We start from the raw sequence: 69,259 nt of genomic DNA, 5'->3' as shown, positions 1-69,259 counted from the left end.
TCAGATGGAGGGAAAATTAGACTGAATGCTAAGGTGTTTGTGAGTGATGATCTGCTGCTTCTTATTGTGAAATAAAACATGTAAAATATGGGTTAGATGGTAGTAAAGATGGATATGAAGCCTTTGCAAGCTCCCTTCCATGCTGGAGGTTGAATTAAGCAGGGTGTGTTTTGGGGGGGGACACATAGTAGTATTGCCTTTTGCTAAATAGTGCCTTTTTTTACAACACCACCAAAGAAGGAAAAAAAAGAGAAAGAAAAAGCCCTCTCATCATCACTGGGTGCTGTGAAGAGCCCGTCTGACCAGCTAGAGTTGATTTGGCAAGGAGACTCCAGGCTAGCAGTTCATGGGACAACACTGCTCTCCCAGCTCTCTATTCCTGCAAGCCTGTTGTCCTGTGCATCACATTCCTGCCACACTCACTCATTCCCTGTGCTCCTCTTTCTTCCCGCTGTGGGCGGACCCTGTCTTGCAGATGATCTGTCCAGGGAGCTTGTGTTAAATTTCTTTCCTCTCCATGTGACTGAAGGGATGTTTGTTCTCTTGCCAGTTATTTCTGTGCTTCTGTGAAAATGTAGGACGTGAGGTAATGGAAATCTTCAGACATGTGAATGAAGGGGGCAAAGTATTGTTTTCAAAAGTATTTCTTTATTGGGTCTAAAAAGAAGAAAAGTCCCTCATTCAGGGTCTTTGTCGCAGAGAGCTGGATCTTGGGGTGGAGAGAAGCAAGAGCTACTGCTGATGTAATTGCCAGTCTTTTGTTAAGTGTTCCCCTAAGAGAATCCTACGTATGTTTGATGTGGGCTCATTTGTTTTTGTGCTGGCTCTTCTCTCCCTAGCAGTGGTGCTCTTTCTCTCTGTGCTCTCATGGAGCCTTGGCAATGCCTTCTATCTCCACCAAGTCTCAAATGGCCTCTTTTGAATGATCTTTGCTGACACAAGCTGCCTTAGTTATGGCCAGTGCGGGAGTTGGGAAGGCTCCTCAAACAGGGAATGTGCTGTCTTCAGGGTCATGGAAACCAGCCAGGAATTTCTGCTCTCCCATTCTCAGGGGTATGAGCAGCCTGCAAGCAAAAATGAAGGTGACCATTTCCTCAATTTAAAAGTCATTGACCTGAATCAGAGATGTTTTCCAGAACTTCGTAAGACAGAGAGGAGTTTTGGAAATATGACTTAAATCTTGATGGAGGAGGAGGAGTGATGATTTCAAATATTGCAATACTTTAATATAATATAGGAAATTGATATTTGAAAAAAAATTAGGTATTGTCTTTAGATACTTTTAGGCTCTCAAAATACGCTTAAGAGTCAGAGTCCTTTCCCTCCCCTCCTCCCCCCCCTGCTTCCTGATCCATGAGTGTGGCCTGTTCAGTGAGAGAGCTGGATATGAAATGGACGGGTATCATTTTTTGTGTGTATGAGCACAGAACATCACCATGAGCTAAGAAGTTACCTATATGCCATACGAGCAGTGAAACAGTGTGATACTTTGAAGGAGATAGATAGAGAGACCAAAGTTGTCTCCCTTCTGCAGGACTGATCTCTTAACAGCTCTCATGGGAGGAAGGACATGTTCAACCTAATGGGATAATGGAATAATATGTTGAACATACTGGCTTTGACACAGACCAGCTGGTGGCTGTAGACACAAATAACCTAAGAAAAACAAATTTGAAATGTTTCAGGAAATGGTTCCATGCATGCAATGCAGTGCAGCGTGTGTGGGGGTGACTCGTATGAAAGAAAAAATGATAAATGCCCCTCTTTTTGCTGTGGGAGGGTTGTGTCACTCTTTCTTGGAAAGGACTAAATTCCATCCTTAATGATAGTCTAGGCTATAAATTCACTACTGTCTTCTCCTCTGGACCCATGGAACTCTACACTGGGAGGCTGGACAAAAGGTCCAGTATGGAGTCTAGTTAGCAAACAATGCTACTGTTATTGCTAGAAGTTTGCTCAAAAATTATTCTTGTTGTAATTATTGCTCAGCAGGAAAATTATCTTCTCCACAATCTCTTCCCTTCTTTCTCTCTGCTTCCATTAGCCTTTGTGTTTTTAATCCATCTTGTCTTTTCTTCTCTGTCCAACTAGTTTCAGTTGCAGGCTCCCTAGACAGTCTCTTTTCTTCCTAAAGCCACTCTTTAAATTTTGGAGTCCAAGTGATTCCTCGATGGAAGGTAATTACTCTTCTTGGAGCTTTGATTTCAGGTTCTCTGTGGACTTCAGCAGACACTATTTCAGCTACTGCAATTTATTCATGTGTGGATTATTTTCTTTGGGAATGTGAAAGCTAGAAATGTGCTTTTCTTTCTAAATTAAAGCTGAGATCCTGTACTGGAGCATATCAGGCAAACAAGAGACGGTTGGTGGATGAATATGTAACTGTATATACAATATAATTTCTTCAGTGCCTCTGTCAGGTCAGGAGTTTGGTGTTGTGTCTTCAGGCAACATGCAAGTGTGTTTTTGGCTTACAACGTGAACTGCTTGGATTTCGGTGTGTGGTGTAACACTCATGGTAAATGTCTCCACATTCATCCTGCCTGGCTAGGAACAACAAGATATAAACACAGTATCAGCAATATAAGATGCCAAAGAGTCTTTGTAAATTGTTGAAGATGCCTAAGATTTTGAAGAGGCCAGTCAATCCTATCCTTCTCCCCTTGGTCACTGCAGATTCAATTTTCCCCTGATTCTCATTTTTTAACTCTCTAGCTCATGCCACTACAACTGAGCAAGCATTCATATGTGCTTTAAGCAGGATAGCAGAATGGGCTACACTATTAAAGCAGCTTCCTTCTCCTTCCTCATTTGCCTTTTATGTCAGCAGCAAGTATCACTTTCTTTTGCCAGACTAGCCTTGGTAAAAGGTAAACGGATGAGATATACTCCATTGAAGAGTTATTTCTGGCACAGAGAGTGCTGGAAGGAAGTCAGCATTACACATGCACACTGTTTGGCCTGGGAAGATCTGAGAACCCTTTAAATACTTGGCTCAGAAACAGCTCTCTTCCTTTTATCTGGGAGATTTTTGCTTTCCTGTTAAGTTAATTAAACTTCTTTTTTGTCTTCCTCATGCCCTTTTGCCAACATCTAGCCTTCTCATGAAGACATTAGTTCATCAGCCATCATTTACAGTGTTGGGCTTAGGTTACTACTGTTTGTTGGCCAAGTGCAGCTGCAACTGTCTGACGATTTCATGTGTTGCTGTGGGCCAGTGATACTGGCCTTCACCAAACAAATGTGCTGTTGAGGCCCAGTAATGTCCCTCCCATGTGCTGTCCTTCTCATGTGCTGTCCATAAAAGATGTCATGCTCGTCGTCTTCCTGCTTCTCTGAAAACAAGGACTTGTTTACACTGGACAACAGACTTGGATTGTAGTGAAGGCTGTAGTTAGTGGAATATTATTTCTGTTTTATGCATTCTCTCATTTTGGAATATGAGGATGTTTACTCAGAAATAAATTCCAAAGCAGATTAAGTTATTCTGAAACAAAAGTTTCCAGACTGAGTGTTAATGCTAGTGCCAATATATAAAACCCCAGAATGCCTGAAATCTTGAGAGCTCAGGTTCCTGAGAGATTGGTGGTGTTCATCAGTTCATGGGGCAAATTAACCTGAAGGGTTGAAGCCCACTTTCCCATCCATTAGCACAACTCTATCCTCCTAGATCATATCATGGCAGAGTGACCCCACAGCGCTGCCTTTTTTCTTTCCTTCCTTACCACTCAAATCACATTGCAGTCCTAGTTATTTCCAGTCAGTGGGGACTCTGAGTTGAATAGTTATGGTGAGAGACTAATGGTGAAACATTTTAACATGGGTGACCTGTAGGAACTTGGAGAATGGTCTGTCTTTGGGTGAACCCATTTAATCTGAATTGGAGGTCCATTTTTGAAAGCTCCTTTATGGAGAGCATAGTGCTATGTGAATGTAGAAATCTAAGATTTCATTATCAAGATTTGCTTGATAATCCTAGTGGTAGGAAGGGTCCTGTTCTTCGTGAGGGGAGAGGCTCTCACGTCTTGTTGTAATTTCTCATGTCACAGGTAAAACACTTTCCCAGTAATGCAATGTGTTGACTGTTAGTGGATGTTGTTACTCCTTAAAGGTTAACATAACCCTTTATTGACTGATGTGTACAGGCTTTGATCTGCCCAAATAATATTCAGTGACTGTGCTGTAAGTTACCCTTTCGGTACTCAGTTCATTAGGTAGGTTGAGGAGACACACCTCTTCAACCTCCTTGCTGTGTTGTTTTGAACAAACCAGTGAAGTAAAGAACCAGACTGAAACACTGAATCACTCTGTGTCACTGCCACTGGTTAAACTTTTAGCCAAAGCTGTCTTGCCTAAAGAATTATGGCTTTGGGGTCATTCTAATGAGCTCTCTTGAACCAATTTACAACTTTTTTCCCCTGAATTTGGTCAATTTTACTCAGTGGTCATGGAAGTCTCCAGTATTTTGCATTTGTTTTTATCCTGGGTGGCTCTTTGGGATTACTTTATACTGAAACTGTGTATAAAAAGCTTTCATGACTGTAAATGGTCCTTTTCAGAACTTCAAAGAAATACCCATTATTTTCTAAATGATATCCCTATGGACCCTATCAAATGCTTTTTCAAAGTTTATCCAGTTAAGATACAGCCTTCCCTCAGAGGGGAACTGTATGAGGATTTTCAGGTCAGCCATGTGATAAATTCAAGACTGTCTTTCTCAAAATCAGCTTATTCATCCTAAATTAGATATCTGCTAATTCTATCATCCTCTCTAACAAAATTCTTGCCAGGGATCTCTCAGTATAGAAACATCATGTTCCAGGTTTTGTGTCCTATCTCTCCAATTCTTACACTATGGAATATCTCTTTTCTGCAAGGATTCAGAAAAGAGATCTTTCTTCCACTACAAGGGGAAGGAAATCTTTCCCTTCCCAGATTCTACCTAAAATTCATTCATTCTGGTTTAGACTAGTGCCCTCTTTGATGAAGGATTAGAACATTCTATTTATAGTAGGTGCTTAAAGACCGGGCTTCCTGAACCCATGGAAAACAAATGCACTAGATTTTATTCTTTTGTTCTTTTAATAACTCTCTGTGAGATTCTTCCCCTCCCCTCCTTTCCTGCTGGTTTACTTGCATTCTTATATGTTCAGTGTTTTTTCTCTTCTGTCTTTGTTCCAGTTTATCAGCGATATACACACAGTTGTTTCCCAGACTCCATGATTTCAACAGCAAAAAACAACACGACCTTTTGAGCCCATGAGCAATCTTGGTAGTGATAATTTAGCAGAAGGTTGTGGTAATGAACAAGAACACTGCTCCTAAATGTTAGATCATTATATGTTTTTTATGAGTGTTTATTACGTCTTTAATGCATTTCCTGTGCACCACGGAGACAGATATTTTCCAGGAAGGAAAGAACTAAATTTGGGAATGTTTCTGAGTCCTTTCGTTAACTGATCAAAATCATCAATTTGTATCTCTTCTCGCCTAGATTAAACATATCTTTTCAGGTGTGATTTAGTCAAAGCAAACAAGCAGAATATTTCTAGCTAGAAAGATATCGGTGCCAACAACGGAAGGACTCTTTCAAAGCTACATTAACTCTTTAAAAGCTGTGAGCAGAGCTTTTCTTGTTGCATCTGATGAAACTCAGGACTTGTGAAAGGAGGGAAAGGTGACTGAAAAGTTGCATTTCACTCCCCAGACCTGAGGCTGGTTTGGGACTGCTTTGGTCCCAGGCATGTCTGAGAGCAGACTAAATGTATTGTCAAAAATAAACTTCCTCAGTTCTTCAGCCCATTTTCCCTCAAACAGCCTCCAGAATGGCAGGAAGCCAAGAGCAGATGAGACAAAGCCAACTATATGAGATTTATAAGTTGGCTGTCCTACTCTAAAGGTGGTTGTATTGTACCTGCAGCTTTGGCACCATTCACCAAAAAGGCATGGCATCTAAAAGCAGGCCAGAATTTTCCGTATATATCGAAATCCCCACCTCCATTTTGGCTTAGGATTTGAATAGGGGCCCACTTCTAAAACAGATAATGATGCTGTTAAAGATTTAGGTAGAATCAGTAAAAAAAAACTCTTTGCCTGCAACCAGGATAAAGCCATCTGTGTTACTAGCAGGAGGTCGTGGTGCATCAGAGTGATTTTAAAACAGAGAATTTTACTTTTCCTACATCACAGCACCCCTAAAGCTTGCTTATGTTAATGTATAAACCAAAGCAGGACAGAAGGAAAGCTTACTGTCTTCTTTATTTCTAGCTGTATATTAAATACCATGAAACATTAAGTAGACTTTATCTTCTCCTTGTATTTTAGAGTTGTCCCTTCTCTCACAACTTTTACTTTGCTAATTACTCTTCACTGCCTACGTCTTACATTTGAAATGTTTTGAATTAGATGTGTCTCAAGATAATTTTTTTATACATCTCTGTATGAAGTGAAGGGGTTTGTATTTGACATGAAGCAAAGCACCTGCTCTAGAGATCTCAGTGATCTATTTTGCGGTATAATTCAGTATTATATTTTGTGGCCACTGGAAAAGGACAATGTACAAGGTTATTCTGAAAGGGTGCTGCGGCATCTAGAAGAAAAGCTTAAACAGAACATCAGTATCATGTGGTCTTGCAGGACGTGTCTGGGTCCACATGCACTTAAATCCCTTGATAGGTGTAAATAATAAGGAACATGACCTTATGGATGATCTGAGACAGTTATTGCATCAAGGATGCCAGTTATTCATTTATTTAGCTGCTCTGGGGAATTCTGTTTGATCCATTTCAAGGAATGAAAACAGAAGAAAGTATCCAGAAACACGATTTACATGATAATTTCAGAGAGAATATATTTACATACTACTAAATTAGAGGGAAAGGCAGAAATTCTGCCTACAGTCCTGCCTACTAGCTCTGATATGTGATGCTATTCAGCCTTTGCTCTTATCCTGGGTTACAGTGGAAAGACTTTGTTTGTTTAAATCTGTTCTTGGGTCTCTCCCACTTTTGCCCTGAACTCTAGATGTTTGGCTCTTAAATTCATTCTCCAGGGTGCTTCTGACTAATGCCACGGTGCTATTGTGGGATGTTACAGGAACTCTTGGGAACGGTCTTGAAGCACAGAGTATGGACCAGCATTATCAAAATCCGATTTTAGCTCTGAGATGATATCTGTGCAACATAGGTTTTTCCACACAGAAACACAGTAGAAAAACTGCTTTCTACACAGTTTATACCCGTGTGGTCCTGATTTCCTTATTTGACATTCTGGACCACCCTGACTGAGAGCAATAGCAGCGAAAACTGCACATTTCAGAATTGTTTTGTAGGAATTTATGTAAACCAATTATCATGGCCTGGGCTTATGCCAGAGGGTTCAGCTATTTCCCAGAATAATTACTTAGTTCAGGTAGTGCAGAACTGGGAAGAAGTTCGAATACAGAGCTTTGAATAAGTCAAAACCACAATTAAGATCTGGATTGTAGCATCGTAATTAAAATATAACTGTAATGATTGAGGTGGAACATTGAGATTTAGATCCAAGCTCTCTCTCTAATATGCTTTTGTCTGGGGTATGGAAGGCATCTTCCTTTATTAGGTTACTTTCCTGCTGAATATTAACATTTCGTGCTTTGAAGGTTTATTGTGTTGGCTAGAGTTATACCTTTACATACACACAGTCCCTATGGAATAGCCTGATCTCCTTTCATCATTATTAGTAATTCTAGGCTTGTCATTTCCTATTCATTCTGTCTGGACTTCACTATGTTGTTGCAGGATGGTTGGTGTGGCTGGTGCACAGGAAATGTACTTTTTTTCAGATCTTGACTGTTCATGAGTATTCTTTTCAGGGGCTTCAGTTTTATTGCCATGAAGTCCACTTCCTACATGTACTACAACTTAACAAATTACAAACAAACAAGGCACCAATAGAGAAGTCAGTGAAAGTTCACACTAAGAATAGAAACTTGAGGAGAAAAGTTCAGTTATGTGACCTTCTCAGGAGCTGCATACAAAATAGACCTGCTGTTTTTCCCTTTAACTTGCAGTCCAGGCAGAAGAGAACTTGATGAGTTCCCAGACAAACCCAAGCCCTTCTGCTCGTTGCCAAGAATCCATTCAGAAAGGCTTTGTCCTTTGGCTCTGGGAATACTGACATGGAGATTAATTTACTTGTCGGTCTTTTAATTTCCCCTATAGTTCCAGCTGACTTTTGTATTGATCTTCCGTTGTACAATGTTTAAAGATCTGCTGGCCACAAACTAGGGAAATATTCCTCAGATACCTTTAAAATTGGCTGGTAATGCATATAAGGATTGTCAGGTAAAAACTACCATGTAACTGTAAGTCACTGCTTATTATTGCACTTTAGTAGTAAGTTTGAGAAAGAAAAATAACTTCTCAGAACAGGTTTTTAGGCCCTTGGTCATGAACATTGAGACTGCTATATTGGTGAGTACAATACATGTACTTACATAATGTGCAAGCTATCCATACTTTCATCCCTATGCTTAGCTTATCTTGAAAATTCCCCAAAAGATTAGAGGATTTTCCTGTTTTCTATCTTAAAGGAGTTACTCTGCTCTTATGAGAAGCTCTAGGTAGTTCGTACTCCCAACAGAAACAGCGGACCAGCACCTTCTGCCCTCGTACACCTTGCATACAGAGTATTGCTGCAACTTCTTGGGTTAAAAAAATTAGATGAAAAAGAATCACATCTCAAAATGCCCCCATGAAACCTGATTATCGCTGGATTCTTTCTGCTTAAAGTTAAATATTAGACAGCCTGAAAGGCTTAATATTTAACTTAAAATGCCTGACAGCTGGAGACACTCAGCACCAAATGTTGCTCTGCCTTTTAGAAGATATGTAAAGCAACACTTAAAATCAGTGTGATATATTTAGACTGTTGTAGCTGTCCCTGAACTTGGTAACTGGTTTTCTCATTTGGATGAAACACTGATGTTCTTCATTTCAAAACTACATTGGGAAGCAGAAAGCATGGCCAGTAGTTATGGTTTTGGTGGGAATAATTGGATTAAACAGGATGGCCACTTGGTACTCAACCAAGACGAAATACCCTCTCTTCAGGTGTGCTTTTGAGCCAGATAGACTTTTTGTTTGATCTTTTGTCTGATATTAACTTTGTTTCTGGGATGAATTTCCAATGATACTGAGCTTGAAATGCATCCTGGGTACAAAGCTAACTTTTATTCCTAGTCCCTGGTCAGTGTCTTACTGCAACCAGACTAGACTCAGACACACACCTGTGAAAACCACAGTATTTTATGATCTCTTTCCCATTTCTAAGCCTTTATGCTGAAGAGTATCCCCATAAAATCCTCCTAATGATACCTTTGTTTTTAATTAATTCTGAGATCGAGGGGTTGGCCCTGAAGGGGCAAGTGACTGGGCATGGCCACCTCCATGGCTGTTCAAGCCTTCAGGGTGTCTCAGGGTTGGCCCTCATCCCAGCCAGCCCTGCGAGGACCGCAGGGGACCCTGCTGCTGCCTCCGAGGGTGCCGCGTCGCGGCCGGCGGAGCGGCCTCAGGGCGCAGCGCCGGCGCCGAGCCGTGCGCTCCAAACCGGCTCTGAGGAGAAAGGGGCGTGGCCGGCCGGGCGGTAACGGTTGGGGGGGGGGGGCGGGGGGGGCGCGTGCCCAACGGCCCGCGTGCCTGGCCTGGCCTGGCCTGGCCTGGCTCGGCTCGGCTCGGCTCGGCTCGGCTCACTCCCTCCCTCCCTCCCGCGCCGCGCCATGGAGGGAGGCCTGGAGTCGCTCGAGTCATGCTTGGAGCGGCATATCCCTCCCGAGGACCTCGCCGAGGTGAAGCGGATCCTCTATGGGGGCGAGGCAAGGTGCGCTGCGGGGGAGGGAGCCGGTGAGAGCAGGGGGCGTTCAGCCAGGGAGCGCGGGGAAGGACGCCAGTGTGAGGGGGGGGTCCCCAGGGCAGGGCCGAAAGGAAAAAAGGGGAGGGGGCAGGTGAGGAACTTGGCCTGTGGTGAGATAGCTGTGAGGTAGTTTAGGGGTGCTCTCGCCTGGGAAGGAGGGAAGTAGAGACGTGGTATGAGGGAGCAGCTGAGTGAAGCAAAGGAGCTGGGGGGAGCGTATTTTGGGGGCTGTGTGAGTTGGGGGTGAGCGAGCTGGCCAAGTGGAGACCTAACAGAGACCTCTGTAGATCGGAGGGAAAGTGTAATCTGGGACTTTGAAGTGGGAGTCTGTAGATATGAGCTCCTTGATTTCTTAGTAAGGTAAGAGTGACTAGAAATCTGAATTTTGAAAGGAAGGGCTGGGATTTTGTTGCCATGAAGGAGACCTGTGTGACTGCACATGACTTTGCTGCTGTCTGACTGTTCCCTCCCTCTGACAGTTGTGTGCTGAGGTGTGGGAGCTTGAAACTAAGGTGGCTCTGCAGGAGTAGACAGTATTTGTTATCCTTTGGGTCTGTTGCATCCAGAAAGGAAACTGAGAGTATCTCAGCTTGAAATGTTTTTGTTTCCTTTTTATTCCAGAAAACTTTATTTGCCAGCTGCTGCTGTATCAGCAGCTCAGGAAAGAGATTTTGAACTACAAGGCTATGGATTTGAAGCTGCTTCAGAGCAATTGAGGCGGCCACGCATTGTTCGAGTAGGACTGATACAGAATAAAATTCCGCTTCCCACAGACACAGCAGTGGCAGTCCAGGTGCAGAAGTTGGGATCTGGGCCATTTGTTTCTAACTCTTTCATTAAATTGAGAAATACCACTTTTCAGTTGTTGGTGTTAAAATCAGAAATACCAAGAAGTACCTACTGTTTGTCTGGCAACATAGGGCCCAACATTCTCTTAAAACAGTATACCATAAGAAATTAGAATGACATGAAATTTTGTTGTTCCCCAGAAATGTTTTTGTGTTATGTTTATCTAGTGAATTGCCCAACCTACTTGCACTTTTCTTGTAGCTAAATATTTAATCCCTGATTTTGTAAATGAAAAGTCTTTGCCTGTAAAATGAAACAGAAAAATAGTTTTTCTGAATTCAGAAGAGATTAGAAAGCCAAGGTGCAGTTCTTGTTTTAACTGAAAAATGCTGAATTATAGGAGAATCCAATAGCACAAACATGGGTTAATAAAGCTGTAGTATTCTTTGTGCAGCAGTATACCAAATCATGTTACAAGGTGACTGTAATCTCTTAACATATTGGACATAAAAACACTGAAATGATACACTTGTGTAGAAATTGCCTCTTAACTTAAAGTTGTTTTAAAAAAAGGTAAAAGAAAATACCACATGTATGAAATTTTCTGGAGTAATAGTTTTGTTCACAGACAGTAGAAAACAAGCAGACAACGGCTTCTGTAACTCAGTGTACAGCCGTTGAGTTTGTAGACAACCGTTGACTTACGTTACGTACATATTTTATTGTTACGTGAAAGTATGAATAGAATGCTGTATCTGTGCTCATCTTTAACTAGAGCACTCAAAGAAAAATATTTTGAAACAAAGGTTTTTAATTAATAAACACTTAGTTGTTTTCCTTGGTAATGATCTACTTGGATATTAGGGCAAAACGACTGAGAAAATCCTTTGGGGTTAATAACTTCTAGAAGGTGTCCCAAGATCCATGTGTGTTAGCACAATTTGCAAATAACCAAGGAAATGAACTATCCTTAGCTCATATTGTAAGATTCTGAGTACTTGATTTTTGAATTCACCTTTTCGTAACATTACTAGGTAGTTGTTTCCATTGAGCAACAAAAAGATGACTTTTGTTGGGTCTTTTAAGATTTGTAGCTCTTTACAAGGCAGTCAGAAATTAATTGCCAGATTTTTAAATGTGGCAGCCGTGGAATTTGAGAATTCCAGTGGATTGCTTTCTGTATTTTTAGCATCTAAATTTATATTTTAAAAAATTATTTCTAACTCTTTAGATCCTAATTCTGATATCAGTGCTCATGAATGATCAGTTCCTGAGATATTCTAGCTGAAAGCAATGAGACTAAGTACAGAACAAGATAAAAGCAGGCTACTAATATACAAATGAGTTAGAACATACAGCTTTTTTTATTGTGTGAAACTTTTCATAATTAGGTGGCTGCACTGCACAAGCGAATTGAGGAAATTGTGGAAGTGGCAGCAATGTGTGGGGTCAACATAGTTTGTTTCCAGGAGGCTTGGAGTGAGTATTTTCTCTGATTCCTTATAGCTTGTCAGAGGTCACGTTCTTTCTTTTTTAACGGGTGTCCTGTACTCAAAATATGTCTTGTAGGCAAACAACAGAGATCTTCCAAGATACAGAAGTTGATTGTTACTAATATATTTTATTTTATTTATTTATTTATTAACAAAAGCAAAGATTCTTTGTTAGAACTATATGGAAGATCTGTGTAAAGTCTGTAAGGAGAGGTGTATGTTGCAATAATTTTATAGTCACACTCCTTTTTTGTGTCATACTTTGTGATTCTTCCCTCATTTTTTTTCTCTTAAAGTTTTTTTCATCTAGACAGATATTAAGAAATATAAATGCATTTTAATTAAAGTAGTCTTTGAAGCTTAATAGGACCCAAAACCAAAATGAAGACCCCGTTGCAAAAACAGCTTACTTGCAGAAAGTGTACAGGAATGATTAGGATGTACTTTAGATCATCACCTCCTGTAAGGCTAGTAATGCACAGTAAGTGCATTTTTTCTCTTCTATTTTGCTATGTATGGGCCCAACATTCCGCATCCTTGCTAAAAATATTACTAAAAAGCTTTATCCTTTGAACAGGGGAAAAGTTGTATTGTTCTTAAGTGTTTAATTATTTATATGTTCGTTGAAACAGAACTATCCCTGTCTCTCTTGAGTGACATGGATACTCTTACAAAGTTTGCCTTGCATTGATGTTTTCTAGCCATGCCCTTTGCATTTTGTACAAGAGAGAGGCTTCCTTGGACTGAATTTGCCGAGTCAGCAGAGGATGGGCCAACGACAAAATTCTGCCAAGAGGTGAACAACCAAACCAAACAAAACACTCCAAACTGACCTTCACACCCCATCCCTCCAGCCAGTAACTGCCTCAGATTAGCAAGGATTTCTTTATATACCAGTCTTCTACCACTGATCAAATAGAAATGATAAAAACTAAATTTTAACCTTCCTTAACAAATATTGTAGTAGCTAGTGAAGTAGAAATGGGCATCAGTACCTATACTCAATATTTGATTTTTAAATTACTTTGCATTTATGGACTGACTTTTACCCTGGAAGTTATATGAAACTTCTCATTTATCTATTCTTGAATTTTACAGTGGGGAGCAATTTCCCAGTCAAATGTCTTTAATTTCAATTCAAAGATGTTTCTTGGCTAGAATGAGTGAGCATTAAACAATATTAGTATGAAATGTGGTCCTAAGGAGAATAGCCATTTCTGAACAGGAAACACTTTCACAAAAATCTTCTACATCTCCTTGTGAAATGCTACAAAATATAGAAGACTTTTTTATGCATTCAGGCAAATTTGTTAGTTGGCTTTTATTCTTCAGAGACTGCTGATTGCAAAAGTGACAGAATATATTAAAGTGACAGAGTATATTTTTGTCTTCTGACAACTTGTAATAAGGAATTTTTATGATTTTCTGTAGTAAGGGATTCACAAAGGGTTGTTATGGAGTCAACTTTGTCCAGATATGAACTGAGCAATTTAACCTTCTGTGGACAGACATTTTATCTTCCGTCTGATCTAGGGCAAGTATAGATTCTCACTGATTCTCACTGTAGAATTACTGACACTATGAAAGTTCAGAGAAATATATAAAAAAAAGAAAAGCTGCATAAAAAAAGATAGCAAAGTACTAGTAAGCTAGCAGTCACATGGTGCTGTATTTCTCTCTCGCACCCATATTTGTTAACATTTATAGTTAATATATAATAACATTTTAAATTTTCCCATAACTTTTTGAACTTTCTTTCAGCTAGCTGAGGTGTTAAACAAATCCACATAAGTGGGATATGAGAATGAAAGAGGGATCAACATCGTGTTATATCTCCGAATAGATATGTGTCAGCCCTGTAGTGTTAATGCAGCTGTTTGGATGTTTTTCCAGTTAGTACCTTGCATTTCTAATTGAGTGGTGTAGGTGGAAGGCTCTCAGTGATATATCCATCTTTGAAGAAACTGGCAATACCTGTGGTTCTGGTGTGAATTAAGCATTAGCACTTGATAACAGTCAATGTAATGCACAAAATAAAACCCTTTTTTAATGCTGCTTTATGAACATAAGGTGAAAATAATCAATTACTCTAGGCTTGCATGTGTAATAAAAAAATTATCTTAATTTGCATAGCTGGCAAAGAAATACAATATGGTTGTGATATCTCCAATCCTGGAGCGAGATGAAATACATGGAGGAACTCTTTGGAATACTGCAGTCGTCATTTCTAATTCTGGAGCTATCCTTGGCAAAAGTAGGAAAAATCACATTCCAAGGATTGGAGATTTCAATGAGGTAAGATGTGGTATTATGATTATATCAAGCTAGTCTTACTTTGCAGCTCTTGTTTCTGTCTGCAGTTTGTTGTATCAAAGCCATACAGAAAGGAAATGTAATGTATTTTTGGAAAATGTGATCCACTAAGCATTTACTCAGTTTTCCCAGGTGTGGATTCACCGAGGGGAAGTCCTGCTTAACCAATCTGATAGCCTTCTGTGATGGAATGACTGGCTGGGTAGATGAGGGAAGAGCAGTCGACGTTGTGTACCTTGTCTTCAGCAAGGCTTTTGACACTGTCTCGCATAACATCCTCCTAGATAAGCTCAGGAAGTGTGGGTTAGATGAGCGAATAGTGAGGTGGATTGAGAACTGGCTGAAAGGCAGAGCTCAGAGGGTCGTCATCAGTGGTGTGGAGTCTAGTTGGAGGCCTGTGGCTAGTGGCATTCCCCCAGGGCTCAGTACTGAGTCCCATCCTATTCAAATTCTTCATCAACGACCTGGATAAGGGGACGGAGTGCCTCCTCAGCAGGTTTGCCAATGATACCAAGCTGGGAGGAGTGGCTGACACACCTGAGGGCTGTGCTGCTATTCAGAGAGACCTGGCCAGGCTGGAGAGTTGGGCAGAGAGGAACCTCATGAGATTCAACGAGGGCAAGTGCAGAGTCCTGCACCTACGGAGAAATAACTGTAGGCACCAGAACAAGCTGGGGGCTTGTGGCCAGGAAGGCCAATGGTCTCCTGGGCTGCATCAGGAAGCGTGTTGCCAGCAGGTCGAGGGAGGTGATCCTGCCCCTCTACTCAGCCCTGGTGAGGCCTCATCTCGAGTACTGCATCCAATTCTGTGCTCCTCAGTACAAGAGAGACATGGAGCTACTGGAGAGAGTCCAGCGTAGGGCTACAAAGATGATCAGAGGGCTGGAGCATCTGCCCTGTGAGGAACAGTTGGGCCTGTTTAGCCTGGGGAAGAGGAGACTAAGGGGGGGATCTGATCAATGTCTGTGAGTATCTGAAGGGAGGATGTCAGGGGGACAGAGACAAACTCTTTTCAGTTCTCCCATGTGACAGGACAAGAGGCAGTGGGCAGAAATTGAAGCACAGGAAGTTCTGTCTGAATGTGAGGGGGAATTTCTTCACTGCCAGAGTGACGGAGCACTGGAACAGGTTGCCTAGAGAGGTTGTGGAGTCTCCTTCTCTGGAGATATTCAAGGCCTGCCTGGATGCAACCCTGTCCAACATGCTCTAGGTGACCTGTTGAGCAGGGAGGTTGGACTAGATATCTCCAGAAGTCCCTTCCAATCTTACTAATTCTACGATTCTATGATTACAGTAAGTTAATTTATCAAGAACAGAGATTGATGACCCTTAAAGCACAAGTGGCACTGAATCTTTGTCACATATTCTTCCTTGCCCTGATAGATGCTGAAACTATGGAGGATTTTAAAAACAAAATTCTGTAAGTCACAACTGTGTTATATTTTTTTGCATGATGGTCTCAGGTAATTTTTGCACTTGTTAACTTGATTTAATTTAGAAGGGAACTGATTGATGGTTCAGGTATGAGCAGTATTTATGGTCTTGATCTCTTTTTTTTTCTCATGAGGTTGTTATGGAAATGACAGTTCTTATGGTCATGTTTCTCTGAGTGGAATCCCTTAATCATTACACTTTTGACTGAACCAGTGGTTTATAGCATGTTCTGTTTACTAATGACATTACTTCCACTGAAGCCCTTGGTAGTTCTTAGGCCGTGCTCTAGAATCAGCTTCAGAAACTGAGCTGGTAATAAAAGCAATATGAGAAGGTAACTGCTTGGTCTGAAATGGGTTTATCCATCCATAGAATTATCACAAGCAGAAAGATCAGGATTAAAAATTAACCGAAGTCTAAAAATACATTGTTTTACTTAACTTAATCTCTCCTTGTCAGCTAAAGTGAGTAATTAACAGAGGCATTCTTCCTAAGCACTGGGAACTACATACCTGCAATTGCTTTTCTTCTCTTTCCTAATGTTCTGGTCACTAAACTGAGGGTATAGAACCCAGACTGCCTTTTTATTAATTTTAAAGTTTTTTTTTTCTTGTCTCAAAACTTGTGGTTTAAAACCTCTGGAAGTTTAGACCTGTACTCCCTGATTATACTGGTTTATGTTTCTTCAGAGGAGGCTGTTAATAGTTTTTTATACAATGAAGTTCTGTCACAGACTTGTCAGACCCGAACCTCACTTCCATCTTTAACAGTTATTTTGATTTTTAATATTATTTTGTCTGAGCTGTCTTCTAGCTAGCAAAACAAAAACAAACAATCCTGTATAAAATAAAAGTATTAATACAAATGAATTTTGGACACTTTGCACATTCTTGATACCTTTCTTGTATAAATACCAAAAAACCCCCCAACAACAACAGAAAAACCTCTTGTTGCATGTACTACAATACAATGTCTTTTATTTTTCCAGACGGTGGTCTATGGAGCATCAATATATTCCAAGAATATTCTTTTTTCTAACTATGAAATTGTAATGAAAGACACCTGAAGATTTATAAAATACTTTTAGAATTCTAAAAAGTATTATAAAATTATAAAATAATTATAAAATGTGGCTAAAAATATAAAATATTTTTACTTTTCCATGTGAAGTATTATGATAGTTGTGTTGGATGGTTTTTGTAATTCCTAAAAGGAGTTAGTTCCTGTGATCTTAAATTATAGAATTATCACAAAATACAACAAGCACTCTGAAATCATTATAATACACTGGCAATATTTTAATAGATTGTATCTATCGCATTGTAACAGGCAACTAGTGTTAACCTAAAACAGTGCTGACTTTTTGACTAATCCTGTTAGGAAAGCATTCTGCCCATTCTATTCATCATTTTTTTTAATCCTGCTGAGGACAAGAGAGGTAAGAGCAGCTTTCTGAATTGTGTTAAGGCTGACCAATTCTGATAGAGGAACTTTTGAAGCAGACAAGACTACGAGAAAGGATTATAATCATCTCTGTTATTTTATTGTTGTTGTTATTGTTTTTAATCAACAAAGTTACCCCCAAGGAAGGGATGAGTTTAAAATTATTCTATGTAGATTGTCTCCGTAGAACATATTGTAAAAGGAGCCTGGTTACAATCATCCTTGATGAATCAATGAGAACTAAATGCAAAGGGGAAAGAGACTGGTCTCTAGCCTATTCAGCCATGTGTGGGAGGGCATATAAATAAACAAAAATCAATCCTTCTTGAGACATCACAATTAGTTGCTGTGGAGATGATTGTGACCTCTGGTGAGGAATAAAGAATAAGAATTGATGAATTCCCTGAAGCAATTAACATTCTTGTTTTTCTTCTCCTGTTGTAATAAAAGAAAACTGAGACTAGAAGAAGAAATGGAAAGTTACTCAATCAGCAGAGCTGTTTTGAAACAGGATTATGTGAGTGCTCACCACATGGCGTGCTCTCTACAAATGTGAAAGGAGATAAAAATCTGTGCCCAAGGGAATCTACAATTTCATGAGACCTGGCAGTAAATAACAAACATGAGATTATCACACTGACCAAGCAGACTGAACCTCTAGACCTTCTTGATTTCTGAACATGATCCCCTTCAGAGTTGCATCTGTTTCTTCCATCATGCTATTCCCCTACACTGAGATGAGATCTTGGGTTGTTCCTCAGCAGTTACTGTGCTTACTGCAGGCCTGACATTAGAGTTCTGTTCCCTTCAAGACCAGTTGCAGTGGTTGGTACAGTGGACAGACAGTTTCAGTAAAAATTGAATTATTTTACAATACACCACTCAATATGGTAGGAGACATGCCTCATTGGGTCAGACCAGTGGGTTATCTACCTTCTGCCTCTGAGACGATCATGAGAATATACTATTAGGAATGAGTCTGGCCAAATTTGCAACATTTGTACTCTGTCGATATTCACAGTCATTATATTGAGAGATATACTGTGAGATAGTACCTTCCTGGCTATTTTGTTATCTGTTTGTGGACCTTTTGTCCATTATTTTATCCAGTCCCTTCTGAACTTGCTGGTGCAATCTGCCTTCACAAGCTCTTGTAGGAGCAAATTCCAGAAGAGCTCTACCTGCTGTGTTTAAAAAAACAAGCAAACGAAAAAACAACAACAAAAAAAAACCCCCTTGGTTTAAAATATATTCCAGACTACTAATTTCAGTGACTATCCACTACTTTTGCCATTCCAGGATTTCTGCATTTGTATTACCTGCTGCTTCTGTGTTGTTCTAGATTTCATTTATAATCTCCCTCAGCCTTCTGCCTGCAAACCAAAGACACTGAGCCTTTTAGCCTCCCCTGGTGAGGCAGCTGCTCCATCCCCTTAATCACTTTAGCAGCCTTTGCTTGTTTCATCTCTAGTGTGTCTTTGAGATACTAAAATTACACAGAGAACTCAAGCTCTTTCATGTACCAGCAAAATTATGGGTTTTGTTACATTCTCAGTACCCTTCCTTTTGATGCCTGACGTCTTGTTCTTTTTGACTAATACTGCAGGTTAAGTCAGTGATTTCAGGGAACTGTGGATGACTCCACCCATACCCTTTTCTTGCACCTGGGAAGACCCAGTTCTATAGATTTCATTTAGTCTCTCTGTCTGGAAGTTTGTCCCTCTTGGTAGCTGTTAGTGGTGCCCTCTGCTTCTCTTCACCCTTGCCTTTTACAGGAACCAGTGTATTTTTAATTGTTTAGAAATGTTTAATATGATGAGATAAAGTTGGCAGCATATGGGAAATGGGATCTTTGAAGCCAACAGTTCATTCCAGTTTCTAAAAGGAGTGCTGTCTAGATTTATCCTGTGATTTTTCGTGTTCTTTTAAGCCATTCATTAGTTTAGAGCAATAGTCATAAAGAAATTCAAATAACCAATCTTAGCTACACACTGATATCACCTATAATATTCATAAAATTATTGTATATCAGTATTAACAGTTGAACATATAGGAATTCCTTGTTCATTTTACAGGATTTATATTCTCTGAATTTAATAAGACTAGGGGATTGTGATTTCTCTGGAGAATTTACTTGTATGGTAAAAGTACTAAGAGAGGTGCCTAAGGTTTGCCAATTTGTGAGCTTCTTAAACTTCTGTAGAAGCTTCTAGTATTACTGGAAGAGTGTGTGTCAAAGTCAGGCACTACTTACTGTAGTATGAGTAAAGGGAAACAGAAATAAGCTGGAATTCAATCTTATCACCCTAAGAGAGCTACTTTCTGTTAAATTGCTCTTCTGTTGCAACTTGTATTAGAGAAAGGTGTTCTTACTCAGTCTTACGATTTCTGAAGCTGGTAACCAGACATTGTGAAGTGTCAAAACAATGATTGATTTTTTTTCTTTTTAAGAAATCTGACTCCTTTTTTTTTTTTTTTTTTTTTTTTTCCTAGTCTACCTACTATATGGAAGGAAATACAGGACACACAGTGTTTCAGACACAGTTTGGAACAATTGCAGTGAATATTTGCTATGGGCGCCATCACCCTCTGAACTGGCTCATGTATAGTATCAATGGAGCAGAGATCATCTTTAACCCTTCAGCCACTATCGGAACACTGAGGTAAAATACAACCTATTTTTAGGCTGTTGTATAGTTGCTTAGTTAACTGAAGCTCTGAGCCTCTTGCTTTGGCCCCAGAGTGGTACCTTGCTGAGGTCTTGGGATGTCAGGTATCACCTTGTTACTTTTTCTTTACAAAGGTATCTGCATTCTTCATCTGGAGTTTTGGGCTACTAGTCTCCTCACAGTCACTGGTTCTCTTCCAGAACTTTAGCTGTATATCTATAAGGTCTTCTGCCTTTAGAGATAGAAATATCCAGCATCCAGCTTGGCTTTTGGAAGCTAATGACTGTTTTTTAGGTAATTTTTTTTCTGTAATATTTTGTTTTATGATAGACAGTAGTAATTTATATTTATATTATCTTGCCAGATCCATCCTCTACCTAGGAACCAGTAAGTACGCTATGAGGTTGCAGTCTTCAGAGCCAAGCTCTGAAGAAACCGTTTTCTCAGAAAAGGGTTTTTGTTTTTGTTCTATTTTACTGTTGACAATTTTATGATTATCAGGCCTCTTGAACCAGACTAAACTAGTGTAAACTTTTCCTTGAGATTAATCTTATACGGATTGACATTAATTGCATCCTATTGACTTGATTTCTTAAAAGAAAACCCACTCCATGAGCTAAGAAAATGGAGTTCTTAGCCAACCCGTAGTGATTAATCTGTGGATTAAATCTTAAATATTCTGTGTTTCTATATCAGTTGCATTTCATTATAATAACCTTTGAACATACCATGTTTCCAGCATTGTCTCTGACACACGCTGTATATTGCTTGGGATATAACGTGATGTAAAATAATAAGAAAAAAGCTTAGTTTGGGCAGAAACCTTGTAGAAGTTTGTTTCAATTGTTTTTAATTCCACTCCTTTTGACGAAATCACCATGTCTTCCTTTTAGTCTCATTGTCTTCTGTTCTTTGCATTAGTGTTCAATAGTTCCATATTCCAGATCAGACTATTTGCAAATTGAGGTGCAGGATTCCAGAATGTGTCAACACAAAAGCCTAATACATGATACAATAATTGTGCTTTTTCTTTCTTTTTCTTTTTTCTTTTTCTTTTTTTCCAGGTAACAGTAGACTCTGGAAAACAATTTAACCATGTATGATGTTTGTATGTGTATGACTGAGTAGGTGATGGTAGTTTACACTGGATTTTAGATGCTTTAGATTTTAAGCTATCCTTTTCAGCACAAGTGGAGAGCCTTGTGCAGGAGGAAAGAGGTCTGGCCTTGCAGAGTTCTTTGTAACAAAGACACTTCTTTCATGAGTTAAAGCCATTATTTGGGGCTAACTGAACTGTCTTTGAATTTCCAGTTCCAGAGCTGATTTTTAGGAACTGAAAAGGAGCATATTTTGTTGTTGTTATTATTCAAATATAGTATTCAGTTGCAAACAAAAAAGAAAGCATAGTGATCTCTTCTCAAAATATTTGAAATTCTTTCTCATTCCTCCTGTCTCTCCCTTCAGCTAGGCTTGTGTGCATGCACTAATTGCAGAATACTTTCATTTTTGTTGTTATAAACATAGAGGAAGAGTTTTTCCATCCTAAGTTGTGTAAACCTAAACATATGAAGTATTCAGCAATGCAGACTTGCTAACTAGGAATGCAAGAGGATAGAGAGTTATAAATTGTAAAGAGGAGAATCTTTTTCATGTTTTCTTTAAGATTTCTCTGGTCCCCTCTTTTCACCTATTTAATGCAAATTTGGAGTTTTTCTAGCTCTGTAAGAAGATTTGAGAATATTCACATCAATTTTTGTTGCTGACCAGCTAGAAGAAGATTCTGAGTATGCAGACCATTCATGGTAGCGTGGAAATTGTGAAAAACAGATTACAGAGGCATAAATATTTCATACCCACAAGCAGTTCTAGTGCAGAGAACCATATATTTGTGAGCCTGGGGAGGCTTAGATTCAATATTCTGCCATTCAGATTGCCTTTAATATTTTTCAGTATTAAAGTGTCTTATTTAGGTTGTGTAATGCTAGAAAACGATACACAATACTTTGGGGGCATTTTATGAATATCAGTACTAGAATAATGTTTGTGATGTTTGTCCACTTATAGTCCATTAGGAGGAGAGCAAACAGAAATTACCTTGTCTTCATGCAGCACTTCATTGCTACTCTGGGTGCTTCAGACTCTCCTAATTATTGCCTTTCACTTGATTGTTTTTAAGCATATAATTTTTATTGCAGGAAGAGGACTCTTGAGGCCCATGTAGAAAACTGTCTCTGGGGCAACTTCTTGGCTATAGCTTTTATTCCTGTTTCTTTTCTTATGTGAAATAGTAATTTGCAGGAGCTTTTCAATAAAATCCCTTTTTGTTAGAATAGCTAGCAGCCAGACTCAGAGCAATTGCGAAAAAAGGCAATAAACCAAGTCCTTTCAATCACCCTAGTGACCATCTCTTAAGGTTCTTGAGTCTGCCTGGGAGATTAATGGCAGTCAGACACTTGCCTAACTGTCTTAGTACTCAGAATCTGGCAGGTACATTTTGTCACAGGATGTACAAATTGTATCACCTTCGTTTTGGGGCTCTGAGACTTTCCATTAACTAGTCTGATGCCTTTGTATCAAACTGTTTAATGAGAAGATGAGTGTTTTGGTTTTAAAAATCAGTCTGAATTGAAATCTCTGTTTGGAAAGGAGCTGGAGGTTGTGAAAGAGAAGGAATTCTTTTCCTTATTTTCCAGTTCTCGGTTTTCTGTAAATTTGGTGACTGGTGTAATAGCTAATAACTGGGAAGTTATGGGAATGATTTGTTAAGCGTGCTTTCTTTTTCATCAGCCCACCAATAGAAAATAGCTTACTGGAAATTGTTATTTTATGTACCAGTTTCATAGCAGAAATGGGAAAGATGGGAATGGATTTTATTTTTTCTTTTTTTTTCAATTCATATAAATTTTGTATTTCATTCACTGCTGCAACACCTACTTCTGAATTATTTTGGAAAAAAAGGGACAAATTGTTATTTGGAAAAAGGGAGGTAACTTTTATTTTACTGCTTTTCTTACAGCTTACTCTTCCTTTCCTTTTCTTAGAGTTCTTACTGCTTTGCTGCAGAATATTATTTGGATCATTGAAAATTAATGGAATGCGAAAGCACATGTGTAAATCCTTTGCGTTCTTTAGTAGAATAAAAGCTTTTATATTAATTTTAATTGCTTTGACAGTCTTAAGAGGTGATGGGGTTTTTTTTTGCCATGAAAAGTCCTTATTTACCAAGTTATCGCATAAAATTGTTTGTACCCATATTTGAGCAGAAAATAATTCTATTTTGGCTGTATGTGTGAGGACATTTAAACTGTAACAGCAAGATCAGTCTCAGGAACTAACTTTGGTTTGTTCGACAAAAAAAGTACAGTGTCCCACACTCATAAATAATCCAAATGCAGAAGACTGCTCTGAAGTAGACAAATAATGAGTATCTGCCTTCTGTATTGTTACTATATTGCAGTGAGTCAATGTGGCCAATTGAAGCAAGAAATGCTGCCATAGCTAACCACTGCTTTACATGTCCCATCAACAGAGTAGGAACGGTATGTATCTTCTATTTGCTGTTTCATTTCATGATTTTGGTATTGCAGCGTGTGTTAATTCTCAGGAGTGAATTAAATAGCACTAGGATACACAGATTCCTTTTCTGTGGAAGGCCTCTGTCTCTTAAGTGTTTATAGTGTGCTTTGAAGGTGGACAGTGATACGTTGTTTCTAGCAGGGAGATTACCAGTTGCCTTGTTGCTGTCAATCTACCTTCTATTGCAGCTGCTTCCTGTTCCTGAATTGCTCTCTATGTAATAGGCAAACACCCTTTTTGCTAATTCTCCTAGTTTCTATGGTAAAATTAGTGTTTGCTTAGCCAGAATGAGTGAACCATATCTTCAAGACTGTGATACAGAACTGGCTGCTGTTGTCGAGATACTGTCTCCTTCTGGCTGCTGAAATCCTGTAATTAAAACTAATACTGCCCACAATAGGTCAGTCTTGCTTTCAGATAGACCAAAAACCCTAAATGAGCTTTCTTTTGTAAGGTTATCTGCAGAAATCCAGATTTGTTTTTAATGTGAATACATTTGCCTCCTTGTGTGATCTGCAACTATGAATTTCGTTAAATATCTCTTCTTTTACCCTCTTCTCACCTTTGCAAAACTGTTTGGAGATGTGTTGCCCAAGTATATGAATAACATGCAGTCATACCAAAAGACCTTGTTTTCCAGCCTAGTCCATCATAAGATCCTAACAGGATAGTCTCTAATGTGAGTCTAGAAACTGGACCCTTCCAATGACTCACTTCTTTAGACAATGCTGATAACAGGCCAGAAAAGTCTTAGTAGACTTATTTAAACTTCTACACTAGAAAAGATAGACCAGTAAGGATTTCTTGAATGAAATGAAATTATACTGCCACCTACAGAATCTTTTTATTTCTCAGGAATACTACAAAAATGCGTTTACTTCTGGAGATGGTGGAAAAGGTATGTTCAAAAATCACATTGCTAATAATTGTTGACTGGGAAATCCTGAAGAAATGATAGCTCTTCTACCTGCATCTGTTCCATGGCAGTTATGGTAGCCAATGCCTGCCTTAGTCAGGACTGCTGCTATGTAGGCTGGAGAGAATAAGCACTTGCTATAAAAGATGGTGATACGATGGTATCTGGTCACTAGAAGTTATATATACTTCCAGGGGGTAAAAGTCCTCAAGTCCATGCAGTCTTGTAGGATGGGAAGACAGAAATCCCACAAGTTTCACCTGGGTTGTCAGCACATGCATGACATAATTTATTTATAGGTTTACGATTATTAACATTGATATTACTCATGAATTTGTTTATCAAGGATTATTGCTATTCACTTGGGGCAGTGGCAGAGGATAGTGAGATGTGTGTTTCTGATCCAGGCATCCATGTGAGTTACTGAGTTCCTTATACAAAGGTTTATTTAAACCTTTATTATTATTTATAAGTAGTAATTGTACATCTATATCATATGGCATGTGCATGTGTCTGGTGGGGACACTGAGCTATGTGATACTGAAGATGGAAATGGCCACCAAATACTGATGGTGTTCTTTCTGCAGACTCGTGTCTTGTTGTCTCACTCCCTGTTTCAAGGCCCTTAGGCAGTCACATTTCTCTAACTGTAATTCCTATTCTGTATGAAGTCTGTGTTGGAAGGAATTTATCTTCACTACAGAGCTAGTTTGGCTAATTAGTACATGAATGTAAATGGCTGCAGCAAAAGCAAATCAGAGGGTTTTTTCTATCACTGGTCATGCACACCTTGCTTATGTCATTGAGATTCCGTATTGCATGTTTTCCTATGACTGCTTTTAGCTGAGCCTCTGATTCTAAGTGAATGGTGGAGAAACTGGTTGGTCTTAGTCACTGAGGAAGAGTGTGGGAAGAACTGGGGAGCTACAAACCCTTAATAATTTGGCCTATATCCTCTATAAAGAGTGTGTGAGCTGTGAGTTTGAATTAAAATTATATGTTATCACTATTCCATATCCTCAGCCATACTAGTTTTTCGCTGTTTCGCAGTTTTGCTGGAGGCTGAAAAAAAATTTCTGAATGGATAAAAAGACTTAATGACAACATCTGAGTCAGCTGACCAGTGGAAATTTGAAATATTTAGCAGGGTTTTCCTCGGAGTAATTTTCTTGGCTAATTTTATTCTGTTGCATGAGTTTTAAAAAGGGGATGGTTGAGAATATCACAAGCAAATACAAACCCTAATTATAATTCATAAGTAAGAGAAGAAAGGACAGTGAATGACATCGTTGTTATTTTTCATGTGCCTAAAAAAAAAGATGAGTTCTGAAAGCTAAGTAAGTGCATGCTGAACTGTTTGACAAATTGCTTAATCAGCACTTCAAGAGAAGTATGAGACTGTGAACCATGTTGTCGTGAGGTGAAAAGCTCCATCAGTTGTGCATTGGAACAGAATAATTTGTCCGGTGACAGCCATGTCTACCTCTGGCTTATCTGGTGTGAGCCTGAGCCTTTTTATTAGCTAGTTTTGGAGCGAAAAGGTCTTGCTTAGTAGTTTAACAGAAGTGGCTGATTTGGGGGCACAATTAAGAATTGTGCAATTTTAAGTAAGATTTTTATCTACCTCAAATCCCAGTGTTTTCACCTTTGATCTTGCTTTGAAAATTGAAAATGTGCATCTTTCTGTTGTTTTGGAAAAATATGACAATTAGCATTTATTTAAGTACTAGATAAATAAAAATGGAAGCAAAACCCTTACTTAGATGCGGACATAGTAATGGAAAAACAAATTAATGCATAAGTTAAAAGCCAATACAGTATTTTTTTCTATTTTTGATATTTGTGAAAGCTGTACTGTGAATAAAAGGTAAGAAATAGTTAAAATCACAGTTACCTTCAGGTTCGTGTCTTGCTTACAGTGCAGTGAATGAACTACCAAATGAAGTTGTAAGCCAAGTTTTATGAGAAAAATGCATGTTAAGTTGTATATGTATTTACAGATGGCATTATATGCTTTTAAAAAATTTCTTTAAGCACACCATGACTTGGGCCATTTTTATGGCTCAAGTTATGTAGCTGCACCAGATGGCAGCAGAACCCCAGGACTGTCTCGCACTCGGGATGGACTTCTGGTGGTAGAGATGGATCTAAATCTTTGCAGGCAAGTCAGTGACAAATGGAATTTTAAGGTAAGCCTGATTATAAAGAAACAGCCCATTTTAAAGACCTATGTACATATGATACTAGAACAAACTTGAAGGACCAGTAGGGGAAGTATCATTTGGATGTAGTTTTCTTATATTGTGTTCTTAACACCAGTTACTGCTGAGCTATGAATGACCTTAGGTCTGACCTCATATGGCAGTTCTTTATACATTGATAGGCATTACTTGTCAGTTTTTGTGGAATTTATTTAAAAAAAATAACAATATCTCAAACCCCAAGAATCTTAAGTCATTTTGTTTATAGGAACTTTCTGAATGCAAACTTCTTGCAGTTAACTTCCTGAATTTGATGACATGTTGAAGCCACAAAGAAAAGAAACATCTACATTCATCTCTGAAGCATCCTAACTCACTGTAGAATTAAGCTAAACCAGATTTAGGTGACTGCAAGCCTCTCCAAAGTGCTTTAACAAGATTTAACATTTTTTCTTTTTTTATTTTTTTTTTTAATTCTCAGCCAAAACTAATTTCGATCATCTTTCCTGAGGATGTAATTTGATAAAATTTCTTCAGCAGCAGCCTTGCTTTAAGATATTGCCATTTCAGCACTGTAGTTTGTTAACCTTTTGGTTGTACTAGTACAATATCCATGAGGCTGTATTATATACTGGTTTAGTGACGATAGGTTTTTTTTAAAAAAAAAAAAAAAAAAGCATTTTCTTCTTTCAGTCTGGTCAAGTTTTCAGCAGGCCTCACAAACATTGTACTACTACAAAAAAGAAGGCAAGGAACAAGCAAAAGGAGAAAAAAGAAAACAATTTCTATAATAGGCTATATTGATGAAGAAAACACCATAAATTATTCTGTGGAGACAGGTCTTTAATTCTAGCCCTTAATACTGCTAGAGTCTAGAACTCTTGCCTATCCACCATTAAAACCAACATGAGATTTGAATCCTAACAAAGAGTAAAAAGACTAAAGCTCCTGTGTAGCAGCTATTAAAATATATGTAGGTTCTTCAGTTAAAATATTCATTTTTAAGGAGTCTTAAATTTTGCAAATAATATTACTCCAGAGACACTCTTTTATAGAGCTAATTTACCTGGAACCACTTTGCACATTATAATATTGAGCAGCATTTAATATGTTCTGATTTTAATCTGATACAAAAATACAGGTTATCTGTGAGTTTGAAATGCTGAATAAACTTTTAAATGAAAACTAGAACCTAGTGATTTCCTAGCTAAAGTTAAATTTCTTTGTTAATGCTGCTGAGCAATATATGGGGACTAAAGACAAAAAATAATTTTAGGTCTTTGTCTATACATAACTGTATTTGTGTTTTGCAGTGCTTGTAATAAGGTTTTTGACATAATATACTTAAAATTTTGCCAAGAGATCCTTTATTTTTTAAGACAAGCTGGCATTTAATATTGCCTTACTGCTAAAATCTGAGGGCCTTTTTGCAGAATGTAGAGGTAGGTAGTGTGTCAGGAAGCAGATGGAGCATTCCTTGTAAGAGCTTAGTAGAGGCATCCAAACAAAAGCAATTGTTCTGAGTAGGAAAAACAAACATTACAAGCAAAACTGACTGTTAGCTATTTTGTATAAAATTACGTTTATTTTTGTTGTCTTCAAGTCTTGTGCTTTCAGCATATTAGAGTTTTGTGTGGATGGTGTAGATTGCTGCGGCTATTGTTTATATGACAGGAAGTATTCATTTCCTTCTCATTTGTGGCCAAGACAGAGGTAGTTCTTGGTATCAGGGTAGTGAGGAAGTATGAAGTCATAATTCACCCATTGGAAAAAAACCTTGATAGTGAATGGTCACCTATTTAACCTGCTCCAATATCGGGTATTTGCATCCAGTGACACCTAAAGAGGACATGAGAATAATGTTCTCACTAAATTTATCAGCAGCAGAATAGTTCACAAATTGTCCTCATTACATTCTAAAATTTACTGTGGAAAGAAAGAAGCAATTCACCCCTCACAGAGTCATTGTTGCAGACTGTGCTTACTTTTCTTAGCTTACTGTACCACCACAAAGCAATGATAATATTTTGTACTATTAACGGATAAAGTCGCTGCAGCACGAATACCCTCAGGGACACCTATGAAAAACCTGTTGCTGACAGCAGAGTCAAAAAATGGTAGACATCAGTATTTTCTACTGAAGTACTTTCATAGCTTAAAACCAGAATTTAAGCTGTGGTTTTCTTTTCCAGATGACTGGTAGATATGAAATGTATGCAGAAGAGCTCAGTGATGCAGTCCAGCCTGATTTTATACCCAATGTAATCAAAGAGTAAGTCCTGGAAGAGATCATCTCAACACAATCAAATTAAAAGATACTATTGGATGAGAGATTTATTGTAGATCACAAGATGCTATTTTAATGTTGTCATTTTAATTTCTTGTAACCAGCTTTTAAATAATAGCATTCATAACTGTGTTAAGTAAAATAATTTAAAATGTCTTCTTGGGTTTTGGGTGTTTTTTCTTTTTTTGTCACTTACGCTAATGTTTCCACTCTTCAGTTGTTCTTTACTAAAAATATAACAAGTGAGCAATACATTGATACAAAATTATGAAATTTTTCCAGTACTGTGTACAAGATACATAGTTTGATGGAAAGAGTGACTTCAGAGATTAAAATATTTAACTAAGCTTTTTAATGTATTATATAGTGTATGTCTGCTTACTTCTGCTTCCCAGTTTTTACTCTCCACCTGGGTGCTTAATTTAACAAGAATGGAGAAGGGAGACATAATTGTTTTCTTTTTTTTTTTTTTCTTCTTCTTATTTACCAACCATTTGATGCATCTCAGTTCTTTGAAGATCTTTATATACTGCACCCACTGAAGACTTCCATATATAAAGCAAGACCACTTTGGTCTTTGTATTTCCCTTTACCCTACTTATTAGAATCACAATTGCAAACAGTGCCTTTGAAGGGCTTTTTCAGGGTCCAGAAGTAGTGCTGAAGACAGATGCTTTTAACATCTCCAGAAGCTCAGTGCTATGTTGTGAGACAACAATAACAAACACTGGCTAAACAGCTTAGACTAGGCTGGTGCAAATGCATGCTTTTCATTGCAAACAAAGCCACAGAGATACTATTAGGGGTCAGCTCAGAATTGGTTATGAAAACCACTTTCCAGGAGCTGTGATATTCAGTGGTTGGGGAATACACAGAATAGCTAGTGTACATAGATAACAATGATATATGGGGTACTTTGAGTTTTATAACATGTCTTGAAATTTTGTTTAGGGAGTAAGTGTTTAGAAAGTGCATAAGGAATACAATTTAGAGACTAATAACTATGAACTTACAGCTGAAATAAATATTTAAACTCTTTAAAAAATTCCACTTTACAATTTCAGCTGTATCACTTCTCTCTTAGTGTATATAACACTTCCTCTAAAGAGCATTCAAATTTTTGCATAGTAAACCAGTTAATAAATGCAACTGCTACATTACGTTACAAGGTTACAAGGTAAAGTATGCTACTTTAAACATTTATTGAGAATGGCTTATTACAAATAAAAAATATATTTATGTATAAAATCCCTGCATGTAAAACATCCCTTTCTTTGCTATGGACATAATGAAGGAAATGAAGTGACAGACAAAACATTCTTAAATGACTTTTCATAAGCAATCTTGGTATGGAAAACAAAGTTTCAGAAAATGTCAGTGTTCTGAATATTTGTTCAGTGAGCTTTCTTTTAATCTGAATTTGTGTCACGTAAACTTTCAGCATTCTTTTTAGTTGGCTTCTTCCCCTACTTTCTATTTTCATCTTTCATAACTTTTTTCCATTTGGCCTTAAGAAGTCCTGTTGCAGTGGGTGGAACACTAATTTTGTCTTTATTGGTTTAAACAGCTTTTTATCTTTCACTTCTGTCGAACTATCTGAACCCTGGGTACCAAACCCTTAACAGTCAATAATGTTATACCCATTTGTGCATTTCAGACCATTTAGCATGTCCTCTAGTTCATGGGTTTTTTTGTACAATTCAATATTTACATTTGGATAATTGAATCCAGTAAGAGGCTAAACATCAGTTATTAGCCTTTTGTAAGAATTGTTTTATTTAGCTAAACCAAGCTCACTCTAAAAATAAATCTTTTGGCAGTTTAATGGTATTGAATAAATTAACTGACTGAAAATGCACAGGTTAAGGGAGTAGCCTATCAGTCTGTAGTTTACACACCTGTTAATGAGTGACATTGCTAATACAATCTCTCTAAATCAAACATCATGAGGTTGGATTTGGACATACAGTTTCCCAAATCAGTAGTGTGCTAGTGGCTAATTTTCGAGAAGCCAGAAGACAGTAGCTAGTTTTTGACGCTGGTCTTTTTCTGGGATTCTACCGATAGCACTAGTATACTGGTTCTACTACTTAATTCTTATTCATCCAGAGTCTTACAAATCTTACAAGTTCCAGAATGTATTCCAACTTAGACAACAATAAGCAGAATCAGATACACTGTAGGTTTCTTGTCATGTACTTTTTGTCAAAATTCAAGAAGGCTGCTGCATTTTAAACACCTGGGGTTTTTTTTGTTTTGTTTTTTGGCTTTTTAGCTCCTTCTCAGGTACTTTTCAGTAAATCAACAACTGACAGAAGAAAATGTTTTCTCTTACAAATATTATCTCTTTATCATGCTGGAATTAGAGATTCCTATTTATTATTTTCACCACCAACTAGCAATGTCTTTTTGTTGTCATTCCACAGAGTTCTGTTCTTAAAACCATGCCAAAGGTGTGGGATCTCTGTCTTAAGGGCAAAACAAAATTTTTTGATTTAATTTAGTATTAATGTTTATTTTTCTACCCACTTTAAAATAGGCAGGACTGAAGATAAAGACATGTAGGAAATTGTGATGGATAAGTCTGAACCAGGTAAGTATCTCCTATACTTTACAGTGCTCCTCCTCAAAGTAAGTAAACCCAGGTACTACATGAAAGGATTATGAATGAGCTGCTATCTAATAATTTATTTTAAAAATGTCTGAGCACAGTAACTGCAATTTAATCCAAACACAGCTGTAGTGTAAGAAGAGCTAGAAAATCTGAGTTCCTGCTGTTTTACTTCAGCCCAGAAAGTCTCTAATCCCTGTTTTTTTCATTAGTTTTAGCTCTTCTTAGAAGGTCATTAAATTAATAGAACAGCAAAGTTTGGCCTCAAAGTACAAATCAGGCTTTTACAGTCTGGTCTCTTCTGTCAGGTATCTAAAATTACTCATAAAATGTATATCATTAGTATGTGGATGATCATTTTCTGTATTTGTTTAATCAGTTTAAAGTTTGTATTTAGATTGGACAGTGTAAAAACTGGCACATGCACATGGCATAACATACAGAAGTTCTTGCAAAGACCCTTGAATACTCCTAAGTCCAAATAAAATGTCCTTGCTTGAACTTTTGGGATAACACAGAGCTCTGGGACATCATTCCTAGAGGAGTTGGCCAAAAATGAGACTAAGTATGTAGTGCAAGGGAACAGTACCATTAGCTACACTTTAAAACTTAATTCATTGACATAAATGCTAAAACTGTGTAAGGTGAATTTAATAAATTGGCAATTTCCTTCATAAATATGTTTCGTTCCTATAATGTACACAATGTTGATAAAACACTTCTAAATTGTGAAAATGCTTTGCTGGCTTAAGTTAATACTTTTTCCTTCCATAATGTCCTGCTGAACTTCAAATACCTACATTTAGAATGAAGATCAGCCCTTGATTCTTTGAAAGAAAGAAAGAGAGAAACAGGTACTTGCTATTTTCCCTAGTTTTGTTTACCTAAACCTATGCATGTATTCCAAGTGTTTAAGTTCATAAATTTGTTGCTTTTTCTCATGTATTTAATTTGAAAATAATCTCAAAGCCAGCAGACTCTAGGCCTGCAATTTAACCCTGCTGTCAAACATGCAGTATTAAAACTGGGGAAAAATGTGTGATATACATTGCAAAATCAGATATTTCATCAGGAATAAAAAGGTGAAGACAGCATTGCAATATAGTCCTATCAATGTCTATAAAGCCTCCCTTGTTTAAGATCCCACTGCAATTCAGAAGCAAGGTCTCTGCAGGGGCAGTCCTGAGACAAGCAGCCAGCTGCCATGCAGGCTGCATCAGAAATGACTGGAAGTATCAGGTGTGGATGTCAGCTGTCTGTGTAGATAAAGAGAATATCCTCATCTGTGCCATAACTTGTCCTGGCTTCCTCAAAGTTACTGATGCTGGTGCTGCATGTTCCTGTTGAGAAGGAACAAAATATTAGTAAAAAAGTCGGTCAGCAGAATTTGCCTATGAAAAGGCTCTTATATTGGCTCTAGCAGCTTCTACAAAGAAAAGTAGTAATTCATACATGGACTAGACCTATCAGCTTTCCTCATTTGAGTAGTTCTCACCTCAAAGGCAGTGCTCAGCACAAAATCAATGAATGTGGCAAAACAACTTCTGACTAACTGGTTAGTGATGTTTGAAATATATACATACTATTACAGGAAGTCCAGCTGGCTCTGTATTACTGACATTTAGTAATGAGGTGGCTGAGAAGCCACAGGAAGGAAGCAGGACTGAGCTACTCACGGTCAGCATAGGCTGGGTTGTTGTAGTAAATACTCCCTGAGGCTTTGTTGTAGCCACACAACACAATGAAATGGCCCTGGTAGTCAGGATTCCTGCAGAAGCACTTCTGCCCAATGGGGAGGAAGCAGCAGTATTTGACAGGACTTGAGCAAAGATCACACAGTAACAGAACTGCATTCACTAGGACGATGGCTACATGACCTTGGGATAGATGTTTTTGGATGTCTTGAACAGTTACTGTGCTGCAGAAAAAAAAAATCAAGACATGTTTATTAACTGTTTAGGAAAGATGCAAGTATTCAGTAAAGTGTGTGGTGATGGACAGTATTTACAACAAGCAGCTGGTGTGATTATTTTTATACATGATAGGTACAGCTCTGCTGTTAAATCCTGAAGGCTTTTTAGGAGACAAAACCTATGCCAGGCAAGGCTTCTTAATCCCATTGCTGCCATTGAAGTGCAGAGCAACAGCTCTGGATTCTGCAATAATATAAATGTAATCTCAGAATGCATTAGATGCCTTGGAGAAGAATATTAAAGGACCTGGCAACTCATTCAATAACTGAGAGACTTCTGTTGTGGGAACATCAAAAGTGAGTCTTCTCTCCTGCTCTTAAAAAAAAAAACAAAAAAAACCCAACAAAACTTGTATCTGAAGCACCAAATCTTTACTGTCTGAGTAGTTAAAGATCTTTTATAGTCAATACCCAACTTAATGTGTGCCCAAATTTGCTTCAGTTACACAGGATTATATAACTCCCCCAGTTGTAAGTTTGGGCTACCAGGTTGTCTATTATTTTAATCATACATTGCTGTAATACCTCCTACAGAGAATGAATATTAACTAAACATAATCTAAAAATCTCATCTCTTACAGCTGTCCTTTATTGAGGCAGATGGTATATTCCATATACACTGGAACTCTTCCCTTGGATAGGTTCCAGATATTGAGGCTGTGTGCTTAATTGATGTGCTTTTTAATTTTTTCCAGTGTCACTTCTCTTCTCTTGTGCCCCAACCTGAGCAGTGAATATGAACTCTGTCCCTGCCTAGATCAAGGTCACCATCTTAAAATCTCTAAAGAAAGAAGGCCTGCCTGTGCCTTCTCTCAGATCACAGCTCTGGGTAAACAGATGGTACTGTACAGACTAAGTTAAAAGGACACTAATGTTTCTGTAAATGCAGGGTGCACTAATGGCTGCCTTGTGCTCCTCTCTTCTTCATTCACCCACTTTGAAAGCAGAAATCCAAATCTAGCTCTACTGTAAAAAAGGTATGCAAATCGAGTTGAACATGGATGCTTAGTTCTTTCCCATCACTATCAGCTACAGGTTGTGAAACAATTTTGCAAATTTTCCCTTTCTCCTGGGTTTGCAGTTCTTCTGTAGGGATATCTCTTGTCATTTCACGCTTCCCTTGGCAAAAGCTCACATGCCTGCTTTTCCTTTGCTTCTCTGTCTCAGGACAGACATCTATTATGTTTGCGCAGCAGCTAAAAACAATGGGTTGTATGTCCACATAGCATTCTCCTTCATTCCAGTGACAACAGTACTTATCAGTGACCCATTAGAGCACTGTAGGCACCCCCTACTAGGCTATCTTAATGGAAGATCAAATTCAAAATTTAAATAATAGTCAACTCTTGTCAGAAATTTCAAATCACTTACCATTCTGTTTCATGACTATTTTTCCCTCAAACATCATTATTCAATCTTGATGTCCACTCTTTTGAGATAGACATAGCAAAAAGACTCTGATTCACAAAAAGGCTCAGGGTCTGATTCCAGTTTGTCTTATACTAGTTTAACTTGTTGATTCCAAGAAAAGCATCAGGCCCACCACTGCCAAAGAGAAAGGAGAGAAAACAGTAATCTTACCACTTCTCCACCAGCACCTTGCAGGCTTTGGCTTGTGCAAAGAGCTGATTCACTCTATTCTCCTCTGTGTCAAAGTGCTTTCTGTAGAATGACTGTGGAGAGAAGAGAACTATTAACTAGGATGAAGTTTACCCTAGTTAATCCCTGACAGCAAGGGCCTGCATAAGTTAAAGATCTAGCTATGGGATGAGAGGTCTCTCCCTGGTAACAGGATAAAATTTCCTGCTCTAAATTATCAGTTCAAATACACTCTTGGTTGGTTGTTGTTAAAATCTCCATCCAGTGGCTATTCAGCTGCCTACATGAAGGAAGTTGGTCTGGTTTGTACTGTGCAGGAGCCTGCATCAGAAAAGCTATTGCCAGGATAGGCACTCATTGGCCCCCTTGCTGGAGATCTTGAAGAGGCCAAGCTCTGAATGGACATGGAGACTGAGTTCCCCTCTCACCTCTAAAGGTGGTTCCTCCAGGTCAAGGTTGAGGCACGGTGGTGGGGGAAGTGTGGAAGCTAGCACTGCTGCTGCCCAGGCTGTCTGTACCTGTTCTGTAGATAAATAGAGGGCTTCAGTCTCCAAGGCTGTCAAATAGGCTGGAACCTTTCTTGAACACTAAATGAAAACTTTTCTTTAAAAATAATATTATGGAATCAAAGATGGAAAATATCTGGGATCGTATCTAGCCTTGCCTTGAGAACTGATTCATGGCCAGTTTTGGCAACAGGCAAATCTTGTTTATGGCAACTGTGGTTAATTGTCAGTAACACAGCAAATCTTTTATAGCACGACACGCAGGGCTCACTTAAAACTTCTATTTCCCAGTGGATAAGAATGCTAACCTGGTTTTTGTAGCCCTTGTCCACTCCAAGCGTCTGGGTGCAAAATTTATGCTTAACACCAAAGTGCCTCATTAGGTAAGCCAGGTCAATGGTCCAGATGCTCTTTGTTAACTGGAGTTCATGGATGGCTTTCTGAAATTCATCATTGTCCAAATGATTCAGGTACCTAGAGAATTAGAAAAGGTAGGGGAAGGGAAGCACAGATCTTAGAGGAAGCAAAGTATGTGTAGTAGCCCAAGCCTCCACATCACAGGATGGAAGAACTGAAACAACAGGACTGGCTAAGAAATAATCAAAAAACATCCCACAAATGAGACCACATTTAAAGAAACAGAAGGGAATATGCAATAACTGGCTTTACTGATGACTTTTTATTGCAAATGTACAGGTATTTTAATTGTTGTATAGTGCTAAAATTATACAGGATGCTGTACAATAAATCAGCTATACTGAGAAAGTATGGAACTATTCTGAAGAGATTACAATCTAAATATACATTACAGTAACATAACAGCAAACACAAAGGTGTTAAAGACTAAAACTTGCCTCACAGAATAAGTGGATTACAAAAGGAGGAACTGTAAAGGCAGTTGGTAATTTTCAAAGGAATATTCTTACGCACTGATGGTACAAAAGGCAGTAAGGGCAGATAAAGTCAGGAGGAAGCTTAGGTCAGGTTGCAAAGAGCTGGGGAAATGCAATTACAGAGAACTCTGGAAGTCAGAAAACAGATGGAAATAAATGCAAAAAAAGAAAAGATTGGAATTAAGGAAGCAGAGCAAACAAGGTCAGATCAGCAGGGTAAGAAGATTAATCTAGGAAACTGACTTTGGACAGACTGGAATGGCAACAGGGGTACAGGGAATGAAGAGGAAGAGGTTACAGTAGTCAAGATGGGAAATTACCAGCACACGGACTAACGTCTTGGCAGTAGGAATGGAGAGAAATGAAAATCTTCTGCTTCATATCTACTAAGTGGACATCTAAATAGGTATTTCTCCTGCACCTAAGCTCATGTTCCTCTGTGGAAGGAAAGAGGAGTTCAGCAGGACAGCTACTAGTTTAAAGAAAAAAAAAGGGCAATACAACGCATAGCCTTGAAGTTACAACTACTCCTGGAACAAAAACCCTTTACCCTACAGGGTGGGGACTCAACAGGACAGGGACAGTATATACTTATAAATACGGGATAAACCTACCAGTCACTTGAAAATATGCAGAATGGAATTCAGTGAATTGCTGTGGTAAATGCCAGTTCCAAATTTTAACAGCAGGAAAGAGGGATAACTTTAGCATGCTAACCTGCAAAAATCTTACTCAATGCTTGTTAGATATTTAAGCAATTGATTATTCAAAAAGTCTTGAAATTTGTCATAGTTTGTATTTTCCCTTGTTTTTGCTGGAGAGTCATGCTAGACCCTAGCAGCAGTAATCCTCCAAGTGTACTTGAAACTGTGTTCTCACGAGACTGTGTAGTTAAACTCGCAACTGCTTTCACACACCCTTTCTCCCTGGACATTGGCTTCTGATATCCTTCTCCCATGGGACGAGATTTACAGTCCCTTGAAGCCCAAACAGTTACTTACTGCAGTACCATCCTGGAGCAGGCTAGCCCACAGTCCCAGTGGTACAGCTGCTGGATGACTGGCACTTTCAGCTGGATGAAGTCCACTGAAGTGAAAACAACACTTAGTAAAACATGAAAGATGTCAATACGTATTTTTCCATACCTCAGCATTAAAAGCCAATTTGCTCTCTCACTGGTACATTCAACACTATCGTGGGGAAAATGTAAGAACATCTTTTTATTTTACTCGATTGGCAGGTCCTTTTTCCTAGGAGGATGTAGGTTTGTTCGGTATATCTGTGAAGTTAAGTTAACCATCAAGTGTTTGGTTTAATCTCATATTATTGTTACAAATCTGGATCACTGTGCAGTATTATTTATTATTGCAAAGCCATATCCCCTCCTAACTAGTACATAAGGCACAGCTGTTCATCCCTTGTCACGCGTCCAAAACGGTTTCTGAATGTACTTCTGTGCCACAAAAGGTGTTAAACCAGACTGTGGTAAAACAGACGCAACAAAAATCTCCAGGCATGTGTCTCATAAACCCCACCGAGCTGAGCCTTTTCTATAGGCATGTCTTTTCCCTCAGGGACTGTAATCTGTGACCAACTTTAAGTTACTGAAGCTCACACATGACACTATTTGGCCTTTTGGATTATACTCTCAAAATTTTAGCAAAGGAAAAAAGAAAGAAGAAAAATCTCTACTAGAAAATGCATAATTCTATCTTTCTTCCCCATTTTTAATTTTTATAGGCTCAGGGCAAGCGTGGCGGTTTCAGTCGCAGAAGATCCCTTGCCATTTGAACGACAGTATTTCTGCAGGCGTTACTGCTGTTTCAGCCGCAATCAGAGTAAACTAGACTTTTCTCAACCGCTTTACTTTTGACTAGAAAAAAATCTTCGAAAGTTGTTAACGCAAGGTCAAGCCCACTTCAGCAGAAGGATAAAGGTGCATCCAAGAGCGTGTGGGCCGGTCTAGTTTTGACAGAATTTTATACGCAAAACTTCCTAAATAGTGTTATTTCTAATAATAATTTCATATTTTCTAACAAAGCCGTAGCAAGCCAACGTAGCTGTTTTAAGTAAATAATTTAAGCAGCGCGTGTTCCGCGTGACGACTTAACCGACCGGTACCTCGCGGGGCGCTCGGTCGCCGCGGGCGGCGGGGCCGCGGGGGCCGGCGGCGCGCACTGACCTGGCAGCGGCTCCCCGGCCTCGCGGGGGCTCCTCATGGCGGCGGCGGCGGCGGGGCTGCCGCCCGCTCACTGGCGGCCCCGCCAGCCGGCCCGGCCCCGGGGCCCGGCGTGCCTGGCGCGGCGCTGGCTCCGCCCGGCCGCGGAGCGGGGGCAGGGCGGGGCGGGGCAGCGCGGCCTGGCCGCGGGGCGCCGCGGCGCGGCGCGGCACGGCGGGACAAGGGGCGGCTCGCCCGGCGGGCGGGTGCCGGGGCCGCCCGCGGGCAGCCCGGGCGGCGCCGGCCGCGCCTGCGGCAGCCCCTCCGCGGCCGGCGGCGGCGGCGGAACCATCGTGCCAGGGCGCCGCGGCCCGGCCGGCCCCGCGCGCCGGGGCGGGAAGGCGCCGCTCCCCCCGAGGGCCGCTTTCCGCTTCCGGCGCGGTGCACGGCGGGAAGCTGGAGGAGGCCATTAGGGGCTGCGCGCGGGCCCGGGCTGAGGTGGTTGCGGGCGGTGAGCAGCGGCGGCCGCGGCGGCGCCGGGCCGGAGCCGGGCCGGAGCCGGGAGCGCTGGGGCTCTTGCGCTGGGGCCCGTAGCCGTGGGGAGCGCCTGAGCGGGGCCGCGGGGTGGGCCGGGCCCCGCGCCCCGCACGCGGCTGCGCTGCCCGCGGGCCGCCGCGCTCGGGAGCGGCCGCGGTGCGGCGATCCCGGCGCCCCCCTCCCCGGCGCCCCCCTCCCCGGCGTTGGGGTCGTTTCTCCTTCCCTCTGCCGGCAGAGAATTCCCGCTGATGCTTCAGTGTTTTCTCCCTCTAGCCGCCTCCGTGGAGGAGCCTTATTAATGTTTCACCAAAGCACGGGGCATTTCTCGTCAAAAGAGAAAAAAATTCAGGCCTTTAAACTTGAGAAGCCCCTGGCCTGTATAGGGAGAACTTAACTTCAAAGACTGCTTCCTTTGCTTTTCCTTGTCGCAGGGTAGAGCCGCAGCTCTGCAGACATGTCGATCGGGGTGCCCATTAAAGTCCTGCACGAGGCGGAAGGCCACATCGTGACATGCGAGACCAACACAGGAGAAGTCTACCGGGGCAAGCTTATCGAAGCTGAAGACAACATGAACTGCCAGGTACACCTGCCCCCGCTGGGGGAAGGGGGGCTGACCCTCCTGTACCAGCCATGGCCGATCACTAGCTTATCAGTAGTTTGATATAAAGGCTGTTGCTTTCTGTGTTATTATAAAAAACCTGTCGCTGCATGCCTTTGCCATAGTGAAATGAACTCAGGATTGCTGATTGCTCCAAAGAGGACAGAGCTTATTCTTTCTGTGTTTAGAGTAGGACTGGGAAGACCTGTCAGTAGCGTTTGGATCTTCTAAGATTTTGTTCTATGAACAGTATTTCTGCTTGGGTTTTTCCCTTTATTGCTCTGGGCTTAAGATTAAAAAAGGCTTCAGTTGAGCAATGGAAGCTTTTATTTCAGGCATCCTAACAAGGCTTAAATTTGTTTGATATTTAGATAGAAATCATATTGTTCAAATCAAAATGCTTCCTTAATGCTTAAGACAAGTAAAGCTTTATTAAAAGCGACTTAATGTGAGAAAACAGAGCTATGTTTTATTTCTCTAAGAGTTTGTTTTGGCTCAGACTGGACAGAAAAAAAAAATGTTGGGCCTGCTTGACTGGTAATAGGCTTAGCATTATGTGCAAATGGTCCTGGATACCTTGTGTCACAACAACCTCAGTCTAGAAGGAAGTACTTGGCTTTGATACTTGAATCCTGGCTGTGTGTTCCTTAGCACTATCTTGTAAGCAAGCTATGTATTTCATCTGCTCTTGTTGCTGTATCTCACTTAAGTGTATTACCCTGAATCAATTGCCTACCATATTGTAGTCAGCCAAGAAAATCAGATACAAGTTACTCTGATTATGTAGTAAGGAAACACTAAAATTTAAGTGAGAGAAACTGCATGTACAGAGGTCGCTTTTTATAATTAAAATAATCATGATTACCATGCTTTGTTTTTTGTGCCTACTTAATTGATGTTCTCATGGTGCAAGCCTACCAACTTGCTGCAATTTCTGAAAAGTCTATACTTGCTCCAAAATCTCAAAACAGACCTAGAAAGGCTTTCTGTTGAAATGACTAGTACTTGACCCAGATAGCTTTCCCTCAGAGGAGTCTGAGTCAGAATCCTGAAGGAGAGAGAAATGGGAATACTAAACTGCGTTGGAGGCCTCTGTAAACATTGACTGATCTTTTGCTTTGCAGATGTCTAACATAACAGTGACGTACAGAGATGGCAGAGTGGCACAGCTTGAACAGGTCTACATCAGAGGTAGCAAGATACGGTTTCTCATCTTGCCAGATATGTTGAAGAATGCTCCTATGTTAAAGAGCATGAAGAATAAAAACCAGGGTTCTGGGGCTGGGCGAGGAAAAGCAGCTATTCTCAAAGCTCAAGGTGAGTGTCACTTGTTTATGGGTCCCTTCCCCCTATATCACCTTTAGCATTTTGCTATGGAGGAACAGGAAAGTTCTTATCTGTATCATTGAGGAAGAAGATAACATAAGATGCAGAATAATTAGTGGTTCCAATGTTGTTGGAGTGTTTCCTCCCTGTATATTTTGTCTTCAAACTTCTCAGTTGTTGTCAAAATGAGCAATATTGATGTGAAGATAACTTACATGCAGTAAGCTGTCCTGTTAGTTATACTGAGGCTTTGCATACGTCTTCATTTTGGCTTTGCATACGTCTTCATTTTGGTGTTCTCCGGAGAATGTGGTCGCTAGCTGTTTAGACCACTTAGAGAAGGAGGAAAGTGTTCTTGAGCTTTTGTAGAAAAATAGATTTATATATTAAGATAATACTTAAGTAATCGGGCTATTGTAACTGCTAGCCATTCTGCAGTTTTCCCTCACTAGCGTTTTTCTTATGTGAGTGGTGTAGTTATAACAAGTTTGAGTAATACTTGTGGGCTGCAAAGTCCTCTGTTAACTGTAGCAAGCGCAGTGAGTATGAGTGGAGGTGTAATACCTACTGGAACATGTTGAATTCTGTTTCAAATCTTAGTGCAAGGTTTTCAACATCAGTGAAATCTCTGGCACAGCAACTGTACCATGATACAAATCGCCTGTGGTACAGGTTTGTAAGTCAGATTGGAATATATACAGAGTGTGTTAATATTTCATTCTCAGTATACGCTGCATTGTTTTAAGTGACAAGACTGTGAAACCATTAGTCCTGGTTCTTCTCACAGAACACAACTTCTGAACTCTGCGCTGTAGCCTCGTTTCCTTGCTGCTAAGCAAGAGACTTTGAGAATCATTTACGTTTTTATTTCTCAGCTGCCAAGATAAAGATGCAGTTATATCAAATTCATGTCATCCCAAATGTTTTCTTTTCAGTGGCTGCAAGAGGAAGAGGCCGTGGTATGGGCCGTGGCAACATTTTCCAGAAGCGAAGATAACTTTGGTCTTGACCGACAGGCTTGTCTTATTAGGGAGTGTTAACTTGGCTACATGTGCATCGGTTTAAGTTTTGTTTAATTAAATAAATATTTCTGACAAAAACATTGTCTGCTGTTGTATGACAGAACTCCTCTTGGACATATCGAAATTCTGGCTTCTTTTTAGAGCTGAGATACATATATTGTATGTTATTATCAGGCTTGTAACTGCTTTGTCTGGAAAGTAGAGGGCTTGGTACTTAGATTTGGCTTCACTGAATCTTTTTGTATGATGAATTGAGTTTTAAAAGATCATACTTCCTTTCTCTTGCTAGATCCTATTGTCATTCACTCCCTAAACAAAAAGTAGGAGGTACTTTCGATGATGAATTTTTAAGTCATGTGTTTTAAAGTCTTTATTAGCTGTTGTGTTTATGGAGCATACAGCCAAACGGTGGCAACTTCCTGAGAAAAAGCACTACTTTTGCTTCGTACGGACCTACAATATATAGGTCCATATTAAGAGCTGTACACTGAGCTTATATTCCTGTATTTCATATTTTCCCTTTGGATACAGAGAGGAACTTTCACTAGGAATGTGCATAACTTAAATATTTGATAAGCTATTCTAGCCTTAAGTCTAAGATTTGATTCTCATCCCTTTTGCTGCTTTGTTTGTTTTTCCCCTCCTACCTGGGGACAGAGGTTCATTGACAGAATTTCAAATTTGTCCTCAAAAAACAATTGTGAATTCAAAAGTAGTGCAGGTGTATTGGAGAAGAACCATATTAATGGTTATCCATTAAATATGACTATACAAAGATTAATCTTTTGAACAAGACCCAGGACTGATCCTAGCTTTAGTCTTGACACTAACGCATCATCGTGTAGATCACAAGATGATCTGCAGGATACCAAATTTCATTAAAACTTTAGCTTATTTTGCTGAAAATATAGTGTGGTTATTCTCATTGCTGACTTAAATGGTTGCAATGTTAAAATTCAACACTCCTGTGTCTAATCTTCTACTTCTGTGATGAATTGTCAGTTTGTGCATGTGTCAAATATCTATTCTTGCTCTGATGCTGTGAAGACTTTCCCTTGTGTGCAGACATGGAAGTTCAGCTAAAGCATCAACTTGCTTCATTGTTTGTAAATAAAGCATTGAGCACTGATTATTAGGATCATGATCACAGAAGGAAATTTATCAAAATTTTTATAAAGATTTGCATTAGAAACTTAAAGTTTGTTGAAGTTGTGCTTGATGTTAATTATAAAAACAATGCTTTCTTATGCTTTAATTGAGGTTTCAGTAAGGCTTTTCTTGAGGACTTAGCTATAACTACAGAAGCTTGTCCAAAATTGATTCACAGAGACAGGTTTTTGCAAAACCTTACTTCAAAATAGGGCATGAGCCATATGTTATTCATGTAACAGTAGTGCTTTCCTGAAGGCTGCATTTCTGCCTTAAAGTGAGCACTTAAAGGAATTTAGTAATGATATTTAAACTTTTCTTGCAGAAGCCTAGTATTCCTCAAATCCCTATTCACTCAGAAGAGAAGCCTGCCTGACTGCAGTTGATCTGACTATCCCCTCTGAAAGTGCCTGTGCACAAAGCACTAGCAAGTAAAAGTATGCTGGTCTATATGCGTATGACCTGTCTGTTGGTAGTTTCTGGAGCTCTTCATTAATAAGCTTAGCTCTAACTCTTACTGTGAGAGAGAGAGAGAGGACATCTGTTGTCTTCACAGAACTTCTTCCCCTCCACCTGCCTTAATGTAAAGGTTTCTGAATTTCACAGGCTATTTTGAGACAGACTATCTTAAAATGAACATGAAGTCCATTTTGAATCTGTATACTATGAAACTGTTCCACGCACTTAGACTCTTGTTATTGGGCTTTAACACAAAGGGGAACAGAGTCCCATCTTAATGCTCTACCATGAACTTCATAATGAAAGCTGAAGTGTTGGCTTGTGGTGGTCACTTGCTGACTCCCAGGATCTCCGGAGGTGGGTTGATTAGGTGACATTAAATATGTTCTGTTGACACCCACCAGCTTTGCTAGGTGGTGATACCTGAGATGTGCTCATTCGTTAGCATATATCACTGTATCCACTTGAAATAAAATGTCCTTTATTTGCAGTCTGTTGAGTGATTTTGTTGTTTTTAATACATCAGGCTTGCATTTTGTGATGCTCTTCTAGTCTGAAACTTGTATAATAGTGTTTACTGCTGTCAACAAGCTGAACAAGGCTGGCACAATGCGTTCTTATTTTCTGTATAATTCAAGGTAAGTATCTGCTGCAAGGTCTTATAAGATGCTTCCACAACAGCTCAGATTACCCTCTCTTTAAAAAAAATAGTAATAATAAAAACTCAAAATTGTTTAATGCTATTCTTTAGTTTCTATGAAGATAACAGCGTAGGATGGAGTGCATGTGTTGAAGAATAGTAAGTTTTTCTTCTGCTTACAAAAAAGTGTCAATCTGGCAGTTTTTAATGTATGGTGAGTGGCAAAGGAGGTTACTGTTACCTTGTTTAGTAACACGAGAGACAAGTGATACAGCTGTAGTTGAAACAAAGAGAAATTGCTGCCAGAACCGTTTTGGGTCTGATCTCCCTGTAGTCTGCAGGGAAAGCACTGAAGTTTGCTACCTCTTTTTTAGCAGGAGCTACCTGGTACTCCCCAGATTTCAAAGCTTTGCTTTCTTTTTCTTTAAAGTCTCCAGAAAGAATTAATATGTGGAGAAGGAAGTAAGCCACAGATGGGGACTTGACTAACTTTTTTTTTTTTTTTTTTTTTTTTTTTTTTGGATGAGATTCAGCATTTTGACAAGGCTGCAGATCTGGTCCTTCAGCTTTGTTTCTCACTACTTCCTTCTGACTGTTGAATAACAGGTGACCTTCTCACAAAGTTGTGTGATAGCTTCTTTCACAGAGGACGAGGAAAACAGCACCCATTTTGACTGCAGACGGACAGCTATTGCAACAGCGAAGGATTTGAAACCCCGGGCATCCCTAAAAGACAGCATGACATTGACGTGCTGTTTAGCCCCACTAGAGCTGCGTAGCGGTAGCAGGCTCGTTGAGGACTGCTTTCGCTAATGAAGATTGGGTAACCTTTTTATTGTTTTGAAACGTTCCTGTTCCTCCTTCCTGTGCAATACTAAGCTTCTGTTCTCTCCTCTTCCTTCCCCAAAACACTTGATGTGACGTTCAGCAGAGCTGAGGGCAGAGAAACAATAAGGAATTTCAGAGAGGAACAGGAACTTTCCCAAGTAGATCCAAGTGCTGGAACAAACTCTGCAGTGGATCTGCTTTAAGAGGTTTCTAGCTCTGCTGCTGTTTCTCGCCCTCTATGTTTATGGCTGTCCACTAAGCATGCATACAGGGTAATAAAATGCACTAAACTTTTTTTTTCAAGCAGCATTGGAAGTTTAAGTTTTACTTGGATAATATCTCTAATCTAGACCAGCTTTGAAGAAGGTACTGGATTTTGCATTAACAAAAGACTTTGCACCATGGATTCAGGCTGAGCCTGAGCCTGAGCCTAGGATGAAATGTTTACCCTCTGCAGAAAGAAAAATATTGGGAATTAGTGTTGAAAAGTTGGAAACTTCACACAAGCAGGAATTGAAGCCCCAGCCGAGATAACCATATCACTTAGCAACATTTTGTTAGTCAATTATAATCTGGCTGGACCATAGCTGATATGCTAGTTTATTGCAGGCTACTTTGAAGAAATGATATGTGATTTATGCATTACCCTGACTGATAGTGCTATAAATCAAAATTTCACTCTAACAGTTGACATATCCACTAGATGGCTCTGTCGCTAGGAGAATAAAATACGTAGAAACAGAACCCTCTAGAAGGAAAAAACTGGAAGAAATATGTCTCCTGGTATAAAATCCACAAGCACGATGCTCTTACAAACTCTAGCATGGCAACTCAAGGCTTCTTTACTTTCCTATTCAACTCCCCCAGTGTGCTGGCTTCATTTGCACGGCTTATTCCAGCTGCTGCTTGACCTGCGGATGCTGTGCGTGATCCCTGGCACTCGGCTAACTGAGCACGAGCGCTTAGGTAGGTAGTGCCGTTTCTTCCAGCTCAGTAACTTGAAGAGATCTATTTCTCTGGGTTGGAGGCTTCTCCGGATAGATAAGGTTTTCTGGCTTTAGCGTCTACCCTTATTTGCTGCCTTTTTGCCACAGGTTGCAGCACTTCTTTTCGTTCGTCGGCGTTGCTTGCTCTTTGCGCGCGGGCTTGTGAACCTCCTCCTGTTCGACGGGTTCAGAGCGCTCTGCGGCTTCCTGCTGCCGGCAGGGAGAGACTTACTGTCCCGAAGCTTCGACATGAACTTATGCCTTTGATATAACCTGCGTAGATGCCTTTGAAATACTCATATATGGAGCAGAGAGGCTGCAGTGCAGCCATACAAAGTGAGAAGCAGAGAAGTAAAGAGGAAGACCTTGACAACAGCAGAGAGGAGTTAATGTCTGGGGAAGGTATCACTCGGAAAAATTGCTTTGCACAGAATAGTGGGGCTTTTCTGCCCTCACCAGGTGCTTTCATGCCATATGTGGGCAGTTCTGCCCTCCAGGTGTGTCTGATCTTCATTTGATCCTAAAGCCGAGTGCCTTATTCTTAGTTCATTTTCCAGGGGCACTCTGTAAAAAGTGGCAAGCTCTGGTATCTCTTCTCTGCGAGTAATCAGAGGCCACGTTGTAAAAGCTCCAGGGTAACAGAGGCTGGTACATATCAACTCTCAAAAATGCAGGTGAGAGAGGCAGCAGCCTCTTACTCTCTTCACTCTGCCAGGGAAAGCCAGGAAAAAGGGGATGTGGCCCCTAGAGCTCCAGTGCCCTCCGGAAAACCCCTTCCAGGAGGGCAGAGTGGAGTGGAGGACATGAATTTCTGAAGCTGGTGGTCAGAGTAACTGTCTAGTCTATATCTCACTGTTACTTAAAGTTTCCCAGTAAGTTTTCATGTGAGGTAGATGCCCTGTTTTCTCCTGCCGGTGTGAGCAGGGATGGGAGGCTGACATCCCAAAGGAGTAATGACGTGCTAAGACGGCAAAGGGAGTTCTGCGGTCTGCAAGAAAGTGCCGATGATTTGGTTGCTCTCTACTCAGCCAAGGGTTAAAACAGAGGCAGGGTTCTCCCAGGGTTATTTGAGGTTTCCATGCTCACAAGGGCAAAAACCAAGAGCTAGACTGGCACCTTCTTGCAGCTAAGCTGATTTCTGACATAAGGCCCAGTCCTCCTCCCCTCGGATTAAACACTAGCTTCACGGGCCCTCCTGCTTTCACTGGTTTGGGGAAGAAAATATGGAAACACCAGCTTTAAAAAATAGTCTAAAATAGCCTTGAAACAAATGCTGGCACGGGTGCTGCGTTGGAGAGTACTTTGCAAGCAAGGTGACTTGTCCCCAGCTCCCCATCCTCTCCAGGGACGGCTCACGCCTGCTCGCAGAAGAGGTGCTGCGTGATCTCCGGCGCCTGGGGTAGCCAGCACACTGCTTGTCTGCAAGTACTTTGCCAGATCAAGCTGCGTTTTAACTGTTTCAGGTGTCCCGTAGCTACCTGCTCCTGTAGTAATAGTTCTTGACAGTGTCACGGGTACCCTGGAGGTAGTGAACGGGGAAACGCTGCCGTCCTCTGCTCCTTCCAGCCGGTCCTCGAGCACGAGGGGTGCGATAATTTAATCCAAGCTAAGCGCGGAGGCTGAGGTTAGTGCACAGCACGGCCAGTGGGCCTGGGTTTTTTTTTTTTTTTTTTTCCCTACTTATCTCAGATGTCTAGTGAGAGAAGTATTTTGGTTTTGTGTGTGAACTGGTCATTTCTAGCAGACAAGCTTTAGTCCTGGCTTGGGGCCAGCCGTTACATAAGCAAGTGTTGTGCAGCCCTCCGCTGCTCCGCAGGGACCGTCGAACAGGAGTCCATGAAAAGTGGAGCTTTTCCAGCATCCTTAGAGCTGAAGCCCTCGCTAAGAAACAGATTTTATCCAGAAGATACGCCTAGTTATGCTGGGAGAAATGACAAGAAGGGCAGAAAAAACACTATTACTGTTCTCCTGCTCGGTGAACTGTTTGCACCAAGCATTTCATTAATTCATTTTCCCTTGCCTGGGGACGTAAAGCCTGTTCTCCGGTTGGGGGTTGCCCTATTTCCGTGCCGGGTGCCTGTGGGGCCGCTCGTGAGCACGCCCCTGCGTGCCCCACGCCGCCCCACACGCTCCCTCGGAGGGTGCCGCCGCCTGCGGTTCGGTCGTGCCCGCAAGCGGGTTAAGTGCTGTCTGCAGACTGACAAAAAGCACCGTCCCTTGCTGGGAAAGTTTGCCGTCGATTTGGGGTAAGGTTTAACCGGTTCCTGTCGCAGACCCGGGAGAGGGAATCGCCACGGGCGGCCGAGACCCGCAGGGAGACGGCGGCGTGCGGCGCAGAGCTGCCCTTGAGCTTGCTCGTGGCTCCGTGCCATCAGCTGCCCGCCTGCGCACAGGCTTTCTTGTGTTTTCCTTCGCAAAACTATTACGGGGTATAAAGAGATTATCACCTCGCCTTTAACCGGGAGACACGGACCGAGCCGCGGAGGGGCCCGGACCGAGCCGCGGCGGCAGCCTGAGGCCCGTAACTCCTGCTGAAACCAATGAGGTAGGTAACTAAGAGCTTTTGAAACACCTGCCCTGAAGTGACGGGCCTCACGGTGCCCCAGGGCTGAGGGCAGAGCCTCGGAGGCCCGGGGAGCGCCCCGGCTGCCGGCTTGTGCGGCGGCAGCGTGCGAAGGCTGATGCGGAGGCGAGGGTCTCCAAACGCGGCGGTGCCGGCCGGGCAGCGAAGCGCTGGCGGCAGCCCCTCGGGGCCGCTCGGCTGGCAGCCCCTCAGCAGCCTCGGCGAAAGCGGCGGTGCCGAGACCCGGTGGTTGTTCCCGCCGTAGCTGCTTGTGCCCCGTGTTCTGGTTTCTCTGCTCTGCTGCAGCAAGCACGAATCCTTCCTGCTAGGCTTTCCAGTGACGGCTACTGCCTCTGTGCTACGTTGGTTGGGTTTCATCTTCCTCCCTTAGTTTACTCCTTGAAGGACGAGGATGAACATTTCCACCTTGAGGAATAAGAGAGTACGTTACCCGTAAGTTCATAGTAACTGCAGCTGCAGCCTGGCTGGAGCCTCCCGAGCTTCCAGCAAACGCGTCCTTCGTACCGCGGGGAGAAGCGAAAGGTGTCTGGGTGGAGAAGGGCTTTCGGGGCGAGCCGGGGTCCTGGAGGCCACCCTGCAGCCCGACCTCGCTTCTGCACGCGGTCGGCTAAGGCGCCGGACAAGGCAGCAGCGCCTCTTTCCTGGGTGAGGATAGAGGGAGGGTAAATAAACTGCCCTGCTTTCGGAGCAGCCGTGTCTCTGCTGGGCTGAGAGGGGGCAGCCCCCCGCGCACCAGGACGCCCCGCCGTTGTTTTCCCCTTTAAAATGTGTTGAGCTCAAATCACATCTGTAACGAAGGAGGAAGAGCTTTGCGCCTCGTGGCAGCGACCGGCAAAGTTCTCGCGTCCGGAGCTGCTGGCGGAGAGGGGGGAGCTTTTGCGAGGGGCTGATGTTTTCAGCCCTCGTGGGAGGTCCTGGAGTCGGCAGAGAAACAGTGACAGGGATCTGAGGCAGCTTTCTGGAGGACCCAGCTCCGACAGCCCTCAGCAGCGAACGCGCTAGTGCGTAGACCCGCGTGGGGGCACTTTAAAATCCCAAGTAGGTTGCAGGGTGAATATGGGTTTTCTCTCTTCATATGTCATCCAGCTGAAAAGCAGAACTGGAGTGCGGAGGTTTTTTTCTCATCTCTAGCAGAAAAGGCGTCGCTTCCTGCTCTTCCCGACTGAGCGACTCCTTCCCGCACGAGTCCCACGTGTCTCTAGGGCAGCTCCACGGCAGGCACCTTTCTACAAAGCTCAGCCATCAGTATCGTCCCTCTTTGAAGAACATCAGATAAAAATTGCACACCAGAGGCACCCTCAGAGCCAGACGGGAGTGCGCTGTTTGGGCTGTGGTCTTGTTCACCTCTCGCTTTTGAGGGCAGTTTGCTGTGTGCTGTGGTTTGGAGGAAAGAAGGATAAATGCGTGTGGATGAGATGCCGCTTCCTCCCTCCCCCGGGCATTTGTTAGGAAGTGCTGTCTCTGTTTTGTCTTTTCAGTATGAACTTTTTGCTAGTTAATGAGCCAAATATGACACAGAGCAAGTACACGAAGCTCGAGGGAACTCATTAAGAGGTTTCACATCTGAATTTGACTCCGAATACATGAAGTCTAATCCCAGCCCTAGGCTGAGGCTTGCACCATGAGACATGCTGAGCCCTTTGGCTAAAGACCGCGTGCTGGAGGGTTCTGGTAAGCAGCCCCCGCTTCACTTACGCAGCCCCATCTGAGCCCTGCTCTTAGTGTGCTTCAGCCTTCACGGGCACCCAGCTCCCCAGGCTACGGGCTGCGCTGGAGAGCGGTCGAGGAGCAGCACTAGCTTTGCTTTGGCACACTGAGCCTCAGCCTTGCTGTATGACCCTGGCTGTCCCTTCTTTCTGAACCCCAACCCTGGAGATGGCTCTGATGCTTTCACCTGGTGGCAACCTCCCAGGCAAGCACAGCGTACTGCTGCTTCTGTGTGCTGGGCGCCAGGCTTGGTGCTGCCGTCTGTGTCACAGCTGCCTGTGCTTAGTGCAAGAAGAAAGCAAGTGAGAAGAACTTTACGGAGGTGACCCTTGGAAAAGGTCTGGTGGTGGCTGTATCCTGCTGTCCCCAATTGAGGAACTGTCCCTGCTTGCTGTTGTGATTGCAGCATCTGTCCTGGTACAGCAAAATGTCTTGCCTGTTTCCTCTCCTATGAGACACCTGGGGTTTGTAGTTAGAGGTTGTGTTCATCGGGCTTGGCTTTATTGCTGCCTAGTGAGGGACAGCAAGTGAGAGCTGTTTTACTTTCCTTCCGACTGCTCTAAAGAGAATCGTCTGCGTGTTACCACAAGGGAGTCTCTGTTATGGTCTTCTGAAGAAAGCCAAAGTCTGGAAAGTCAGTAAGTGCTGCAGATTTAGAGATAATTCAGTGACCTAATGATATTGCTAAGGGACAGAGACAGCACAGGCATTAGCAATGCAAAAACTGGCAGAGCACTCAGGGGCTTCCAGGGAAAGCATTTGTTTGCAGAGCCTTGAGAAGTCCATGCCTCGCTTGCAGGGGTTGCTGGAACCAAGCACAGAGGGCTGCTTTACCTCTCCAGAGGCAAATGTGCCACCTCAAGCATAATGCGTACTTAAGCTTGAAATTCCTGAGGAAGGGTTTCTGACAGAGTTGCTGTGCTGTCTAGCACTGTCTGCTAGCACAGTTTCAGCAGATGTTCTTGGGCCAGGCATTACCCTGCAGATCCTGGGGTTATCTGCACGAAGAGAAGCTCTCCAGTCACTTGTAGGCATCTCTAGACTAAAGGAAAAGGTTGATCTGTTGCAACAAAGTTCAGATAAAGGTGCATATGTCAAACTGTTGGTTTGACAAACCAAAAACTTCAGGGGAGCAAGAACAGAGTTCTGCTCAGAGATCTGGCATGGAGTCCCATGGGCAGTTGCTTCTCTGGGGAAGCGGCTTTTTCCAATTCTCTGTAACCTTGTTTGAGGAGACTCATGCACATGCTTCAGGGGAGCTACACAAGCAGGTTGAATAAAGCCCATATGGATGTTAGCTAGCTTTCCAAATGCTTCCCATCATTTTATCAAACTGTTGGATCGCAGCTGGTCACTAAACTGTGGCGAGATTGCCTCAAAAATGCACTGGGAGCAATAATTCTCTCTAAGAAGTGGAGGAACTGGCTGATCAGTAAGCTGCAAAGTATCCGTTCTCCACCCTCGTGGTATGCCTGCATGCAGGCTGAACGAGCCTCATGCTGTAGGAAGAAATTTCAGTGGTTTTGCGGTTTAATGGCTTTTGAGGCCAGTTTGGATGCAGCAGGGGGAATGACAGGTTTTGGAAGAGGAGTGAATGAGTGTGGAAGAACTGCCAGCTTTACTCATCACTCCTCTCACTGGGAAGAGTTACTCTGTGGTTACTGTGTTTTGTGACTCTTAGTTTTGAATCAACATCACCGAACTGGAATACTCTCAAGTTTGAGGGGAACAGAAGAGATTTTTAATTCAGTTCATAGTGTCTCCTGAGTAGATGAAGACACGTTCATGCTGCACTGGCAGAATAGTGCAGTGATAAGGGGTTGTACTGAGACACCCCATTTCTTCTTCCAAACTGTGAAACATATGATCTTCTGGGGGACAGAGTGAGCACTAAACGAAAATATTTAATCCTCTCTTTGCTTTCATAAGTGGAAACAATTTCGATTTTGGCATTTTTGCCTGTGCAGCAAAGAGCCTGCCAGGCTGCCCAAGCCATTGCAAACTCTTCTGTCTCCCAAGTGCCCGCAGTGAGGAGCAAGTGGAATAAAGAGGATGGGCAGGGAGGGACTAAAAGGGCCTTGACAAGTTCTGAAGCGGTGAAATAAAAAAAGATCAGGGAAGCCATTGCTTCACACTGCTTTCTGCATCCTTTCCTCAGCAAAACAATTACCAGGTACTTAAGCAGGGCCATAGGAACGCGGGATGCTTGGGTGGCCTCTCCGCCAAGGACCTTGCTGTCTGCCGCACGCTCAGATCATTGCCCCGTGCTTTGTGTTCAGAGCTAGGGCAAAACGATGGACAGAGGAGTGGGGAAGGGGTTGTCCTGCTGGGTAGGGAGGGCCCGGGCGGATTTCTGTTTGAGCGATGGAAAAGGCCGCTGCTCAGCGTCCCCAGGTCGGTGCACCTCCGCGGCTGGCCCTGCTGGAGCTGGCTGCTGCCCACCGGGCTCTGCGCAGAGCGCCGGCTCACAGCGCTCGCCAGCGTCTTCAGCTGCACCGCTGCAGGCGGCTGCTCCCGCGGCCCGGAGCAGGCAGCCGGCTCTGCCGTGCCAGGTAGGAAATCGGAAGCTGGGAGCGGGGTAGGAAGCTGCTCTCTCAGCACAGGCTGGCGGAGCGGGGAGCTCGGGGTCTTGTGCAGGGGCGCTGCGTTTGCACGTGTGAAAAGGGACCGGGCAACCCCTCGAGGAAGAAGGGCTTCCGGGGGTATTTAATAAGGTCTGAGAAAAAGAGGCTGGTGCAAAGCTGAGGCATGACTCCGCACCTGGTGGCCTCTCCTTCCAGAAGACTTCTTCTGAGGGGCGCCCTTGAGCCTGTGATCTATCCTGAGAACGGTCATCTGGAGGGAGGCCAGGGGTGGGGAAGGGGCTGTGATGATGCCCTGCAGCTGCCTTCTTCGAGTGCAGGGCCCAGCACGGCCACAGGACATTACAGCCGCTCCCCAAGCACACAGACAACACTGGTCCCTCCGGGATGTCCGTGGGGAGACCTATGTCAGCAGCTCCCCCCGTCAGGCCACTCTGAGAGCCCTGAGCGCTCTCATTCTCTGCAAGGAAATGCTCGTTTGGGTTATGTCATCTGCTCTGGTTTGTGAGCTTGGCTTTTATGAAGACCACTTCATCCCGATCAGGGCTGCCAGGTCCAGTCCCTGCGTATGCGTCTGCAGGGGGGCAGCGGGGCATTTTGCAGCTCCCGGGCGGGAGGCTGGGTGGGCACAGCCGCCTGCACCCCGTGGGAAGAGGCTGCGCTCCCGCAGCTTCTCCCGCCCGGCAGGGCGGTCAGGGCTGGATGAGCTGTGACAATTTGTTCCCAGCTAAGTTGCAGCCCATCAGAGTTTATCCAGGTGGCGGTTTCCTAGACCAGGACCTCATGATTTGCATTTGTGTGTATTTATTGACACCTGGCTCTCCGTGGCGAGGTTTCTGTGGCAGAGCAACCAAGTGCATGTGACGGACTAAACACCGATCTCGCAGCTGCTCCGTTGAACGAGCTTGTCTCAAGCCACGTTTTATCTCCAACTCCAGGAGCTGCCAACTGGCAGCCAGGGCCTCACAAGCGATTAGCATAGAGGTCCTGCAAGGGGCCGAATGCCTCAGCTCCATCCTGCTGAGCAGCGCAGCTTGGGCCCAAAACACGGCTCTCAGCAGGGCTGGGAAGGGGCTGAGCCAGGGGCGCTGCAGGGAAGAGCCGAGTCTGCGGTGGGCTGCGCGCTGGGCTGTGCCTTGCTCCTGCAGAGTGCTGCCATGATGGAAAAGCGGTGAAGATGTCTCGATGCAGAGCCGTGGCGAGACGGTGCTCAGAGCATCCCAGCTCCCTCTTTCTATATATGCCACTGACTCACCAGGCATCTCCAAGCCTTCATTTAAATGCTTCTTGCCTCAGTTTTCTTCTTGGCACACATAGTGCTGCTCTGCTTAGACTCTGAGAGTTTAGGCAGATCCTGCTGACATTTGAAATACTTTTAGTTTTTGCTGGAAGGTATTTTTAAAGGAAAAGAAGAAAAAGGACAAAGAATAAACCTCTCTTCCTCAGCAGGGAGAGGAAATGGATGCCACACTGAGAGGGCGAAAATGAGCCGTGCGGTGATCCCTGGAGCTGGCACAGCCCTGCCCTTGGCGGTGGGAACGGCCTCTTGAGAAGCTCTCCGTGCTCTGCCTTTTGCCAAACAGCCTCACGTTCCCTCAATACCATCTTTGCCATAGGAATCTCTCCGCTTATCCAGATTCACCTGAAGGCCTAGAAAAAGGTTTGGGGTGAGAACTGTGGAGGGGAGCACGTGCTCCCTTCCCACTCTGGGATGCGCCGGGGACTGGCTACCTTCACACTCCTGGTTCCCTGTCCTCCCAGCTATCTCAGGGCCTTTTCTCCCTCACCTTTACTGGGATGTGGGCAGCCAACACCCGGCCCTTGCTAAATTTGCTTTATCGTGTTGTATCTTCCACTCTTCTTGGCCAGCACTGGCTAGCAGGACAATCTTTACAACACTTTTGTTCATAAATGAACAACAGTAAGGTTATGAGGTCCTGCTCCAGTGGCAAAGCATCCAGTGACTATCGTGGGAACAGGACATAGTCCGGCAGTTGCAATGACAGATTGCAATACTGATTATAATGTCTCTAAACGCAGCTTTCCTCCTCAGGGGGCTGGGTCTATCTGGGGCCTTTGGTGACTGATCAAAGATACTGATACCTTCCAGTGCCCTCACACTCTTGGTCCAAAGGGGATAAATCACTAGAAAACTATCACTGATTTTCCTCCTGTAGCATCGTGTGAGATCGGCAAGGAGCACAAAAGAGGCATCTGTTCCACGTGGATGTGTGTGGTCTGGTAACTGAGACTTTCTTATATGTGTTGAGACCTCCCAAAGAGAATCAGCAGAGAAAGGCAAAGTCACCATCATTAGTTTAGGAGAGGGAAGGTCTATACATTGTTTTAACACATTGGATTTCTTTAACTTCTTTCAGAAAATATTCCTGTAGGGACTGATAACCGAGAGGACTTGGCTGATCAGTGAAAGTCTAACCAGTGTATGCGTATCCGCACTTCGCAACATTAAGATCCTAGTCTGGTTCAGAGCCTCCGCCTACCACAAACACATGTAGATCCTTCATTCTGCTAAGAGAAATGAGCGGCTCCCACCAACGCGGATGGCGTCCGCTCATCCTCTCCCGCACTGCCCGGGTGCTGCGGGAGGACTCTTGGGCTACGCTTCTGCAGCCACGGGGCTGCGGGCTGCATTTGTGAACAACCCAGAAACTCGGACTCTGCAGGGCTTCACGATCAGCTCCAAGAGAACTGTTTATTGTGTTTACATACAGCACGGGCGATGTGGAAAACACTCAAAATATTGCATCACTGGTTTGGTTTCTGGACAACATTGGAAATGGCGATGCAGCTGCTCCCATCATGTCTGTATCATGAGGTGTGCAACAGGCCAAGGAGGAGCTGGTCCAAAGCTCCGTGCTTTAGTTTGGGAAGTGCCCACCACTGGCACGTTTGTTGCTTGCTCCTCTAGATCCACAGTTCTGCACTTGGCTGTCAGCTCGTCCTCGATTTCACTTGGAGCTTGTCATTTTAGTACAAAAGCACAGTTTTTGAAACCAACCCCGTTAAGCACAAGACCGTTCCCTCCCCTCTCCTCCCCACTCCTCCCATCCCATCCCCCATGCTCCCACCAACACATACCTCCTTCCCCTCCCTCCCACCCCGGTCACACAGCAAATTTCCTGATACTGCAGTTCCAAGCCGTGTGTCCGCCCCAGCCTATGCAATCCAATGGTCTCTGACCAAGTCCCTTTGTTCGGACGTTAATACAAAACACACAATAGGAAAAAACAAAACAAAAGGAGCCAGACACAAGAGGGAGACACACTGCCGGGCTCTGGCTCCAGCCGCTGAGCCCTTTAACTAAGCTCCGTAACTCTTGGGGTACCTCCTTTCACACTCAAGACTGCAGGTCCCAAAGTTTCCAAGGTGCATAGGAAAAGGAAGAAATGAAGTAATCTACAAGCCTGTTTCTGTTTAGGTTTCTCCCCCATCCCTTTCCCTCAACCCAATGGCTGCTGGAGGATGTTCTTAACTCCGTCAGGTCTTTTCCCATCTTCCAGTGAGACCCTGCCTGGGAACCAGGTTCGCTGTAAGTCACTGGTTCTTCTCTGGAACGTGGGTGATGGGTTTGGCAGTGAGGGGAGGGAGTGGAGCAGTGGGGGGACGACAGGCTTTCGTCTCACAGCAAGTTGGGGGGAGATGTCAGGGAAGGCGAGAGAAAAGCGCCAAAGGAAGCCGGTGAAGCTGGCCCTCTGCTTGGTGTTTGTACTCAAGACTTCTCCTCGGTGCAGCTTCAGCTTGCCAGCACCGACCTGTTGCCCAGTCACCTCTCACAGCCCTGCTGGGGGAAAGCGCGTGGCGGGGAGCTTTCCTTTCCTTCGTCCTCCGGCTGGCTGCCCTCGTTCCCAGCAGAGAGCTCCGAGTCGCAGTCAAGTGCCTCGTAGATGGTGGGCAGCGTGGTCTGCTGGCTGAGGCGCTTGCGCAGGCCCACGAGCAAGGGCTGCGGCATGGAAGAGACATCTACATTGTTGCCGAGGTCCACCCAGGCCAGGCAAGGGAACTTGTTCATGTCCTTCATGGCATCAGTCAGCTCCTTCATAGTCGCCCGGGTCAGCCGGTTGCCGTTGAGGGAAAGGTGAGTGAGCTTGGGTAGTGCCCAGAGGAATGGCAGCAGTAGGCGCACCATGTCGTCGTTCAGCTCAGTGAAGCTCAGGTCCATGGAGGTGAGGTGGTCTCCATTGTTCTGCAGGTAGTAAGCCATGCGGTGGACATCCCGCATGGTCAGGGGGATCCCTGACAAATCCATGGAGTCCTGGCTCACCTTCTTCTGCAGACTGGTCTTCAGGCTAATGATGGAGAAGGGGAGAGAGAGATTGTTACGGGCATGCGCTTGGGGCTGGAGAGAGTTCATGAAGAACGTGAGTGGGGAAGCAAAGGCTAGGTGGAGTTTGTTTTGGGAAAGCAGAAGGTTTGCACCATGCCTTTGGGCAGACTGCGTCCTGGGGCTTTTCTGTATGTTCTCAGCATTTGTACAAAGGTTTTGCAAGAACTGGCTAAACCTGTGAGGCTGAAGCGTCTTCCACTAGCACATTTCAAAGGCTTTGTCTGTGTGGGCATGCACAGACACTCATGCATGAACAGCAGAAATAACCAAGGCAAGCAAACTTTCCAAGTGCCCTGGCTTGCACTATGTGGGTGCTGTTTGTCACCATCCTCTCCAGGCGAATGCCAGGGTCTGTCCTCAAGAGATGTCTGCTGTGGGGCAGAGGACAGCAGCGTTGTAAGGCTGAGAAATGGATATTTTCTCAGGAAAACAATTGTGAAGATAGATAAGCTGTACTCCAAGAGTGGATTTACTGTGTGTCCTATTAAGAACTTTCCCCAGTGCCCCTTAGTAAGCCAGCAACACCTGATCAGCAGATCTCCTGGATCTACTGCAGCTGTGGGGAGGTGAAGAGGGCATAAGGGTGCTAAAGGGGGCCTGGAGACATGGGTTCAGCTGTGGCTCTTGCCTGTGTTTGGAGCTGCCCGCTGGCAGGTGGAGGCAGGAGGTAGGTTGTAGGGGCATGCCATGGGGCTGTTGGATTTGCTGGGGAAGGGGGCCACAAAGCTGCGTGATGGGCTGGGGGGTGTGCTGCTGGACGAGACAGGCTGCGTGTGTGTTGGTGAAAAAATGCGAGAACCTGACTTCTCACAGATGCACGCTGGAGAGGTGTATTCGTATTGGGCAGATTAAGCAGGGAGAAATGAATGCTCAGAGTTAAACCTAGCTGCATGGGGAAAATTTTCCCCCTGTATCTGGCAGCCTGTGCAGAAAAAGGCTGGTATGAGATGAGACAGAGGTCGTCTTTGGTTTGTTTTGGCTTAGATTGGGACTTTGGGATGGAGGGTATAGTGTAAGTGAGGAGAGAAACAAGCCTGTAAGTATTTCAGGCTCTATTTAGCGCAAGCCAAACCTGCGGCTATCAGAAATTCTCTTCGCCAGTGCTGTGGACCCACAGCAGATCCCAGAGGGGAGGCAGAAGGGGGATGCAACCGGCAGGACCCGCAGGTGCCCTTCCTTCCCGGCGCTGGCACAAGCAGCCCCCGTAGGAGGGGGTGAGTGTGGCCCCGGGGCTCCCCTTTCGGGTGACTCGGCTCCGAGCGCGGGTGGCAAGCGAGGACAGGGGTCTGGAGGGGCAGCAGGGACGTGCTCGTCCCTCCGGGCCCGCCAAGCCTCCCCCGCCGGCGGCGGCTCTGCGGAGACTGCAGTCGTAAGTCATAGCTCGTGCTCTGACCGGGCAGGTACCTTCTGCTGCTCTCCCCAGCAACAAGCCAATACCCCAAGGAAGCCTTAATCAAGCAGACAAATTATCTTCCCGTAATTGATTCTCCAGACTGGGCTGCTCCTGGCTGAATGTGCTTAAGCCTTTCTGCCTCCCGGGCTGTGCCAGGGCCCTCCCCCGCTTTGCTGCCTTGGATTTTTTTTTTCTTGCCTTGCCCTGGGCTCTGCAGCCAGGCCCCCGGCTCGCTCGCACCCCCGGGGGGCTGCAAGCCCTGGCAGCTCTGCTCCTCACCCCTGGGCAGCCCCTTCGCTGGCACGGGGCACTGACTGCTCCTTCCCTTCCACTGCTTTAAAGATAAAGATATATATATATATAAAATATATATCTGCTGTTAGATAAGTGGCAGAGGGAGATGTGGGCAGATGCTTTATTCTGAATTATCTGGCATTTGGTATTTTTGGAGCTCTGCTGAGTTCTGCTCCCCTCCAGGGAAAAACCCCGAGCTCAGACGCTCATGCAGCAGCTGAGAAAATGCCAGACTTATTTGCAGGGAAATGGGTCATCTATTATCCCCGACTTTCTGCAAGTAAAATAGGCTTAAAGATCGCTTCAGCTGAAGAAGCATGCCTGTGTGTGTGTGTGACAAAACAGCTACTTAGCGACATGGCTTTCAATGCCCATGGGACTTGTGGGCAGAGACTGTGAAGTGCTAGGTGCTGCATTAACCCAGTGCTCCTGCAGCTGCTGCTGTGTCTGGATTCGTAACGGTGGGGAACAGCACTGAGAAAGGACCTGGGCCCCGGGTGCAGCGAAGCGGGTGGTATTTGTATTCTCTGCAGCAAGCTTAGGGGGGAAGAAGCCCGGCCCCGCTGAGGAGCGAGGGCTCTGCTGGGTACGCCTCCATGCTTCTCTTGCCTGGAAGAAGTTGTTCCTTGCATCGTTCCCAGCTCTCTCCAGCTCAGGGTCTGGCCCTTCTCCCACTGACCTGGGGAACCTGCCTCCGCCCCCCTTCGCTGCCAGGTGTCCCATCCCGAGGTGCCAGCTCTGCCTCTTGGCTGATGTTAGCCCGCACTCTCCAGGCTGTACCACGAACGTGCTGCATGAGATCTGTACGCTTGCCTCTCAGCTTGAATGATCTCATCCATTGCCCATCTTTCTGCCCAAGAATCTTGCTTCTCCAGCCCATCAGCCTTGGACTTCTCTTTCTGATGTTTGACAGGGTAGTGTCAAGTGGTCTGTTGGCCCTTTCCACCACCCCCAGCTGCCCTTCCAGATGGACCCTTCACTTCATGATCAGGAAAGCCTAATCGTGGGTAGTGTTTGGGCCTTTCTGTCCTGTAAGATGAGGAGGGGGTTTCTGCCTTTCCCTACAATTTCTTTACCAACTGATGTTTCTGTAAGCAGCAGCTTCTTCAAAAACCTCCTGTGGGACAGATCCTATGTTTCCATCTACTCTGCTACTCTGTGGCTTTAGCTAACTGACTGCTATTCTCTGACTTGGTTTTCTATCTCTAAAGCAGGAATGATGGTGGCTCTTCACTGTTGCATAAGGGTGACATGAAGCTCTAGTTAATATTCTGGTGCCACATGAAGGCTAGGATCCAATCTGCCAGAGCTGCCATCCTTGGTCCTGAGTGATGTTCTGGGGAGGTGGGGGAGATCTTAAGCCCCTCAGAGCTGTGTCCCTGCAGTTTTCTAGACAACACGCTTTCTTTGCGTCTTTGAAGTGCATCTAATGTTGCAATGTCTGGGCAGTGCATATCAATAACTGAGAAACGGAGCAATGAGCCCAGAAGGGATGCTCTGTTCTCCATCCAGCTTTGGATTAACCAAGTTTCAAAATGCAACTCAGGCAGATAAGCAGTAAAACCACAGCCAGACATGTGAAAAGGAAAGCCCAGGGCTATGGAGTTTGAGAGTTACTTAACTCTGTGCACAAAGCTGCCTTTGCTCTCCCTGAACCTATTACTGGGTGAAAAATCTTCGGGCTTTTTGTTGTTCTTTCCCCTGCACCAGCAACACCCTACTCGTAAAGATCACTGTTTGCTGCCCGCATGTTTTAGCGATCTAGATCTGCTCCCCTGCACTCAAGAAAGGAGGCACCAAAGCAGCCAGCTCTGGAGACAATGTAACTGGAAGATGCACAGGGTTTTCCAGCACAGCTCTGCCAAGACAGCTCAGTTGTAACCTGCAGCTTCTTGATTACATTACTAGGCTGTGATTCAGCTCTCCAAACAAAGGCTGCCTTCACCCACATCCCCTTTTCCTGCTGCACTCTGAAGTGCAATCAAGTGTGGCTTTGCTCTGGAAAAACAAAATACTTTTTGGTCAAGCCCTGTTCTGCAGGCAGATGGTGGCACTTGCACGAGAACACACAGTTCTTCAGCACTGCTGAACCGAGGAAGCCTCAGGACCTCGGAGAACAGCACTTAATAACGTTCCCCAAATCCTGCATTTGCCAGAACGCCACCAAAGTGGCATCGGCAACCTGAAGAGCCAAGGTTTGCAAGGAGAAGCATTTCTTAAATCATTACTCCTTACACTACAAACATCAATTTAACAAGGAGACACTGGAGCGTGTCCATGCTGGGACACGCTGGGATGTATTATGCTCATTTAGGGTGAGTGATGTGCAGAGGCCGTAAAACACACTGCTACGGCAGAAAGCCCATTAGGATATAAGGGACAGCTGAACTGGACTGTCCTTTAGCTGTGCAGTAAAGCTGTGCTTGTCCCTGGTGAGGAAATTCTTATCCCTCAGCTTTTGAGCTTTTATTTTAACCCCCCCCCCCCCCAGTAAATCCCCAAAGAGTCCGGCTTTCCCGGTCACGTAGGTAGGCTCAGCTGCACGGTGGTGCCGGCTGGACGCTGCAGGCCTGCGAGGGGCTTTAGCGGGAGAGGAGAGCCGAAGCCCTCGCCTCCAGGGCAGCAAACGGGGCCGGGTGTCGCCTGGGCCGCTGGAGCGGGTCTCCTTGGCGGCCGCGCGGCGGGGATACCGCCAACCCTCGGCCGCGCGGGGCGGCCGGCCGGGACGCGGCGGAGGGAACGCCTCTGCCTCCCCGCGGCACCGGCGACTGCTTAATCCGGAGGGAGAGCAGACAGCCTGGCTAGGTACCTCGTGCCTGCCGCTGCCTTGGGTCCCCTGTGCTGCAATAATCTTTCTCCTTCTGTATTTCTCTGCCTCCGGCCTGGGGCACTCGGCTGGTTAAAGCAGGGGTCTGCTGGCCGCTTGCAGCGGCCCGATCCCTCCCCGGACTCGGGGCTGCGCCCCGTGCTGCTGTCGCTTCTGCTGGCGGCTCTCTCGAGGACCGGCTCTGCAGAGGAGGCACCCAACGGCGAGCCGCTGCGCCCTGCCCCGTGACGGCACGCGGCGCCTCCGCGGCAGCTCCAACCCGCCTCGGGTATACTGGCGCTCGCGGTGGCAGCAGAAGCGAGCGGGAGCTCTGGCTTTACTGGGGAGCAGGTCTGGGTTAAGGAGGCCCAGAGGACCTACTTGTGCATATCAGGAAGTTCTTATGCGCCTTAGGCGATGGAGATGCTTTGCTAAATTTGGTCTAACTGAACATTTGGTTTCGGCTCTATGGTATGAATAACGTAGGACTGTTCCTGCTTGGTGGAAAGTCTGATTTATCCTCGAGAGTTATCTAATTCCAGCTGTCCTGGCACTGCTGGGTATCTGAATGTGAGGGCTCTAAGAAACACCTTTCCTAGTAGTTTCTTTTTTTAAAAAAAGAAACTATTTTGTTGGTTCCTGGGTGGCTCAGGCTGGACTTACTGGGCATTTTAGGGCCCCCCTGAGAGGGGATGGGGCTGTGGCTGAACCACTGGTTTGCCACTCGGAGGTCTGTGTGGGGGGAAACACCTCCTGCCTGAACTGGTGGTAACGCTGCAGCTCCCTTCTCTTCCCGTCTCCACTGCGTTTGGGCTGTTACGGAGATGTGCTAATTAAGAGCTGGCAGATGCTCCGGTTCTCCCGTGGTCGGGCTTGCTAATTATCTTGTGGACCCTGCTGACGTGCTGCCAGGAAGTGGAAATGGCACTTAGAAGAGAACACGGGGGTCCTGCCTCAGCCCCAGCAAAGCCAGAAACCAAAGCCCAAGGGCACAGGTTCAGAGTTGCAGCAAAATGCTCCCGGTAGCAGGAAGTGAAGATTTCAGATGAGGTAAAACCATCCTGGCTGGGCAAAACTCGGCCCAGCTGCCCCCAAGCGAAGCTGCTCTTTCTTGCCCTCCTGATACTGGCAATGTCCTTTCTCTTGCGGTGGCCTCGGGTGCCAAATCTGCAGGTGCCTTTTGCTGCAAACCAGCTCCTCTCCAGTTTTAAGAGGAAGCACTGCTGTTTAATATTTAATCAAAATTTTTTTGTCTTATATAACACCTTGCAGCAGGGCTGCCGCTCCAGCCCTACATCTTCATGCTTGGAAGAGCAGGACCGTGCTGGGATTCAGCGCGGGGGAGCTTGGGGAAGGAACGGGGATGGCCACCCTTGCCGGCCCCTGCCTCCGGTGCTGCTCTTGCCCTAAAGCCTCTTTGGGCTTCAAAAGCTTTGGGGTGGGGATGGAGAGAAGGGCAGAGCTGCGCTGTAGGATCCCGCAGGGAATGCGCCACGTGGCTGAGCGGGTCTGGAAAAGCACTCGGTCAGCACTGGTCCCTCGGTCGAACCCGCTGGTTCGGGTACGAGGTGGCCTCGAAACCACAGTGTCGCCAGAGCGTGGGGCTTTCACCCCTTAAGCCACCCCGGGGACCTGCCTCCGAGCGGGAGCAGGAGCTGCCGGCGCTTGCGTCAAAGCCTGGGAGCTGCAGCCGCCTCTCCGGGGTCCCCCGCGGCCGGGGAGGCCCCCGGGCAGGCAGGGGGGCGCGGGGCAGGTCCCCGCGCGGGCCGGCCGCTTACCACGCCTGGGGCTTCCTGCGGGGCAGCCCGTGCCGGTGCCGCTTGGAGTGCGGCGTGAGGTGGTAGATGAGCTGCCGGCAGATCCGGTCCGAGGACTTCCAGGGGTCGTATTCCTGAAAGCAAAGGGATGGCTTAGCCGGCAAATTCGCCATCCCCGCCGCTCCCGCCACGAGACCGAGCCCCGGCGGGCAGAGGCAGCGGGAGAAACGGGCTCGAGCGCCGTGCCTCAGCCTCTCCCACGTTTGGTGTTTTTAGGGGTGCAGATTTTTGTTGGTATTTTGAGGGGTGAAATCCCTTCCGTGACTCAAAGGGCATTTTCTCCAAAAACATCCTTTTCTGCGAGCACTGATAATGGGGGAATGAGGAAGGCAGGGAGGGCTTCAGTAGAGGCACCACCAAGAGGACCACTTTGGGACACCTCCAAAGCGGAGGGGGGAAAAGCATTCAACCCTTCATTTCCAGCAGCAGCCCCTGACTGCCAGAGCCCCCAGATATCTTCATTTTTCCATGAAAACCTGAAATAATGTGAAAGGGAAAGTATTTTCCTGTGATTTTCCCCCTCCCCCCTTTCCTGCGAGGTACCGCCTCAGGGTGGGGGTGCAGGGGTGGCGGAAGGCAGGGATGCTGCCTCCGGTGTTTGCAGTCGCTGCCTGTGCTCGGTTGGCTGATGGAGAGGGAAAGCCGGGAGCGAGTCCTCCTCCCGCCCACCCTAACTTCTCACGTCTTTGGGCTGCCGCTCTGGTGGTTAAGCAGTACCTCTGTTGCAACCACCCCTCTCCCCCTTTCTAGATGCTTATAACCTTCGGACAAAAATTACCTTTGGGAAAAAAAAAGTTTCAGGCTCTATTGCAGCCCAAAGATAATGATTAAACTTTAGTTAAATGTAGTTTGGCTGTTGAGACCTGATGGTTAGTTGTTTGTTACCAGAGACTCGGGGGGCAGCAAGGCAAATTTAGAAACTGCTCACTTGCACCCTCTTCGAAGAAAGAAATCCTCTCTGTCACCCTCCTCCCACAGCAAACATGAACCTTGCCAAGACTGTTGGGCAAACAGAAGTCATGGCCACATTGCCACCACGAACACTTGGATTGGCAAGGGTAACACAAGCAGGTGCCAGTATTGATACTGGATTGTGGTGTGCAGGATGTCGCACGGATGCAGGGATGTAGCATGGGATGGGAGAAGTGAGTGCAGGGAACGGCTTGGTACAGACGGACTAGCTGCTTTGCTCTTCTGGAGCACACCGGTGAATGTGCCCCACCACCTGATTCCCCCCTCACCATGTATTTTTGTCTGGCATGCACTTTGTGGGCAAGTTTACTATTGACATGAACAGTAAATTCCTCATTTCTGTGCATACATAACCCTCCACATCTTTCTGGTGTAGTTCAAAGCGATTTTTACAGAAACATGCCCAACAACATATATGCTGCTACACCAAGGGCATGTGCTAGTTGGCTCTGGAGGATGAGGGAGCCCACCACCAATGCCACCCCCACAACAGAGCTCACTGTGCATCAGTGCTATGTCACAGCGGGTCCATGGAGCTGAAGGGAGGGTTCACCTTTTTGGGACACTGCAGATCTCTCGCTAGGCTCATCAGCAAGTCATGGGAGATGGGATCCACCAAGTTAAGGAAGGTTGTATTTTTGTAGAGCACTTCATTGAGGAATGTTCCTTCCAGTCCCAGATCCTACAAGAAAAACACAGGTGGCCAGATATACAGGCTTCCTTAGAGCTACAGCCAGGGGGTATTTCAAAACCAGACAGTAAAAACCCAAGAAAGGTGAAGCAGCTGTTTCTGTCCCAGCATTACAGTGATGGAGGATGTGGACAGCTGGAGAGCTGAATGAAGTGGACAGTGTTAAGCTGACCCAGGTAGCGTGGAGACTGACCACCTTGTCTCCAGTCAGCGTGGGAAGGTGAGAGCAACAATGTATCAGGCCAGCTGAAGCTCAGAGAGAATTAGCTCCAGAGAAATTCGCAGCTTTGCTGGCCTCCCTGTGCAAATCTGATAAAGGAGCTGGGCAGGAGAACCAGCTCTCAATCCTCCATCTCAATGCTACTCCAGTCTCAGCTTTCCTGGAAGAATCAAAGCCTTCTACAGGTACTCAGAGACCTCGCTGCTGTCTTCCTCGGTGGCTAGCTGACCAAAAGCCTGGCCCATCACTTTGAGTCTAGTTGAGCTTTGAAGTTCTCAGGAACTGCTAAGCATGGGCAATATTGTCTTTTAATATGTCTGTAAATAGATAGCTCTAAAGTGGAACTGGGCAGTCGGTCACAGGGAGTCCTCCTCCCCTCTCCTTCCACAGCGCGAGCTGGGGGAAGGTCTGTGGTCCGTGCAACCTCACTGCATGGACCAGGGTACAGGGTATGCTAGGAGAGCCCTCAGCATCCTTGGGAGCAAAAAGCATCCCCAGGGGCTGGATGGGTGATGATGCCAAGAACTAAGCTATTTTTGCTAAAAGAAAAGCCGAAATCTGATGTAAGACATGCAGTCGTTGCAATGAGGAGGTACCACAGAACTGTGGAGAAAAAAAAAATGAGCAGAAAAATGGGATCCTGGCAGAGAAATTACAGGCACTCACATGAAAATACCCTGAGGGCAGAAATATGGAACAAAAGAGCTCCCTAACAGGAGCGGTGCTGGGTTTGATTCCCTTGACAAAGGAGGGTTCAGTTGAGGGAGAAAACAAGTCTTCAGCCCATTCTGTATGCTGCTGCCAGGAGAAATGAATAAGCAAATGGGTGCCCCATATGTTCGCGCTGCTCCGCTGGATGTGCGCTTCAGGCACCACCCAGAGAAAGATGCACTGAGAGCTCTTAAAAAATAAAAATAAAAAAAGGAGCTGGCACGCATGCATGCACGTCAGCAGCAGGGATGGAGCCGGAGCTGGCAGAGGTGCAGGATCTTAGCCCTAAGCAGCAACCAAAGCCATTGCCGTACCCCTCTCCCCTGCCATGGCTATGCTCAGATCAAGCTGAGAGCACAACACCAAGGAGTCCCTGGCCGCACATCTGATGCGGAAAGGAAGACTAAATGAAACGCCCCTTTGCTGTTTGAACGCGGCCGATACCCACAAGCAAGCAGGAGACCTCAGCGGTGGGTCCGTCCTGAAGGACGGGCTGCCCCGGCCACGGCTGGTGCCTGCCTTAGCCGAAAGGCTTCGGGGAGACGGAGCCTCCTGCGCCGAGCGTAACGTGCACGGATGAAGAAAGCTGCCGAGAGGACGGTGTGGCTGGGCGGGCGGCAGCGGATGTCGGAGCAGCAACGGAACGCTGCCAGCTGGAGCTATACCGCTAAGATGAACCTGCATTCCCATTGCAAATCCTGCCCGCGAGGGCTTTACAAGCACTGCAGCTGTAAATATTAATTTCATGTTGGTAGTCCACAAATTGTCGGCCCAGAGGCACGTTCTTGTTTGTCTCCCTTTGTCTCGCTCTTATTCCCACTCTCCTTTGTCTCTTCTCGGAAAACGTGCTGTCCCCAGGGCGGCTGCAGCTAGCGGGGGCAGAGCCCCGCGGGGCCGGCCGGTTCACCCGCCGTCGCGCCGTTATCTTAAAGAGGACACGGGGCGAGCGCCTCCGCAGCGGGAGAGCGCGGTGTGCCGGGCCCCTTGCCGGTGCGAGCCTGACGTCCTTCCCGAAGCGCGCGGCTGCCGCACCGCTCCCCACCCGCGGCTCGCCCGCCTTGCCCGCTCGCGTCAAGCGGGCGGCGGGCGGCTCCCTGAAACGCTGGGAGCTGGCACCCTGTTTAGTGGATCTCACTAAACCTGCTTCTGGCCGGTTTGTTACTTAATTACATCCTGCCGATGTCGTAGAAGCAGCGCCCGGCCTCGTGGGTCGGAGTCCGCCGGCGGACGCAACTGCAGCCCGCGGGTCTGGAGGACGAGGGCTGTTCCCGCTCGGGAGCCGGGCGCCTCGCAGCACGAGGCGCCTCTGCTCCCCAAGAGCCGCGCTCGCCCGGGAGGCTGCAATTCTGGTCCCGCGCGCGCCCCGCTCTCTCGGGGGTGGTTGCACCCCGGCTCGGGGACAAGGCGCGGTGTGAAACGGTCCTCGCCGTCCCTGGAGTTACCAAGGCGTCCGTCGTGCTACGGGCAGCCAGCAGACCCCGCCTGGGACGTGTAAGCCCGACTTCCCGGGTGAGGCAGCCCGTGCGACGGGGGCACCGAGCGAGCTGGGGACGGGGCGTGCTGCGAACGGCCGTCGGGCAAGCAGGAGGGCACCGTAACGCTGCCCCGCTCCCCGAGCCAGGCTGGCCCAGAAGCTGCGGGCAGCCGTTGAACCACGTCTGTGCTCAGCGCAGGCGTGGGGAAGCCGAGCGCTCGGCTGATCCTGAAAGGAGCTGGCAGGCTGCAGGGAAAGGAGGGCTTAGGAGTGACCCCCACTCCAGATGGCCCCGTGACTCAGCATCCAAACCCCAGCAGCTCACGCATGGACCTTATGGAGACCTCGAGGTCTAAGAGGGATTTCAGCGCTTCAGTCTCAAGAAGAGATGCTGAGCACTATAGAAAATGACATTTTGTAGTTCTGGCCTCTGGCAAATCCTAGAAAAGTCTGTTCTTGTCACATCACTACAGTCGTGGAGAGAGAGGATGCCTCTCCTGCCTCACTAGCTTCTCGTAATAGTGGCTTGCTAAAACTGTCTTTGAAATCCTATTCCGCCTGGGTCTGCTGTACCACTCCACAGGTACCAGTGTCTCCCGAGGGATCACCTATTTATCAGCGTGCCAGGAGGGGTGTTTGCGGTGCTGGGAATGCTCCTCAGTGAACTTTATGGCAGCAGACAAGAAAAGTAGAGAGAAGTGGACCATTATCTAATGAGAGCAACACGATAAGCTACGATGGCTTGCAGTTGATGTCCTAAGTCAGAGGGAGGATCTGTCGCCTGTGCTATTGATCGCAAAGTTGCCTGCAGTCGGGGAGAGCTGAGTTTGCCTGGGAAGGGATGGCAGCACTGGGAGATGGAGGAGATGGCTCTGTTCCAGCAGCAGGGCTCTGTCCTCAGCATCAGTTTGGCACCACAGTGTCTGCACACGGGCTTTTCCGCTCCTGAATGGCGGCAGACAGACGAGCTCCCACTGATACACTGACCCCTTTTCCTCTCCCCTGGGGCTAGGCTGTCCCCGAGGGGCTCCCCAGAACCGTTCTGCATGCTCCCAAGGACCCGCCTTGGCCAGCCTGCCTGGGTGGGGGCGAGGGGACGGTGGTGAATTTTCGCGGGGGAGGGGGGGCTCAGGATTGCTGCCCCCGGTGGGGTTGCACGCTGGGGCCGGGCTGGGCGCCCCTCACCCGCGGCAGGGCAGCGGGCCGGGCCGGGCCGGGCGTCGCCTCCCGCAGCCACCCGCGGCTCCCGCACGGCGGGGCGAGCCCCCCCCTGCCCGGACCCCGGCCGGCCGGCGCTCACCTTCCTGAGCAGGCGGAGGATGTGCACGGCGTGCTCCCGCTTGTGCTCGCGGAGCGTGGCCTGGATC

General features: G+C 44.7%; 4 protein-coding genes across 6 annotated transcripts in view; 2 read left to right on the top strand and 2 right to left on the bottom strand.

Annotated features, from left to right (window-relative positions):
* Positions 1–9,654: 9,654 nt before the first annotated feature.
* UPB1 (beta-ureidopropionase 1) lies at positions 9,655–29,168 on the top strand. Of its 2 annotated transcripts, XM_062589722.1 has the most exons (10): positions 9,660–9,858; positions 10,513–10,684; positions 12,072–12,159; positions 12,875–12,969; positions 14,307–14,468; positions 19,857–20,026; positions 23,490–23,571; positions 24,464–24,506; positions 26,559–26,713; positions 28,918–29,168. In XM_062589722.1, exons 1-10 carry the CDS (start codon positions 9,758–9,760, stop codon positions 28,999–29,001), a joined length of 1,152 nt encoding a protein of 383 aa, XP_062445706.1. In that variant the 5' UTR covers positions 9,660–9,757; the 3' UTR covers positions 29,002–29,168. The 2 variants fall into 2 exon arrangements, with proteins under 2 accessions (XP_062445707.1, XP_062445706.1); XM_062589723.1 differs by lacking the exons at positions 26,559–26,713; positions 28,918–29,168 and adding an exon at positions 24,871–24,922 and having other exon boundaries at positions 9,655–9,858.
* GUCD1 (guanylyl cyclase domain containing 1) lies at positions 28,289–38,871 on the bottom strand. Of its 2 annotated transcripts, XM_062589724.1 has the most exons (6): positions 38,776–38,871; positions 37,595–37,679; positions 36,009–36,174; positions 35,177–35,268; positions 33,300–33,541; positions 28,289–32,963 (listed from the first exon to the last, which is right to left on the bottom strand). In XM_062589724.1, the coding sequence occupies exons 1-6, from the start codon at positions 38,810–38,812 to the stop codon at positions 32,872–32,874; spliced, it is 714 nt and encodes a 237-aa protein (XP_062445708.1). In that variant the 5' UTR covers positions 38,813–38,871; the 3' UTR covers positions 28,289–32,871. The 2 variants fall into 2 exon arrangements, with proteins under 2 accessions (XP_062445708.1, XP_062445709.1); XM_062589725.1 differs by lacking the exons at positions 37,595–37,679; positions 38,776–38,871 and adding an exon at positions 37,739–37,883.
* Positions 38,872–39,155: 284 nt separating this feature from the next.
* SNRPD3 (small nuclear ribonucleoprotein D3 polypeptide) lies at positions 39,156–44,332 on the top strand. Its single transcript, XM_062589984.1, has 4 exons — positions 39,156–39,262; positions 39,720–39,868; positions 41,011–41,203; positions 42,148–44,332. Exons 2-4 carry the CDS (start codon positions 39,743–39,745, stop codon positions 42,207–42,209), a joined length of 381 nt encoding a protein of 126 aa, XP_062445968.1. The 5' UTR covers positions 39,156–39,262; positions 39,720–39,742; the 3' UTR covers positions 42,210–44,332.
* Positions 44,333–56,394: 12,062 nt separating this feature from the next.
* LRRC75B (leucine rich repeat containing 75B) overlaps positions 56,395–69,259 on the bottom strand; it is a 13,056-nt gene continuing 191 nt past the window's right edge. Inside the window, exons 1-4 of the mRNA XM_062590246.1 lie at positions 69,193–69,259; positions 65,350–65,478; positions 63,786–63,898; positions 56,395–57,476 (exon numbers count right to left, since the gene is read on the bottom strand). The exon at positions 69,193–69,259 is cut by the window's right edge and continues 191 nt beyond it. Coding sequence (XP_062446230.1) covers positions 56,954–57,476; positions 63,786–63,898; positions 65,350–65,478; positions 69,193–69,259 — 832 coding nt within the window. The 3' untranslated portion in view covers positions 56,395–56,953. The remainder of the gene's footprint in view (positions 57,477–63,785; positions 63,899–65,349; positions 65,479–69,192) is intronic.

This window comes from Rhea pennata, chromosome 17 (genome assembly GCF_028389875.1).
Source record: "Rhea pennata isolate bPtePen1 chromosome 17, bPtePen1.pri, whole genome shotgun sequence".
Classification (NCBI taxonomy): domain Eukaryota; kingdom Metazoa; phylum Chordata; class Aves; order Rheiformes; family Rheidae; genus Rhea; species Rhea pennata.
The sequence above is the reverse complement of the archived record's forward strand: the minus strand, read 5'-3'. Positions and strand labels throughout refer to the sequence as shown.

Excerpts from the sequence above, each read along its gene's own strand:
- UPB1 (XM_062589722.1), top strand. The coding sequence starts at position 9,758 with ATGGAGGGAGGCCTGGAGTCGCTCGAGTCATGCTTGGAGCGGCATATC. Across the intron at positions 20,027-23,489 it reads GCCACTATCGGAACACTGAG|TGAGTCAATGTGGCCAATTG; the intron begins GTAAAATACAAC and ends ACTATATTGCAG. Across the intron at positions 24,507-26,558 it reads TTCTGGAGATGGTGGAAAAG|CACACCATGACTTGGGCCAT; the intron begins GTATGTTCAAAA and ends AATTTCTTTAAG.
- SNRPD3 (XM_062589984.1), top strand. The coding sequence starts at position 39,743 with ATGTCGATCGGGGTGCCCATTAAAGTCCTGCACGAGGCGGAAGGCCAC. Across the intron at positions 39,869-41,010 it reads AAGACAACATGAACTGCCAG|ATGTCTAACATAACAGTGAC; the intron begins GTACACCTGCCC and ends TTTGCTTTGCAG. Across the intron at positions 41,204-42,147 it reads AGCTATTCTCAAAGCTCAAG|TGGCTGCAAGAGGAAGAGGC; the intron begins GTGAGTGTCACT and ends TTTTCTTTTCAG.
- GUCD1 (XM_062589724.1), bottom strand. The coding sequence starts at position 38,812 with ATGAGGAGCCCCCGCGAGGCCGGGGAGCCGCTGCCAG. Across the intron at positions 36,175-37,594 it reads TGCTCCAGGATGGTACTGCA|GTACCTGAATCATTTGGACA; the intron begins GTAAGTAACTGT and ends CTAATTCTCTAG. Across the intron at positions 32,964-33,299 it reads CAACCCAGCCTATGCTGACC|GAACATGCAGCACCAGCATC; the intron begins GTGAGTAGCTCA and ends CCTTCTCAACAG.